We start from the raw sequence: 72,089 nt of genomic DNA, 5'->3' as shown, positions 1-72,089 counted from the left end.
TAATCAACTTTTTGCCAGCATGGTCTGAAGATGATCTGGTTCAAATTTTTTGACAATCGGTGCAACCGCCTAGGATGAGTTCGAAAAAGTAGGTTTTACAAATAATTAAAAATAGCAAAAAAACTAAACCTTACAATTTTTGAATTTTGGTATCCATTCGACTCGGTATGAGCCAAGGAATTAGAGGAAAAATAATTTTACTTCTGTGGCTTACAGTTCAAAAGTTATTAGCATAAACATGAGTGCAACTTTGAACAAGTGGTGGCGCTAGAGAGTTTGAGTTAGATACTCCAAATTTGCTATGGTTAATGTTGGGACTGTCCTCTATCAGTGTGCCAAATTTCACAACTTTCCCGCAAGCGGTTCTATGGGCTGCCACAGACTTCGAGCGGAAGGAAAATAGAACGCTAACGATTACTATAGGTGCCTCTGCACCCGTAACTATTTATTTCTCCCTCACATATGCAAGTGTGTTTTTAAAAACTGCATTCACATAAAAGGCCAGCAGAAAGCACCACAACAATATGAAACATAAACAGAATACAAAAAAAAAAAAAAAAAAAATTGTATTTCCATAAAATATCAAATAGGCAATACAGAAGTATTTCCATAACATATCAAATAGGCAGTACATATTTTTTTACAATTTAAACACACTTTCAGCATAAGCTCCTCTATATAAATAGCTTACAAAACACAAATCATAAATCCATGGTTGTTCTTCTGGTGGCAGATTAATGTTGAGGCACTGAACATGAAACCACCTCTGGAATAATTCACATTGAATCTGGAAGGAAAATAGGACATGTTGTTAGATTTATTAAGAACGTGTTGGAATTAGTAAATGTAGTTGTGAAAACATGTTTTCACTTAACACAAATAGTCAACAGACAGAAATGGCATAGTGAATACATAGATGCATTGCTCCTCTGTTTGGGCTCTTTCTTTTTCTCCACACACAGAGCAGTACTCCTCTCTTGACACTGCAATTATCTGAATGTAGATAGGATTATAATTCATCTCTCTGTGTCTGACATGGAAATATACTGTTCTTTCAAAGTACTTTATACCTGATGGTGGTATCCCAGTCAACAATTTGATCTCACCCATGAGCTCACAGGATACTCGAGATAGGGTCACAATGTGAGGTAACAGTGAGCTAAAAGTGTAACCTCACAGCACCCTCACTGTGTGCTCATACTAATGTGAGGTCAAAGTGCACTCACTGCACAGAGACTAGGTACGCAGCATGCATTACAACATGAAGCTTTTGATTGTCACCATTGTTGAGATTCATACAGTAATTCTTGATGTCTCTCTTTGTGTTTAAATGGGAGAGAAGTTAATAATGTTTGCGTCTTATAATCCTTCATGATCGATTATGAGACTGCTGGGTTCTATACTGTACAATCACAAGGCTATTATATTAGAAGACTGCATACTGAATCTAGATGACTGTGTTGTTATCACTAATAACAAACCAATACCACCTGGTTGTAGTCTCTTTTTGGCTTGCCTTACTATAACAAATGTGTTTTACAAACACAGTTATGTCAGTTCAAAAAATACAATGTTATAAAGTCAAGGGTCAAGAGCCCAACTAAAGCAAACACTACTCACCATGATGGTAACGTATGTTCCAGTTGTATCTTATAACAGAAATATGTTAGCTGGGCATGCACTCATGAGCTCGTCATAGTGTTGAGAAACAGGATCTTTGTGATAGTGTTGAGGAACAGGAAGTAGAATGTCCCCCCGGTGACCAATATTTGAACTGCCTCCTCTCAACCTGCTCAACATTTTGAATTCACAATGATCTCACATATTACTCACACTGTGAGGATCACCGTATGAGAATGCTGTGATGTCACTATGATCATCGCGTGATCTCACGTGTTGACTAAGATACCTATAGTGGCACATCATATCCTTATATTAATGCTGTCAGGAATTTGTGGGAACTCTTTCACCACCTGTTTTGCCATCTAGAAGGACAGAAATGAAAATTAATAGACACAGTATCCTATGGGAAAAGGTAAAGACAGTGCGTATGTAAACCACTTTCCCCCTCCATTTACCAGCATCACAAAGACACCACAGCTGGAACCATCTTCTTGAAATTAATGTTGGATTGTGCCAGGTTTCCACTTGGTGCTCACCAAGTCTTCTCTTCCATACTTATTTCTTCTCATTTGGAAAAATTCTTTGTAGACACTAAAATGAAAAAAAAAAAAATAATAAAAATAAAATATATATATATATATATATATATATATATATATAACTAGTTAATTGAAAGTCACTGAAAAGATCAAACATTTCTATATGGGCATGTCCATGTTTATATGTACTAGCTTAACATTTGTATTTGCAGTCTTTTTACTTACCACAAACCTCTAATGTACAGGTGTATCTCAATAAATTAGAACGTCGTGGAAAAGTTCATTTACTTCAGTAATTCAACTCAAATTGTGAAACTCGTGTATTAAATAAATTCAATGCACACAGACTGAAGTAGTTTAAAGGGGTGGTTGACTGTTTTTTTTTCTAGGCTTGATTGTGTTTTAGGGGGTGCAGTCTAATATGTGTTAATGCTTCATTTTTTTAAAAAACACATTATTTTTCACATAATTTCTTTATTCCACACCGCTCTGTCCCTTCTCCTCTAAAGAAATACGCAATGTGCTCAGATTGGTTAGATGGTCCAGTGTGTTGTGATTGGCTAAACCGCCTCTTGTGCGCATCTAAACGTCCCACCCCTCAGCTCCGGTTGTATTGTAAACAGTGGCGTCGTCAATACTGCTTATCAATTTGAGCCGATTGAGATGCAAAGGGTATTAGTGAAGAGGATCGCGCAGAACCTGTGCAAGCACGGCTTTTAATGGTATGTTTTTTGTTTGTTGTTGTCTCATACTTTTAGATATGCTGTTATTTGTAAGTGCTACTGCTTCTGTTAGCTTTTAATATACGGTTTTATCCTGATTAAAGCTTTAATACAGTACAGCAACCACACGCATGTCCATGTTTAACGCTTGTCATAGCTGTGTGAAAATAAGTGTATAAATGGAACATTTCATTGTTGGAGAGAGAGAGAGAGAGATGCAGAGTGTGTGCAGAGCAGGGTGACACGAGGAGCAGGACTGGGAACCGCTGCTTTAGAACATGATTTTGAAACTTGTGAATCCATTAGAATCGTTAGAAGACAGAATCGCTATTCATATACAGTATGAATAGATTTTTACGTGCACCCCTAGTTTTCTCTTCCTCTTCTCTAAAGCAGTGCAGAATGGCCTCGCCCCCTTTCTTGCGTGTTACCGGAGGCGAGGTTTATCTGTGTTCGTGACGTAACGGACCCGGGAAGTAACTCGTTGTAGTCCCTTACCAGTCGTTTTTGTAGGCATTAAAATGCCAGAATTTTAAAAGACGATATCTCCGTTTGCATTGAACTTTTAGCGCCACAACTTTGCAGATATTGTTTATGCTCAAACAGCAACATTACACACTAACTAATGTAAAAAAAAAGTGAAATCGCAATCAACCACCCCTTTAAGTCTTTGGTTCTTTTAATTGTGATGATTTAGGCTCACATTTAACAAAAACCTACCAATTCACTATCTCAACAAATTAGAATAGTTCATGAGACCAGTAAAAAAAAAAAACATTTTTAGTGAATTGTTGGCCTTCTGGAAAGTATGTTAATTTACTGTATATGTACTCAATACTTGGTAGGGGCTCCTTTTGCTTTAATTACTGCCTCAATTTGGTGTGACATGGAGGTGATCAGTTTGTGGCACTGCTGAGGTGGTATGGAAGCCCAGGTTACTTTGACAGTGACCTTCAGGTCATCTGCATTGTTGGGTCTGGTGTCTCTCATCTTCCTCTTGACAATAGGTCAGGCGAGTTTGCTGGTCAATCAAGCACAGTAACACCATGGTCATTGAACCAGCTTTTGGTACCTTTGGCAGTGTGGGCAGGTGGCAAGTCCTGCTGGAAAATGAAATCAGCATCTCCATAAAGCTTGTCAGCAGAAGGAAGCATGAAGTGCTCTAAAATTTCCTTGTAGATGGTTGTGTTGACTGTGGACTTCATAAAACACAGTGGACCAACACCAGCAGATGACATGGCAGCCCAAATCATCACTGACTGTGGAAACTTCACACTGGACTTCAAGCAACATTGATTCTGTGCCTCACCACTCTTCCTCCAGACTCTGGGACCTTGATTTCCAAATGAAATGCAAAATTAACTTTTATCTCAAAAGAGGACTTTGGACCACTGAGCAACATTCCTGTTATTTTTCTCCACAGCCAGGTAAGATGCTTCTGACGTTGTCTCTGGTTCAGAAGTGGCTTGGTAGCCCTTTTCCTGAAGACGTCTGAGCGTGGTGACTCTTGATGCACTGACTACAGCTTCAGTCCACTCCTTGTGAAGCTCGCCTGAGTGTTTGAATCAGCTTTGCTTGACAGTATTCTCAAGCTTGCGATCATCCCTGTTGCTTGTGCACCTTTTCCTACCCAAATTCTTCCTTCCAGTCAACTTTGCATTTAATATGCTTTGATACAGCACTCTGTAAACAGCCACACCTTTCAGTAACGACCCTCTGTGACTTACCCTCTTTATGGAGGGTGTCAATGTTTGTCTTCTGGATCATTGCCAAGTCTTGGGAAAGCATACATGGCAAAGTCTAGATATTGCCTGTCTGACAGCTTTCAAAATGTGCGCAGAGCAAATGTACAGGACAGTATGACTTAATTTAATTCCATGATTTTTCCCCATGCAGAACTCATATGCTCTGTTGAGGTAAAAGCTGTTTGCTTTGTATTAAAGCTGTAATCAGTCTTGACCAGGTGAATATTTATTTGTGTGTATTTTGACAAATGCAATGTAAATTGCATTAGCCAAAATTTATTGTAATCTATTGTAATGAAAATAATTGATAATCTAAAAGGATCTAGGTCGAAAGATGTTTATGATATCGACACACACATTTTTAAAACTTATAAATCAATTTTTTGTAAACCTTTAACACATCTGATAAATCTGTCAATAACAAACTCCTATTTTCCATCTTGTTGGAAGATGGCAGTAGTGATACCTATTTTTTAAAGCAGGTAATAGGACTCTCCCATCAAATTATAGACCCATAAGTATCCTTCCAATAGCATCGAAAATTGTGGAAAGGGTAGTTTGTGACCAATTAGTTTCTCATTTAAATAAAAGTGAAATGAATATACATCCAATGCAATTTGGGTTTCGAAAGAACCATTCTACAGAATGCATTGGCAGAAGTCTTGGATTGGTTAAATATGTCTTGTCTGTCTCTTAATGTAAGCAAGACAGTTTGCATGTATTTCACTGCACAAAAACATAATTCGGTGAATCCAGACATTGTATTTAATGGTGAAGCAATTAAATGTGTGACACATGTCAAATATCTAGGAATAATAATTGACCAGCACCTGTCTTTTTAAAAAACAAGTAAGAAGGTTTATAAATAATGTTAAATTTAATCTAAATAATTTTAAAAACATCAGGTATCATCTGTCTCAATCAGCTGCACTACTTTTTGTACATACTTTGATTCTCCCTCATTTGTCATATTGTATAACAACATGGTCACAGGCAGGTGCGACTGCCTGTGTACTCTCTTTATAAACAAATTTTGAAAGTGCTAGACAAAAAATCACGGGACTATCATTATTGTACTATTTAAAATTTTGATAAGTTTATATTTTACAGTGTATGCCTGATGTACAAAATTATTCATCTTCAATCTTGCTCCCCCTCCTCTTAGGGGATGCCTGGCCCATAACGGCAGTGCCGGTAGGACAAGAGCATCTGCTAGGGGAGATTTAGTACCGCAGTATAGAAAAACAGTCTTTGGTCAAACAGTGTTTTCGGTTAGAGTAGTGAGGTTATGGAATTCCTTACCTACAAACATCCGAAGCATTGACAGTTTCACAGTTTTTATGTTTATGTGGTGTATATGTAATGTTGTATGCTATTTTATTTGTTTACCTGCCCAGGGACAGCAGATGTAAATTAGGTCTTAGCTAACTCTGGTGCAATTACTTTTAATTGTACATTGTCCCTGTAAAAATTAACAATAAAATAAAATAAAATAAATTTGATTGGTGTGTACTGAGTGATCACTGGAGAGCATTTCACAAATGGGAAGAAGTGGTGCATCTCAAGCCTTTCCTGGAAGAATAGTATATACACTCAATTATAGTAGAACACTCAAAAAAAAAAAACGAAAAAAAAAAAAAACTTATTTCAGTTTACTTAAATAAAATAAGATAAAGCAACACATCTCTAGTATATATATATATTTTTTTTACTCAGTAGTCATTTGCACTCAAATTTGTTACTCTGTAAAACCTGATAAGCTAAGAATACTCAAAAAATTGAGGCAACTGATTACCACAAAACATTTGAGTAAACAAACTAATTTATTTTAAGTTAGTATAGCTTACATTTTTTGTGACAAGTGCGGTGAGACTGAGAGCCATGGGAGCCAACAAGCATCACTTTCGTGGCTCTCAGTCCCACCCCATGCATTACAATGATAAATATTTATTTAATAATAAATTTAATTAAATTATTTTCCATTAATTCTCAGGACACTGTTCCACTGATCATTTGCTGGTTACCCCACTGCACACCTCAGATCACTTCCTGCTTACTCTTAACCTCAACATGGTTCCTGACACAACACATATATATTAATTCATCCAGTTTTGGTAACAAAACCCAAACCTCAGATTTCAGAAGAAAAAAAAGTCAGATATGGACATAATAATACTACAGGAAACATGGCGCAAAACTGATGAAGTCACTCTTTGTCCCCCAGGATACTGTGAAATAATTTTATGCTCTAGAAAACATGAAAAAATCACACGTGGAAGAGATTCAGGGGACATCGTAATCTGGCACAATCAATAAATTGACAAATACATCCAAACAATTAAAAAAGAAGAATCACATATCTGGCTCAAAATCAACAAGCACCTTACCCAAACCACTAAAGATGTTTTCTTATGTGCTCTCTATATTCTTCCCTCTGAATCTCCATGCTATAATGAGGACATATTTGAATGTCTCCACGGTGAAATTAACCACTTCCAGGCCCAGGAAAGTGTATTGATCTGTGGAGATTGTAGTGGCTTTCTGCCATTGCTGTGAGAAATCACTCTTTGATGCCAGAATATATACTTTATTGTCAATCAACAAAGTCGAGATCACATCAAACCTCTAACAACCCTATCAGACCACAGTCCAAGTACTGTTTACTTAAAAAGGACAACAAATACAAACATACACTCACAGCCCAGTAAGCTGTACAACATTAGAGAGAATTACAGATGGGCACAAAACAGCACAGAAAAATATGTTATAACAATTGACCATCCAAAAGTATGCTTACTTATAAACAACTTTCTAGGCAGAAATTATGGCAGACTCAACTGGTTTTATTTTCAAACTTGTATTTACTTGTAACTTATTATGCAGTAATTATGTTCGACACCTATGACTGACCTTAATATTCTGAGTTGTAATATTAATGGGCTAAATGGCCCTCACAAACATACAGGTTTTCTTGGTTTTTTGCGAAGAAGAAAGATTGATATAGTGTTAGTTCAAGAATCTCATTTGAAAGAGGAGGATATACACAGGTGTAATAATAAGTTTTATGAAGTGGTATCTCACTCATCTTTGGATACTAAAGCCAAGGGTGTCCTAATATTGGTGCGGAGGACTTTAAATATTACTATTTTAGATAAAGATTGTGATACAGACGGTAGAATAACACATAAAAACAATAGTGGCGAATAGGAATATTGTATTTCTTTCAGTTTATGCCCCTTGTACTCTTCAACACTGCACTGGCTCCCTATCAAGCATCGGATAGATTTTAAAATCTTGTTAATTACTTATAAAGCCCTGAATGGTTTAGCTCCTCAGTACTTGAGCGAGCTCTTATCGCATTATAGTCCTCCACGTCCGCTGCGTTCTCAAAACTCTGGCCGTTTGATAATACCTAGAATATCAAAATCGACTGCGGGCGGCAGATCCTTTTCCTATTTAGCACCCAAACTCTGGAACAGTCTACCTAACACTGTTCGGGAGGCAGACACACTCTGTCAGTTTAAATCTAGATTAAAGACCCATCTCTTTAGCCTGGCTTACACATAACACATTAATACGCTTCTATTATTCAAATCCGTTAAAGGATTGTTAGGCTGCATTAATTAGATGAACCGGAACCGAACACTCCCCATAGCACACGATGTACATCTGCGCTAATGTTTGTCTGTTTCTTTCCTAGTCTGTTTCTCGGTCCGTGTCCGATCAGATGGTGGGTCGGCGCCGGAGGTGATGTCTGCGGCCCTGATCGTCGGGCGGAGACCAGGACACCCAGATGACCCCAGAGATATATCCCCAGATATATCACCCAAAAATAACAAAATAACTAAAATATAATAAAATACCTAACTACATAATACTACTATTGTTAGAAATTGCAACAAAATTAAAATAGAAATAAAAACTTTTGAACTGCGGGTTTCGTCTGGTCAGAGGAGAACTGGCCCCCAGACTGAGCCTGGTTTCTCCCAAGGTTTTTTTTTCTCCATTCTGTCACAAAGGGAGTTTTGGTTCCTTGCCGCTGTCGCCTCTGGCTTGCTCAGTTGGGGACACTTAATTTCTAGCGATTATCGCCGATTTGATTGCACAGATACTATTTAAACTAAACTGAGCTAGACAATGACATCTCTGAATTCAATAATGAAATGCCTTTAACTGAAAATTGAGTGTTTAATCTTATCATTATACATTACTGACACTCTATCCTCCAATTTGATACTGTTAAGTGCTTTGACACAATCTGTATTGTAAAAGCGCTATATAAATAAAGGTGACTTGACTTGACCCTACTTTAATCTCTGTTTTGTCAACCTATCTCTTGAAATTCTCGGATTTTTAAATTGTATTAGGTGCAGATACAAATTCTGTAATGTGGCATATCCTAGATAGATCTGTACCAAAAGAATCACACTCTCAAGCTTTTAGTTCAGACAAACTTCGGCAATGTGTAACCTCATCCTCATTGGTGGATAGTTGGCGTTTATTAAATCCTTCTGCTAAGTCTTTCACTTTTTAAGACCATTTTATTTGTTAAACTAAACTTTTTTTTTTTATCCCTTCTCATTATTAGGAGTGTTATTTAATTACATTTTATACAACCAACAGAATATATGTTTGTCTTAAAACTGACCTGTTAAAATTGTTTATTTATTCTGCTTTTGTCCTTAAAACCATTATCTTTTTCCATAGAGAGAGAGAGAGTGAGAGGGAGAGAGAGCGCGCACCTCGGAACGCAACCGGACACGCACGCCGCAGATGGGCAAACCCCCACCGGTTGAGCATAAAATCTTCAAAACAATCCTTGACAGCTCATTTATGGTTTTACACTTGTACAAACAACATATCTCATCCCCGGATGACGTAGGAATTTCACGCATTCCAATCCTCACATCTGGAACGCATTAACGGGGACAAGGGGACAATTTTTTTGTTGGGGGTGCTAAGGGGGGGCTTAACAGTTCAGAGGGGGTGCTAAAAAAACTAATTAAATTGAGAGAAAGTAATGAACGCCTAACTTTAGCTATCAGTTTTTTATATACAGCAGCTTCGAAAAAGGCATATTTAACTTTTTTCCTGTGCTATTAAACTTGCCACTGTTAATAACTTCTAATGCCAACTGCCAAATATGACACTTACAAAGTAATATAATTTATGAATGAATATAGAAAAGAAAGAAAGTTGGGATTTTTTTTTCCATTGTTTTGTTTTATTTTATTTATTCATTTAAGTTACCTTTATTTTTTATTTTATTTTTTTTATTTTACACATATCTAGTAATTTCCACACGGGCACACATTGCGGGTGATAACCTGCCCGTGCTGATTTGCATCGTATCATGCATGTGTAGATAGCCAGAGATATTGTCAAAAGCATAAAAAATTGGCAATATTAAGAGGATTTAGCATTTCCAATTAATGTAGGCCTGTTACATTCTTATTATTATTAGGCCTATTATTATTATTATTAGATTACTTTTCTTATTAAATTACATGAAATTATTGCCCCGCAATACTTCTCATTGAAAAGTTTTTTTTTTCTTTTTAAAAACAGGTCTATTAATTTATACAATTAATTATAGGACTATAATTATTATTATTAACACTGCAGTCATCAATGAAAATTCAGAGCAGCTTTATTTCATGCACCGATTTTCAAAAACAACCTGTTTAACGCGAATTCCGTCTCCTGTTTTTCACTTTAGGAGCCACAAGAGAAATATTAAGGGAATAATTTAAGACAGTTATATACCGTTATCAGCATATGTTAAATTAGATTCGTCTCTCGGTGCCTCGGAGAGAATATGCGCCATTACTGCAGCGTTAACCGTCAGTTTTTTTACTTTCACTTTCTCTACAGTGAATTGACGTTTACCGTCTTGCGCAAACTTTGCCCGTCGCTTGCTTGAGTTGCTTGACCCCTCCCTCATATTATTAATTGTTTATAGGCCACATAATAGGCACCTTTCTTTTTTTTTTTTAGGTTTTTAATATTTATTTTTCAATGTTAATGAGAGTGACACCACAGTTAAAAAACAGGAACATCATTAGGAAATCCTTGCTGGGGCTGTGCCGGGGCTAAGCAAGTTTCTGATGGGGCTATAGCCCCGTCAAGCCCCGCCCTGGCGCCGCCACTGTCGATGAATGATAGTGTGTATTACCACATAGACCAGCCGTTAACGATCTGTCCGTCACGGACTGCGTCATTCACGCAGCCACACCAAAGCGAACAGGAGGAGAGCAAGACAGGCCAACTAGAACTGAGTTCAGAATTAAAATATACAGTTTATAGTTTATTTATACAAAAGGTATATTTGTGTATAAAATTGGGTATTGGGATTCCCGCGGGATTCCCGTGACCCGTGGGAATCCTGAAAAAATGTCAGCCTCTAGTGCACACACACAGCAGTGAGTAGTGAACAAGCACGCACACGCACAGAGCAGTCTTACTCCAGCACCCGGGGAGCAATTAGGGGTTCGGTGCCTTGCTCAAGGGCACCTTAGTCATGGTGTCAAAGGTGGAGAGAGTGCTCCATTCACAATCCCCACCTTCAATACCTGCCGGCGCGAGAATCGAACCAGCAACCTTCAGGTTACAAGCCCGACTCCCTAACCATTAGGCCACAAATACACAACTATTATCTTTGATCCCTCGGCCATCTCGTGCCACTAGGATGGCAATTTAACCCTAAATTGTTACAAGACGAAAACGAAAGTTAAAGGATTTATTCTTTGTTTGCTGATGATATCTTATTGTTTTTGGAATAGCCGTCACATTCTATTCCTCATGTGTTGAATTTATTTGACCATTTTGGATCTCTGGGTTTAAAATTAATTGGAATAAGTCATGTTTACTTCCCCTCAATTCTAAAATTGATTCCATGTCCCTTTCTATATATATTCCATTGGTTCAAAACTTTAAGTACTTGGGGGTAGATGTTTTTCCTCCCCTGCAGGAAATCGTCTCAAAAAACTATAATAGTATTCTAGCCAAAGTATCCTCAGATTTGGAAAATTGGTCTCGTCTTCCTACTTCTATACAGGTTCGTATATCGGTGATTAAAATGAATGTTCTCCCACGTATTAAGTTCTTTTCTTCCATGATTCCTCTCACTCCACCGATTGGCTACTGGAACAAACTAGATGCATGTGTTTCACGGTATATATGGGATGGGAAATGTCTTCGCATTAAACTGACTACCTTACAGTGATGTAGATTACAGGAGGTCTTTCTTTCCCTAATTTTAGACTGTATGCTCAAGTCTTTTCCCTCCGCCCTTTATCAGTTTGGTTTGATCCTGATGCTTCTGTGTCTTGGAGAGCAATTGAGGAATCTATTGTTTGCCCGTATAAATTGAAGCATCTTGTTTTTTCGGGGTTCCGCTTAGGCAGTGTAAATCTCAGTTTGGTCCCATTGTAACCTACCTCCTCTCCACATGGAGGGATGTTGAAAGACGTTCACAACCAGTTACAATAAGGCATAGGCATTCGCCTATTTTCCACAATAATATTCTTTTGTCAGGCAGTACTCCATTTCATTGTCCGCAATGTACTCATAATAAAGTAAACACTCTGGGAGATATCTATGATGATAGTAATTTAAAATCCTTCCAGAATCTCAAAAGTCAATATAATCTCCCAGGCATCTCCTTCTTTATGTATTTGCGCATTAGATCGGCCCTATACGGGCGTATGGGGTGCCATCACCAAATGATGCATTGGAAATTGCTGCACAGGGTTTACTGGACTCCAATGAAACATTTTTATATGAATCTGTCATCTTCTATGTGTAATCTCTGTTCCCAAGGAACACGTTTTTTTTGCATTTTTTTGCAAAATCAATTAATAAAAAGGATTATACATTATAAAATATGCTTGGAATAAATAAGAATACATTTTACATAATAATAAGTATTTTAAAATACATTTTACACAATAATAAGAATAAATTTGTAAATAAAATTCATTTAAAACCTGAACTTGACCTGAATGAAAGCGAAATGCAATCTAGTCATTCATGTGCCAACACCAAGTACTAGTCATTGGACAATACAGAAGGATGACACGTTCGAGACATGTCTTTATGGTGGTGAGAGGGCAAAACAAGTTTCTCACATGAATGCAAGAAACACAAACTGAGCCATTGTTTTAAACACCATAATCCTACAGAGAAACTGAGACAGAGAGAGCTAATGTGTCTATTTTGACTGTGGTTTTCTATTAAAACAAAATAAAAATCATATTGTTACTTGGTTTGTTTCATCTGTGAAATTCCAGCGTTCAGTTTTGTGAGAGTTGAGTTCAGACTGATGATGATGCTGATTTGGAGAATAGTGATGAACTGCAGAAAAAAAGGAAATGATCAGTCACCACCAGCCCATGTGACAAATGACTGTAACTAGAACTGATACACCCAGAAAACTCCAGATAAAACCTTTATCCTTTAATCCAGTATAGCTATACATCATTTTAATGTGTTTAATGTCACAGCATTTTGTTCAGCATCACAAACCTTAGACAATCAGCTGGATACGGATAAGATTATGTAACATCAGATAACACTTCCACTTTCTCTTTCCCAGTCCAACACTGAATCCCTACCTGGATAGGTGTTGTTAAGGGTGGGACGAGTAGCCTACTGCATTCCCACTGTTTTGCTAGCTAGCTCGAGCTATCTAATTCGTGGGCAGAAGTTTTATTATTTAGCGTTTCGGTGCTAGAGTTGTTTTAACGCTCAATACCGAGTGCTCGTTGTAATTTATTAGTGGCAGGAGGGAATCGCGCGATGTTCTCTTGTCGTGCACGGTCTCTGTTCTAGCGTTAGTCCACAGTGACTCGCGGAGCATTTTTTCTTTTTCTTTTTTTTTTTTCTTTTTGAAATGCAGTCAGTGTAACCCGTTTACAGAAGAGACTGAGAGCGGGAGTCGTAACAACGAAATTATTAAAATAGTTATCCCTTTTCATCATTTGAAGGGTCAATAATAGTCTAATAATAATAATAATCGTCATTCTGTAAGACTATGTTGTCATTTAGGCTAAAACAAGCACTACATTACAAGCCAGCTAAGCAGTGACTTATTATTTGTTTTATGTTTTGCAAAGTGACGCCCTTACCTGTATTGAAGAGAGCAGCTTCACACCCAGCAAGGAAGGCAGAGCCAGCAAGGTAATACTTTCACACACAACAAGATAATAATCAAAATAATAATCTTTTTTTATTATTTTTTTTAGCATGTTGTGTTTTACATCACTATGTTATTTGATATGAAATGTTGTCTTGTTTTCCAAAATCCTTTTACCAAATTTTAATTCAGTATTTAATTCAATACTGTTTTGTCATATCATGATAATTAAATTAATTGTTGCAGAGAATATGTTCAGTCACTATCTGTTATTTTTATCTATGCAGAAATACTGCCATCTTTGCAAGATGAGAAGAGGAGATTAGCTGACAAAAAGAAAAAAAAAAAAAAAAAGAAAAAAGAAAAACATGGCATCAGCACAAACCGGTCAGTATAAATTCATGTAAAATAGAAAATATAAAATACAACACAATTTAGATGTCAACTCAAGTTACTCCCTCAAAAGTTCATTTAGAAGCAGTGTTCATAATTTATTTTTACTTGGAAAAGTATAATTGCATTTTTTTTTTTTTTCATGGGGCAAATCATCCTGTCAAAAACAAACAAACAAAAAACATATTTTGAGTTCATGACAAGCTCGATCGATAGCATTTGTTGCATATTGTTGTACCACCCTCCTTTTTCAAAACACATAAACAATAAATTGAAAAGGGAAAATACTGTTTTAATATGAATGAATGAGGCATTTTACATATGTAAACAATATGTAAACAATATGTGCATCAACATGATTTTAGTGTAAAAAAATAAAACAAAATCAATTGCTTGTAAAGTTATGGCAATGCCACACTATGAACATTAAAGGTCCAGTGTGTAATATTTAGGAGGATCTATTGACATAAATATTATACATAACTATGTTTTCAGTGGTGTATAATAACATAATGAACGGTTATGTTTTTATTACCTTAGAATGAGCATTAGGCCTATCTACATATGCCGCGGTTCCTCTTATGGACGTCGCTATTTTGCGCCACCATGTTTCTACAGTAGCTCTTAATGGACAAATGAGTCTTGTCACTGTTGTTGTTCATCTTCTTCGTTGGTGTTTTTAGAGTCAGCTTGCATCATCATTACATTGAATATGCAGGTTATCTCGCTGTCAGATTAAATGCTTTGAACAGCGCAGCTATTTACCATAAGCTAGCTGCTTCACTACTCTTACCTTGTACTAACTAGCATGCAAAAAAAAGCTAGCTAAAGTCAGAAAATAAAATGCTGACACAATGATGAACAAGTAACCATAATATTCACAATAACAAATCAGTTTAAAGGGGTCATCGGATGCAAAATTCACTTTGCAAGTTGTTTGAACATAAATGTGTGTTGGAAGTCTGTGTACACATCCATATTATAATGATAAAAATCCACCCAGTGTTTTTTTTAAATCCTTATTTTAAAATCCCCTCTCTCAAATCAGGCTGTTCTGAGATTCCTGTCAGAATGACGTAGTTCTGTACAGACCCCTCCCACGGTAGTTGATTGACAAGCCGTCTTACCGTAGACCTGATCCAGTGCAGGGGAAGACAAGAATGTCTCAGATTAAGCGATTGAGGTGTTTTGTTGTTGGATGTAATAATGAATATAGCTGTCGTCATATGCTCCCAACATCTGAGCCGCTGAAGACGCAGAGGATTAATGTTACTTTCGTTTTGAAGGGAATGCGCCAATTCCCGATCTGCCTAAATTTGTCTATGTTCGCGCGAATTATTCATGATCCAGCTTTATCTACAGAAGAAGTGAGTATAAGGGTTTTTTATGAATCTTTGCAAATTGCCTTTCCTAATAATGTGCTAGTTAGCCAGTTCCGTGGCTAAAGTAAACAGTACTGCTCATCACCCCATAGAAGAGAGGGGCAGGGTCAGCAGAGCTCATTAGCATTTAAAGCAATGTGGACTAAAAACAGCTCGCTGAAAACAGAGCTGATAATGACATGGTAAAAAAGGTGTGTTTTACACTACCATTGAGAAATTTTAACCAAAGTATGTTATAGACTTTTCATCAAGCAGTACACAAAAGAACTACTGATCTACTTGTGTTTTATAAAATAACAAACATTTCTTCTTTTAAATTCTCAGCATGGGCCTTATTCACTTTAGCCTTTTTCTTTTCTTGTTTTATTAGAAATTATGTAAGTTTGTTCACAGGCACAAAATACAGCAGAAAGGGCGGATTTCACAAACTTAACTGTAGGTGGCTCCAGAGTCGCAGTTGCTTTTACCCATTTACAACTTGTTTAGGCCAGATGGAATGCTAAATTGGTATAGATTATTCACAGTTTACAGCATTAAATCTTCTGAATAATGAAAACTTCTAAATACCCAGAATTTGTTACACACTGAGGACAAAGTTTGACAAAACAAAATGAAATATGGAGCTAGATAATTCATGGTTTGGAATGAACTTTAAATTAAATGAATAAATAAATAAAAATAACACTACAATCGGTCACAAGAGAAGCATCAACTAAGAGTGTTAATGTGTGTTTCACAGAGTCTGATGAAGAACATGATTCACGTGATCTGAGGATTGTGCTGCTGGGAGTCTCTGGAGCTGGAAAGAGTGCAATAGGAAATGCAATACTGGGTCGAGAGGCTTTTAAAGAGAGCAGAACCAGAGAGAGTGAGATACAGACAGGAAGAGTAGAAGACAGAAACATCTCCATCATCGACACTCCAGGATTCTTCAACACTCAACTGACTGATGAAGAAATTAAGAAGCAGATGATGAAGAGTCTGTATCTCTCTGATCCTGGTCCTCACGTGTTCCTGCTCGTCATCAACCTGGAGACCTTCAGAGAGGAGCAGAGGAACATTGTCCAGCAAATTCAGCAGAACTTTGGAGAAGAAGCTTTGAAGTTTACAATGGTGCTGTTTATTGGACGAGAAAAGGTCTCCAGAAGAGTACTGAATCAAATCATTGAGAGTCAAGAAACACAGAAAATGATAAGCTACTTTGAGGGAAGATTTCATGTGATAAACAGCAAAAATGAGTGTGATTCCAGCCAGATCATAAAGCTCCTAAAAAGTATCGATGAAATGATGAAGAACAATGGAGAACGACACTACAGCAATGAGATCTACCTGAAGAATCAGAGAAAACTCAGAGAGCAGGAGAGAATGAAACAAGGAGAAAACAGACTAAAACAAGAAGAAGCGAGAATGAAAGAGGAGCAGGTTTGGAAAAGACACACAGAGATGAAAAAAATACAAGATGACAGTGATACATGGAAGCAGAAAGGAGCAATAAATCAAGAGGAGGAAATAAAAATGAAAATCAAAGAGGAGGGAATAACAGATGACAATGATAGGAAAAAAGAGAATGTGTGTAAGAAGAAAACACAATATCTGAGAGAAAACGAAGCTGCTGTTCAGGAAAATCTCAGGAGACAGATGGAAAGTCGGAGAGAGAAAGAAAGACAGAGATGGAAACTAAAAAGAGAAATTACACAAGAAAATCCATCAAGACAATGTAACTATTAAACCATTTATGGATAATAATAATAATAATTATTATTATTATTATTATTATTATTATTATTATCATTACTATTATTAGTAATTTTCAAGTTCCAAAAAGGCAAATGGGAAATTTACCCAGTAATTGTAAAAAAAAAAAAAACTTTCACAATCAGTGTGCTGGTAACCAGAGATTTCCAAGTGTAAAGTTGCATCGCAAACTTCTCATAGTTATTACAAAAAAGTATTAAACAGTGGTGCACATTTAGAAAAGCTTTGTGGTTTAATGATAACATACGAACCAAAATTAAATTTGAAGAAAAAAGTCTGTTTAGTTTATTTGCTTTTGGTTTTGTTCCTTCTCATGTTTCCTGTGTTTTTAGCCATCTTTAGTTTCAATAGTTTCTGATAACTCCTTCATAAGCATGTGCTATTTCTGTCTCCTAGTACTCTTTCGTGTTTAAAAAAAAAAAAAAAGAAAAATTGTTTTGCATCACGTGTAATTCCTGATCAGCATCTGACAACTATCTTGTCTATCTATCTACTTTGATATTTCTGCAATTTGACAACAACATTATCTCTTGTTCCAGCAGATTTGAGGATCATGATTCTTGGTAAATCTGATGTGGGAAAGACTGCAACAGCAAACACCATCCTGGGCAGAGATGTGTTTAGAGCAGGGGCTGTAGCTGGTACTTTAGCCTGTGAGAAACAAGACTCAGTGGTGTCTGGAAGAGCCATCTCAATCATTGATACTCCAGGACTGTTAGATGCCCCGTGGATCAGACACTTTCAGCATCAACTCGAGCGTGATATTGAGGAATGCTTAGACATGTCTGTTCCTGGTCCTCATGTGTTTCTGCTGGTCATCAGACTGAATGGAAGACACACAGAGGAGGAGAAAAACACAGTGAAATGGATCCAGGAGAACTTTGGAGAAGATGCTTTACGTCACACTATTGTTCTGTTCACTCATGCAGATTTGCTGAAGGATAGATCACTGGATCAGTATATCAGAAAAAGCCCTGATCTGCAGTCACTGATTGACAGCTGTGGTGGCAGATTTCATTTATTCAACAATCAAGACAGACACAACCAACATCAGGTCACAGAACTGCTGGAGAAGATTGAACAACTGATTAAAGACAATGGAGGAGAACATTACGCTTATGAGAAGAGCCGAAAGAAGAAACAAGAGGACAAGGGACTAGACAACAGTGAACAGGCCACAGAGAAGGAAACAGAGTTGAATGATCATCTCTTCAGACTTATGATGGGTCTTGAGTTAAGTGAGATGGCTCTGAGATTGTCGCTAGCGAGAGCAATGGCACACAGCAATCTGTCAAGACAAAGTAAATATCAACCCATTCATGCTTTGATGACATGTCAGATTTTCTTGTGGTTCTGTGGTTTTATGTCACGTGTTTTCTGAAGATATGCGTCAGTAAATAATGAGGAAGACTCATGCATAATATTTAGTTGTGACTAATATTGTTCCAGTGCGTGTCTTGCTATGACAGATGTTGTCTACTTTGAAAAACACTACATTATCCCTTACTTTAATTTATGGGAAGCTACCAGCAACTAGTCTGCAGTAATAGAAAACAAGCTATTGACAAAGTTAATGCTCACAGTCAGAGAGTAACAAAATCTCATATTTACACAGAGGAGAGATCACGTTTTGTGCTAGTCGTCTTATAAGTGTCACACCTTTCAAATATGTTGCATTTTAATGTGTAAATAACATATTTCTCTCACTCTAACAGGCCTGAGGATTGTGCTGCTGGGATTACTTTCAACAGGTAAAAGTTCAGCTGGAAACACCATCCTGGGCAGAAAAGTGTTCCAAGCAAGTCCTGTGTCAGCCACTGAGAGCTGCGAGAAACAAACAGCAGTAGTTTCTGGGAGAACGGTCTCAGTAGTAGACACTCCACCACTGATAGATCGCTTGTTGTTCATGGATCATCGACAGTCTGAAATTGAGAAAAGTTTAGAAATGTCTGCTCCTGGTCCACACGTGTTTCTGCTGGTTATAAACCTGATAGGATTCACAGAGGAGAGGAAGAACACAGTGGAATGGTTTCAGGAGAACCTTGAAAGAGATGCTTTAAATCACACAATCGTTCTTTTCACTCATGCTGACTGGATTAATCTGCTGACAGATGAACCTTTGATTGAGTATATCAAAAAACACAGTGCTCTAAAATCACTGATAGACAGCTGTGGTGGCAGATATTACTCACTTGACAATGCAAAAATGCAGAACCGTTTTCAGGTCTTAGAGCTGCTGATGAAAATTGATGAAATGCTGGAGAAAAATGGAGGGACACACTACACCAAACAAAACATCTTTAAAAGAGCCCAGATAAAGAGTCAGTCAAATACAGAACAAGATGATTCAGGTGGTTGTGAAATACAGTAAGACCTGTTTAAACCAAGAATGACAGTGATAACTATGACCATAAAGTTAAAAAAAAAAGTTTCAACTCTAAAAAAATAGCCATTGGTATTACTTTCCAGCTGATTAGCTCTGTTTGCACACTGTCATTACATTCACATAATAAAACATTACAATAAATATAATGTTATTGTCCAGTAGGGGGGAAAATTACCACAGTTATCATTTTAGTCATGGTTCTTGATATGAATGAGCCCCACGAGTGTCTGTCATTGGATGGGGCTGTTATATTATTTATGTTTATGAACATGATATGATTTTGACATGATGTATATAATTAAAGGAAGGAATTAATTAAAATGATGATCATACCTGATATTACAGGGCTATTTTTTTACAATGGATGGGATGCCAGCAGTGCTTAAACTATACTAAGGCTGAGAGTTCACTTCATTTATTTATTTTTTTCCCCATTCCAATAAATAACATTTGTTTCTAATGTCTTAATTTAGTTCTCGCATTATATTTAAATGTACCAATTTTATAAATACTTAATTTTATCTTCTTATCTTTGTTTTTAACATCTGTCTGTCGTCCAATGAATGTCTTGAAAATGCATAATTCAATTGTTGATATATGTAGTCCTTTTGAAATTGTGCTTGGTTTCTTTGACCTAATAAAGCTTGAGCTAGGAAGCACACATGTGAAATGTGAAAGTATTTATTTATTGTTTGTTTGTCACCTGAAGCAATCGGTTTACTTAATATTTTACATTCACAGTTTATATTAGCCCTGAAAAGCACTCTTAATTAAATACTCCACTTAATTGCTGACACTTTTACCATCTCTTTGGTCAAGTGGTATCAGTAGTTTGGGAGGAGGAGAAGGAGTCATGATGAGTAACGGGTCAAGAATGAGTGCACAAACACAAATGCATTCCTAGGTTAGTCAGAAATGAATGTAGAGTCATATTTTTTTCGCAATGACAACAGTATGAGTGATGTAAAAATGAAAAGGTGAGTCACCCTAAGTGACACTAATAAGAACGTGATCTGCCAGAGAACAACAAAAGAATCCACCCAAAAGAAATATGCCATTCATTCCAGGTAAAGATTTGACGGAAAGAAACACAAGATCATGACGAAGGTACATTATTACGACTGCCTGATCTACCCTGACTCTAAAACAAGATTTCCAAACCTTTCCTGGTGTCACGAATCTGGTCTGCACTTCCGTCCATTCACCACCAGAGGTCACTCGCTCACCACATGGACTTTCACACCACACATCACATGGACTCCATTTCCCATCATCCAACACTGATCACAGCTGTCACCAATCACTCATTGCACTAATCACACGCACACCTGATCCCACGCACATACTGATCACACACGCTTTATAAGCCTTGGACTTTCTCTGCCTCTCTGCTGAGTATTGAATGCGTTTACCGCTCCCCAAGCCGTAGCAACGCTACAGAGCCAGTGTTTCCTGGATTAACCCTTTCCGTGCCATTCTGTGTTTCTGTTCTGTTCCTGTATTGTCCTGTGTTTTTCACTCCCTTAGTGTCAGCTGCTTTACGGAATGTTTGTTATTTTCTAGTCTGTGTTCCCTGTATTTACCCCTGTCTATCTGTTCGGACACTGTTTGCACCCCCATTGGATTCTAGCCCGTGTTCCCTGGATTATCTCTCTGCCTAGCCCCTTTGGATACTGTTCGCTGTCGATCGACCTTCGTTTGCCCTAGGATTACTCTTTGTCTTGTCCCTGCCATACCTGTTTGCCATTGCTCGACCCTGCCTGTATTATGACCATGCCTGTAAATAAAAGCTTGCAATTGGATCCGCACGTCTCACGTCTTGTCAGCCCCGTTACACCTGGAAACCCCAGCACTGCACGTTTTCTATGTCTATGAAGGTAAAATGACGTCAAAAAGATTTGCATGCGCAGGGTAAGATTTGTGAAAGTGTACATAAGATAGCAAGCATAAATTAATTTTGCATTCGCAAGAAAAGAGTTGTAAAAGTGCAAATTGCATTTCAAGCGTAAGAAAAAAAGATTTGCAGCCTTTTACTGTTTTTTGTAAGTGTATATCATGTTTTGTGAAACTGCAACTTCATGCTAAGGCAAAATAAATATGATCTGTATTCTTCTGACTTTCATTTTTCCGCGCTTACACTTTTGGCGCTGTTGTTTCGCCCAAATACAGCCAAAAGTATTGCAAGCATGTGCCCAGTGCTTTGCAAGCGAAAACAACCTTATCAAGAACTGCAAAACGGATTGACTGCGTAAAACCAATATGTGTGTGTAGAAAAAAAAAATCGTTGCAACTGTCTAAATGACTTCTTGGGTGCATAGAGCAAAATGTTCCCCAAATAACCCGTCTGTGCGCTTGCAATTTTGGCACGATTCTCTCACTGATTTCAGATTTGCAAGCGCATGTGGAAGGCGGGACCTTCTTCTTTCAGCCAATCAAATGAGGCTCTTGCTGACTCTCGATTTACTCTTATCTGATTGGTTCAATAAACACTCCAGACATGAGAACACATCTTTATTTTAATTTGACTCCGCGTCATTCTTATTGTGGGGATGGTATTTTTAATGCACAGATACATATAAAAAAATCAATTAATAATATAATAAAACAAAAAAAGCATGATTCTTTATAAGCTGTGTAGGCTACCATTAGGCTGACTACCATGTATTCATTCTGAATTTCAAGCTAATATTAGGAAATGACATTTCTGTGTATTCACTCTATTTATCCTAATCATCCTCCTCCTCTTCAGCAGACCATATGATATTAGTTTGTAATCTTGATGCTACTGAAAGTATCTGCACTACTATGCATAATTTCACCATGTCTCCTGATCAGGGTTGATGCCAGATTTTAGTTTTTCCTTTAACATGTATTTAAAGGAGATTTTACTGTACTAAATATTTACCCCTAAATTATGCCTTTACCATCTGTAATGCCATGTGAAACCACTAGATGGATGTATAACCATTTAAAAATATCAACATTACTGTGTATTTCATGGTTTCTGGGAATATTTGATTCAGACATAGTTATTTTGCATTTGGTTTTTCATTTAGGTGCATATATTTAGACATTATTAAAGACTATATTTTGTCAAAGTAGTTGTAGTTTTTTAAATGTTGATTTGGTTTGAAGTGTCAGTTTTTGCATTAGTCAAATCAGGAGACAAATCGCTATTAAACATTTTGTCAATCCGTTTTGCAGTTCGTGATACGGTTGTTTTCACTTGCAAAGCACTGGGCACATGCTTGCAATACTTTTGGCTGTATTTGGGCGAAACAACAGTGCCAAAAGTGTAAGCGCGGAAAAATGAAAGTCAGAAGAATACAGATCATATTTATTTTGCCTTAGCATGAAGTTGCAGTTTCACAATACATGATATACACTTACAAAAAACAGTAAAAGGCTGCAAATCTTTTTTTCTTATGCTTGAAATGCAATTTGCACTTTTACAACTCTTTTCTTGCGAATGCAAAATTAATTTACGCTTGCTATCTTATGTACACTTTCACAAATCTTACCCTGCGCATGCAAATCTTTTTGACGTCATTTTACCTTCATATATGTCTCCCTTTTTCTGAAACACCCAGTTTGGGTCTTGCAGTCACTAATGAGCTGAGGAGGTGAATCAGGCATGTTCAATTATAGGAAAACGTGCAGTGCTGGAGGCTCCAGGACATGTTTGAAATACACAGCTCTAAAACACAGTTGTTGTCATTGTTAGAAATCACACATCCATAATTCATTGTCATCAACCTTAGATTACTAATTATCGCTAAAACGATTCATTATTGGTAGCCACGCCCCATACCTTGAGCTGATCGCCTGGTTAAAACCAATAACTTAAAGTGTGTTACAGAGCCACAGCCTTTACCTTTTTGAGAGAGGTAAACTCACAAAGCAAGTTATGACACCACGTTAAAAATAAAAACAAGTAAACTACATGAATATATGTGTTCGCAGAGAGCACGCAAAATGACTGACAGACAGAAAGCTCTTTTAAATGACTAATATTGACAATGGAAAACTGCTAAATGTGATTTCAATTAAAACACTTTTCCTTGATTCAAAAAAAAAAAAATTCTGAGATCATGTATCTTTTTAACATTGTTTTATTTGATAAGCACATATATTTAGGTCCAGCCTAATAAAAAAAAAAAAATACAATTATAAATAGTACAAATTATACATTATAGTTATCCACTATTATTGTTAAATTCTGTAGTATTGAAGAAAATAAAAATATTAAGTATTTTGCAACTATTTGTGTTCATATTGCTTCGCTGTTGGATGTTCTTCATCCTTCAAGTCCACTTCTAGCTACCGCTGCAGCTGCTAGCGCTCCTATGAAGAAAACAAACATTCCTTTCAACCAGTTTGATGGTTGACTATCTTCGACTATCTCCTCTTTCTCGCTGTTAATCTCTTCCTGATATTTCACAAATGTCTCACTGGTGTAGTGCTTCCCTCCATTTCTCTCCACCATCTTCTCAATCTTCTCCAGCAGTTCAGTGACCTGAGAGAGATTCTCTAAGTTCTTATTGTTGAACGAGTGAAATCTTCCATCAAAACCCTCAGTAAACGCCTGCAGATCTGGAGTGTCTTCGACATACTGATCTAATGATTTTCCCCTCAGATGATCAGCGTGAGTGAACAGGATGATAGTGTGACGTAAAGCATCTTCTCCGATGTTCTCCTGAATACATTTCACTGTGTTTTTCTCGTCTTTGGTGAATTTCTCGTCCAGTCTGATGACCAGCAGAAACACATGAGGACCAGGATACGTCATCTCTACACACGTTTGTATTTCAGCCTGCATTTGGCCTCTCGTCATCGATGGATCAAACAGTCCTGGAGTGTCGATCACTGAGATGTTTCTTCCACACACACCTGCTTCTTGTTTCTCACAGGTTTGATCGCTTGATGGGAGACTCGTCTTGCTTTTGAACGCATCTCTGCCCAGGATGGTGTTTGCTGTCGAGCTCTTTCCAGATCCACTTTTACCAAGAAGAACAATCCTTAGATCAGACACTGTGAAGAAAAACAGTTTATTAACAACACATCTTGTTAAAAAGCGGTGTAAATTATCAAGTTCTAAACTGCAAAGTATTTACCTTTTATTAAATTATTTTCTGGTGTCTCTTTCTTCTCCTGCCTGATCAAACATGTTTCATGTTTTTGGTTGCTTTGATTGCCTTCTGGAGATCCTTTTTCACTCTCATTTGCTCTTTGGTCTTTCTGAACAGCGTTTTCTATCTCTTCTTCTGTAATCTGATGCTCTGCTCTGTTGTTTTCTTCTCTGTTCGTCTCTTTCTCTTGGCTTGTCATTTGTTCCTGTACGCTGATTTTCTCTTTTCCATCCTTTTGCTTCATCCTCATCTCATCTCGACTATTCTTCACATAGACCTCTTTAACATAATGTTCTCGTCCGTTCTTCCTCACAACTTCATCAATATTCTCTATTAGGCTTGCGATCTGTTTCCTGTCTTTCTTGTTTTTATGAATGATCACGTGACATTTCTCTTCACAGAAGCTCAGGAGTTCTCTAGTTTTTCTGTCCAGCCTGAACTCGATCCATTCTCGTTTGGACATCGCCTCTCTTCCCGTGAACAGCACCATGGTGAACATGAAAGTGTCCTTTCCAAAGTGCTCATAAATCTTTTTTACGGTCTTCACCACATCTTCTATGAATCTGTCGAGTCGGATGACAAGCAGGAACACGTGAGGACCAGGATCAGAGAGATACAGACTCTTCATCATCTGCTTCCTCATCTCTTCATCAGTGAGATGAGTGTTGAAGAATCCTGGAGTGTCGATGATGGAGATGTTTCTGTCTTCTACTCTTCCTCTCTGTAGCTCAGTCTCTGTGGTTGTGCCTTCTTTAAACGCCTCTCGACCCAGTATTACGTTGCCTATTGAACTCTTTCCAGCTTCACTTCTTCCGATTAGCACCATCCTTAGCTCTTGTACAGCAGGTGGTTCATCGGACACTGGGAAATAGTAAGAAATAAACATTAGAAATAATAGTAATAAATAAATGTTATATACCATAAGGTATGGCTCATGAAAAATGTGTTTCACAATAAAAACATGTGTTTAATAACAAGAGGAATTGGTATGTTCTATAAAATTGGTGAAAAAAAAAAAAAAAACTGTTATATATCAAACAGAGAGAGAGAGAGAGTTGCAGAGTACATATATTTCCAACTAACTGAACATCAATACCAATAGGCTTCCAACAGTGGGTGTGTTCTCTTAAAGAGACAGTGTCTTAAATTCCAACACATAATCCACAAACATTACATGAGGAACTAAAGTATAAAATAAAGACATGAAAAAAAACAAAACATATATAATAAAACTCAAAATATGAGAAAATATGACATCAGTACATTATGGCACATGTACAGTAACATCAGATGACAAGAAAATACACTTCAACGGTGAAGTAATTATATTTTTGATTAAATATATAAACTATATATTTTTTCTTTAGAACGATATGCACAACAATCATTCACAGAACATGTATTGTGAAAAAAGTTGAAGTAAATTGGCTCTTGTAAACTTTTAGACTTAAAAAAAAAAAAAAAACAGTTGTCAAAAAAGTTTGACAATTTGTCTCATTCACAATCACGCAAGCCTAAAATTACACATCTAAAAACACACTGATCGTATCAGAAACATAATAACTACAATAACAGATCACAAACGTGATAACCTGGCAGCACACAGACACTCATGTTGTGTATGTAATAGTCTACTATTTTATCTACTAACTAAACATTTGGATCCCATTTTATTGTTTATGTGAAGATCTACAGTATATATTCAGAAATCACCCATTTTAACTGTGTAAAACACATGATTGTCATTGAGATCAGTTACAATCTAGTTAAACAGGTTTTGCCATGTAGGTTTCTCTAACATTATCTACAGTGACTATCATATCAGTTTTCTATAATTATAGTACATAAATTCCAACATACCTGTGTGTTCTGGATTCATTTCTCTGTTGATTTGTCTGATTTCTGTAAGTTTCTCCGCAGTAGTTTAGTATCTCAGTGTGAATCCAGTGAGAGAATGAAGGTATTTGAGCTCAAGCTGTTGTGCCAGTGAAACTCCCTCTATTGTGATCAACTAACGACAGTAAAGTGACTAACACTGTGACATGTGATTGAAAGACCTTCTGACACACTTTTTTTAAATTTATTACAAAACCACATTTGAAGGTAATTTAATACAGATGGGTGATACAATCAAATATATTTTTATTATTTTTATTATTAATTCTGTCAATTTCATCAGCAGTAACTGAAACTGAATTTTTAGTGATCACAGAAGAACAATGAAAATGAAAATTGTACATTTTGATAACCGAGTTCATCTTTATAGTCAAAGTTCACATCTCTGAGCAGTAATTTCAGTCAAAGAATGAAATAAAACACAAAGCTGCTGAATACCAGATGTCACTGATTTCTTTTTCTTTCTTTTTTTTTTTGTTATTGGGGGTTCAGTGCTCCACCCTTTAGCACGTTAAACCTGTTGAACAAACACACTGAACGACATCTGAAGAGTCTTTGATGTCAGTAGGAGTTTACTGACGTTGCCAAATGCACTGAAAAAACTAAATCAAAGTTGTAAACAAAAAAGGATATTGGAGCATGTTTTACAAGAAAATAGTATTTCTACATGAACATTTCATGTTTAATTTAATTTCGTGTTACGTGCCTTTTTCAGTGTGCATTCAAAGTAAAGATTTTAGACATAACTGTCTAACAGCCCCCAAAAAAATTCTGAAAAACCTGTTAATTAAAAAAATAATAATAATAAATAAAAAAATAATAATTCTGTTACGTTACATGCAAACTTTTTTTTTTTTTTGGTCACATTTCTCACCAAAAGGTCACACCCTGAAAGCAAAAGAATAGTTTAAATTCAGAGAATTTACTGAGATCCTGAATCCAGATCCTGCCTAGATAGCTTGGCAGAGCAAAACCTGAAAAATCTATTAAAATACATAGAAAAATATATATTAAGAATCAAAAGAACTGCTGATTGTTTATGTTCCTTAATACCTGAGTCAATTATGAATGCCTTGAGTGTGGATTTTTCATCTCTTTATGATAATGAAATTGTCTGAGTTGACTGAATGGATTGGGGCTGGTGAAATTCTAGAATCTGGGTCGGGTTTCTCTTACTGCAACGTCATTGCTCAGGTGCATCATCTCCATATCTAAGCACTGCCTCCTAAAATGCATATAACATGCAAATCAATGATTTAAATTATGATGACTTAGACAGTCTGTGTTAATGATTAATGAATTTGGACAGAAAGTTTCAGACCTTGTGCTCATGAGAAGTTTTTTGAGAGTGTTGGTATAGTTTTACATATCTATCATAAAACAGTTACTTAATATTACCCCACACTTGCAAAAAGCTATATCGGATCTCAACTAATACAGTCTTACCTCAGTCCTACTATATAATAGTACAATACAGTTACTGCATGCATTCATGCTTAGGACAGTTAAAAAAAAAAATATATATATATATATATATATATATATATATATATATATATAAAATACAAATACCGTTGTTGCCCACATTTTATTTTCTAGACTGTTACTTAAATGATTTATCACTTCAATCTCTGCTGGATGTTTTAAAGTAAATTAAGGAAATGATCGTTATTATCATCATCATAAGCATGGTTAATTCAAATAGCCGCATCATACGATGTAATAACACAACACACGTTAAAGCAGGAACTATCATTAACATTTTAATTCTGAAAGTCTTTCACTGACCCTTCTTGAACATCTCACTGGTGTAGTATCCTCTTCTGTTCTTCTCCACTAGTGTCTTGATCTTCTCCAGCAGTTCATTGACTTGAGCTCGATCATTGTTCTCCACATTATTAAAGACATGATATCTACCTTCACATTCATCCACTAACTTCTTCAGCTCTTGTGTTTTCTGCAAAATTTCTTCTAAAGGTTTGATTAATTTATCAGCTACATTGAACAGCACTACGGTGAATCTCTTAACATCTTCTCCCAAGTGCTTCACAATCCATTTAACTGTGTTCTGCTCTTCTTCTGTGAATCTCCCCAGTCTGATGACCAGCAGAAACACATGAGGACCAGGAGCAGACATCTGCAAACTCTTGTCAGTCTCAGCCTTCAGATGATTTTCAGTCATGGACGTGTGAAACAGCCCAGGTGTGTCTATCACTGAGATGTTTCTGTCTTCCACATTACCCTCTTGTTTCTCACACAGTTGAGTTGTAGATTCAGAGGAAAAACTAACTTTAAAGACATCTCTGCCCAGTATCGTGTTTCCTATTGAACTCTTTCCTGATCCAGTTTTACACAGAAGAACAATCCTCAGGTCTCCTTCCACTGTGAAACTATTATTTGGAAAGCTCTTCAACGGTTCACTGATTATGAAATATTGATTTAATACAAATAAAGGCTTTCAATTGCTGTTGTTCATTTACAAAGTAAACAGGACACTTTTATATATGAATATTTTCCATCTGTTTCCTGAACTGTAGCATCCTTACCTCTCAGATATTGTGTTTTCTTCTCACTCACATCCTCTTGTTTCTTCTCACTATCGGCTTTTATTCTGCTTTCTTTGCTTTTGGTTATTATTTCCTCCTCTTGATTTATTCCTTCTCTCTCTTCTTGTCCTTTCCTCACCGGCTCGTGTTTCATTCTCTCTTCTTCTTGTTTTAGTCTTTTTTCATCATTTTTAAATCTCTCTTTCTGCTCTTTAAGTTTTCTCAGATTTTTCAGGTAGATCTCATTGCTGTAGTTTTGTCCTCCAGTGTTCTTCAGCATTTCATCAATACCCTTCAGGAGCTTTATGATTTGATTCAGATCACATTCGTCATTGCTGTTCATTGCATGAAATCTTCCTTCAATGTAGTTCAATATTTTCTGTATTTCTTCACTCTCAATGATTTGATTAAATTCTCTTTTGGAGACTTTTTCTCGTCCAATAAAGAGCACCATGGTGAATAAAAACACTTCTTCTCCAAAGTTCTCCTGAATTTGCTGGACAATGTTCCTCTGCTCCTCTCTAAAGGTCTCCAGGTTGATGATGAGCAGGAACACGTGAGGACCAGGATTAGAGAGATACAGACTCTTCATCATCTGCTTCTTCATTTCTTCATCAGTCAGTTGAGTGTTGAAGAATCCTGGCGTGTCGATGATGGAGATGTTTCTGTCTTCTACTCTTCCTCTCTGTATCTCACTCTCTCTGGTTCTGCTCTCTTTAAACGCCTCTCGACCTAGTATTGCATTTGCTGTTGGACTCTTTCCAGCTCCGGAGACTCCCAATAACATGATCCTCAGCTCATTTAAATATGGTGCTTCATCGGGCTCTGAAATAAACACCGAAATAATTGTCAGAGGAAGGTTTTGGATTTAATTCTCAGTATGTAAAAGATAATGATTGTCACAAAGAACTTTAAGAAGATATGAAGAGTTTTAAGGAAGATTAAAATATTATTTTCCCCTCTCTCTCTGGCTGCAGCCAACAACATTTTTTGATTTGTGTCTGAACTTTTTGTTGCATGCTTTTGTTTTATGTCATGCTAATGTGGTTTCTATATTTTGTTGTCAATATATGGAGATAAGCCTTCAAATACACCAGTACAAAAAAGAAGCCACTTGTGTCTGCTAGCACTTGTATCAAGGTATCAATATAATAAGAGGAATTAGTTACTGTATATTTTCCATAATTTGTTGACTAAAAAAATAAATAAAAGCATCTTCATATGTCCTTATTTTCTTATTCCCAGAATAGATAACGGAAGCAAACAAATGACACTGTAGGAAAACCATATACTGCTACAACTTATCATAAAATAAAAATCATGCCAAAGTACCACCTTCTGTTAAAGAAACATTATCTTAAAATCCACACACATAAACAAGCTGCAACCCTATGGGACAAACGGTTTGGAGAATACATGGATGGATAATCAACAGACATTACATTTGTAATTAAAGCGTAAAATAAACACAGGAAAATGTACTATTATTGTATATTAGTGAAAATATATTTCAAAGACATTTCAAAGATAGTTCAGTTTCTTATATTTCTAAAAAAAAAAAAAAAAAAAGATTTACAAACCTTTTTATTGCAACAATGTGCACAATTAATTTATTCGAATAAATTACAGGACAAATAGGCTCATAAAGGAGTAACTGGGCACTTACAAACTTTTAAGTCAAAGAGTTTATAATTGCTTGCTTTGACAATTTGACTCCGAAACTGAAACTGATGTGTCTAAAAACATATTTATTTATTGATACATTTTATTTATCAACTAAACCCCTGGTGAAAATACAGACACCTCTTGATTATTTTGTTGTTTGTGAAGATATTTTCAGAACTGTATTACCCATAGTGTGTAAACATGAATCACTGAGAGCAGCTACAATCTAGTCAAACAGGTTTTGCTGGGTACGTTTTGTTTTGAAATCGAATTTTGATTTTCTACAATGACTATAATATAAGTTTGCTGTAATATAGCACATTAATTCAAACGTACCTGTAAGTTCTGGATTCATTTCTCTGTGTTGGTTTAGCTGATATCTGTAAGTTTCACAGCAGTAGTTCAGTCTCTCTGAGAGAATAAAGGTATTTGACCTCAAGCTGTCATGACACTGAAACATCTCAGGTTACATGTAACCATGGTTCCCAGAGAGAGAACTAGACGTCCTGTGTCCTCTAGTGGACACTATTGGGACTGCCGCTAGCAGGACCAGTATCTGAAGCACTTGTGAAAAAAAAAAAAAAAAAAATGTGGTCTGTGACATCATGAGTGTGTGCCCAGAAGTATAAAAGGGCACCTGCTGAGCACATCACCAACTCAGTTGTCTGAAGGAGACATAAAACAGGCAGGCCGAAGTTTGTCTCCATCTCATCCGTCTTGTTCCCTCTTCTGCATGTGTAACCCGAGACCCTTCTAGGGAACTCGTACTGCGTCCTCTAATGAACACTTTGGGGAACAAAATGCTAACTATGCTATGCCATGCTGCAGTGCATGCCTGTCTACCTGGTGGGAGAGCACCAAGGAAGTGACAAACATGCACCTAACCTTTCCTCAGAAAAGGGGCCAAGCCACTGAAGCCACGGGTCGCACACATAACTTGGCAGAAATGGGGAACCCAGTTTCAGATGAAAGAGGGACATCCAAACCAAGTTAGGAACACATCTATCCTCAGATAGCTATGTTCTGTGAGCTATCTACACTGTAAGACCAAATAGTAACTGCTGCAACTTTTTGAAAAGATGCCATGTTGTTGTTGCTCACTGACTCACCTCTGATTTTTAAAAAAATAAAAGTTTGCAACGCGCAAAACACTTGCTCGTATTTTATAAAAATAACGTAAGAGGGGATGTTTTTCGATCGGGAATTCGCTGTGGTGTTGCCTGTGATGACCTTTGTGGGGAAACACGGCATGTGGTTTTCTGAAGCTGCTGGTGATAAGCTTCTCTTCATCGTATATCATATATATATCAAAGTCTGTCTTTTTGCATCGAGTGTGTACACATTAAAAATGTTTGTAACATCTGCTTATGATCCGTGATGGTCTTTGGGACTTTATGTCTTAAGAGACCCTTTTAGCCTTTTGACATTTGCATATAATTCACAGCCTGGCCCCACATTCTACCGTTATATGGGTGATAATTGCCAACTGTGATAATTGCCAAAATCATACTATTTTTACTGTACTGTGGGAAAAATTACACCAGTCTCCAGATCAGTTGTAAAACATGCAAATGAGGTGTCAAGTGGGACAAAGAAACACTTTCCCACTGAAACTATGTGCCTTGTTATTGGTCAAACTAACCAAAATGGGTGTTACAGGGAAACCAGATAAAACTTCTCCCACACCGAAAAGGCACTTCTTCTCTTTACTTTCGGTGCCCTGGAGACACACTTATCACCTTGGAAACCTCACGACTCCCCTTCTGGGGGGAGTCCGATCTTCTGGCATTTTTAAGTTCAGTAACTTTGTCGATTCACTTCGGACTAATCAACCCATGGCTGGAATGACGAAGCTTTCACTCCTAAAGGAATTCACCAGGAATCTACGCATTATACATGCACCAGGATGCTTTACTCAGCACCCACAAAACCCATGCAAGTAACCACTTGTTAACTATTTAGATGCGCGTCTAGGCATTGACCCCTTTTAATTATGGTGATGTGATTATCTGATGGTTCTCAACAGTTTGTAGTTAGCTGATGTATAAATCCTGCCATTACACTCTCTCTTGCGCCCGAGCGCTCCCTCTCTCTCTCTCTCTCTCTCCATGCCTTCCTTGCGTTGGCATCTATGTTTAATGTGTGTATGTCTGTGTCTAGTTCGATGTTGCATGTTCCCCTGTAGTGTAGTTTAATAAACATCCATATGTATTCACACTTGGTTGTCTGTGTCTGCTGCTCTCAGAACGAGGTCACTTTAACGTCCAGTCTTGTTACATGCTCGGGGACCAATGTTTCAGTAATGCCGAGTTCACACTGCACGATTTTCAAACTCGTCGGATCGCTGTTGTTTTCACACTGCGTGACTATCTGGGGTAGCATTCAGTCGCTGCTGTATTCACATTGCACGATGGATCGGCGACAGGGGCTTTCACATTGCACAATTTCACAATAGGAAGAATCGCCGACAACTCTGTCTGACCCGCAAACTACGTTTCACAACAAAACGCACGCGAGGAGTGATAAGGAAATAACGCGAGAACCTGCGTGCGTCAGCCCGTTGTTCTGGAGCGAGACTGGAAGTATTAAAAAAATATAGCCCGCAAATTGTCTGTGCGCTGATTTCCAGCTACAAAAACAAAAACAGATTATGCAGGAGGGAGATGCAGGGATTGTGTTCTGCAAAGAGTGGTAAATAATAATTTGCAGTAACTGTTATGCTGATGTTGTGGCTGGTCAAGTGTTTGTGCTCGTTTCTGTATGATATAATTGTACATATTAAAATACTGATATGGTCTATAACTCCTCACTGAACTTCCCTCTGCCCTGTATCTTTGTCTCTCATTGGCTGAAGGTCATCGTGATGTAGTTTTCAGTCAGAAATCATTGCACACAGCGTGATTGTGAATCGCCGACAGCTCCAGATATTTAGCATGCCAAATATTTCACAGGCGTCGGCGACGTGTCGGCGATTCTCTCAGATCGCGTCTGTGATAATTCACACTGCGCGATTCTCACTCGCGTGAACGAGCTCCGATTTGCCTCCGATGTCGGGCATTTGTCGGCGATTTATCAAAACCTGTCGGCGAGTGAAAAATCGGGCTAAAATCGTGCAGTGTGAACTCGGCATAAGGAAATTATTTGTCGTGGCCAGAGAAATAATTTTCCTTAGAGTCAATAGACGGTCCGTACTGCGGATGAACTAATCATTTTATTGTACTATTAATGCTACAGCTAATTCCTGAAGATTGTAGAACCTGGTCGAAAAGAACACACACATATAATCTTAACTCAGAACATTCCACGGAATCTTACTCTCCATCGCAGCGTCGTAAAATTTTACAAATGACCAACACAGCGCCCAAAGTATCTGACTAGCTTCCTTCCTGTTCTCCTTATCATCTCATGAGACCCATGAAGCTGGGAGGAGAACATCTGGCAATCCTTTGAAGAACAGAATCTTCAATGTTGTTCCTGATCAGTTTACCATAAATAAAGTCGAATAAACAGACAGTACAAAGCATGTGGGATCTGGACATGCTCTAGCACATACCCTCCCTGAATCCCCTGACTGCTTTTGACCATAATTCAATGATGGTATCAACAAGGAAAGACAGATATACGTTGACCAGACCTCAACAAACCTACAGCACAGACATCCTCATGACCTCATAACAACTCCCTTTTCTTCGCTGCATTCCAAGAGAATATGTGCCTCTTTTCTTTTACAACAAAGAAACTCTAGTTACACAGAGGATCTCTAAAGGACAATCAAGAAAAGACTGCTGCTATTAAAGCAATATACTCAAGAGACAATATATATATATATGAATGTGGTATTTTATGTTTTGTTTATCTTGCTGTGGTTATTAGAACTTAGGATATTTTAATCTATGACTTAACCCGTGTAGTAGGTAAAATTATAGGTATTTGATATGACAAATACCTCATGCTTGGTATTGAATTAAACCTTATTTGTATAGCAATAATGTGATAAGGATGAATGTTGACTTTGAGCATCATAAGGCATGATTATAACACTTTATAGAAATCTGCAGGGATATTTCCTCCATGTGACATATTTATTAGCAGATAATGTATGCACGAAAAAGAAGCCGTGCTGGGCGGGGCTCCGCCCTACAGAGACAATGTGATTGGATCAGACAGTGAATAGGATGGACTCACATCTGTCCGATAAAAACAGACACCCAGCTTTGCATGCTAGGCGAAAGAAAAACTGAACTGGGAAACTTGGCTGCTTGAAAACTTTGGTCTCGCCTCACCCGCCTACAGACTTAACATCTAGTTTGATCATCTCAAAGGACATCTCAAAGGACACTCTGTCCACGTCTGACCAAAGTAACTTGCAAAGCCTGCAGCGTAAGAACTTCAAAACCAATTGCCATTCGCGCTGCCAGGAAGCCACGAATACAAAGAGGATTCCCCGAGTGACGTCATGCGACAACGACACATCAGCGCGAAAGTCCGGGATTTCCCTCACGCAACCATCCAGAGAGAAGAACAGCCTTCAACTCAACTCAAAGCAAGTAAACAAACAAACAATCTCTTTTGCTGAGTTGAATTGAATGAATCTTTAAAGATAACGATAGTCGAGTCTTCTGTTTGTGACGTCTCCAGGTCGTCTTTATTCTCAGGAAAGAGAATAGCTTAAACTTTCTTCAAACTGCTTTCATCTTGCCAGAACATGTGTATGTGTGTGTATGTGTTTTGTATTGTATCCTAGAATAGCAAATAAACTCTCGATTAATTTTTAATGAATAGTCTGGTGCCGTGATTTTCAAATCTTAAATTATTTGCCAAAGATCGTGTTACCTGTTGCTCATAAATTTCCCAACCAAGTCTGTATTATTATCGTATCCACGAGATAAACAGAATTGCTAAAATATACTCTATTAATACTCGCTGGTCGAGTCGTTAATAAGGTATAAATTATACATTTTGATTAATATCAATTAATCAGATCAAAATCGAATTTCTACGATATGATTCCCTAAAAGCTAAAATTATAAATAAAGGATAAAAACCTTACAAGATGTATATATAATTGATAACAACCCGTTATGATTAATTATGTTCATCTCACTTAGAAAGAATATGCTATATGTTTTTGGGTAACAAGTTGTAATGACCTCAAATTGGCGGTATATTTAATTGGCTTGCATTGCTGGACATAAAGTAAAATTATTTTCATAGAGGTTTCCCAATAATTTGATTCACTTTGTTCCATTAGTTTTTGTAAGGACAGGTATTTATAAATGTATTCAAGTTGCAGTGTTGGGCAGTAGTGTCGCTACAAGTAGTGACGCTACTAGTTTAACTACATTTCTCAGTAGCGTGGCGGTAATGTCACTGCTTTCTGAATCAAATAGCTTTTCGGTAGTTAAGCTCTTTTTTTGATCAAGTAGCGTCAACAAAAGCTAACTTTACTTTTTCCAAAGAAAGCATTCCAAAGAAAGCTCGTGCGAAGCGCTGAATCTTTCATAATATGATACTTTGGCCAAATAATAGAAAAAACTGAACGCGCACATAATGACAGAAAACTGGGGAAAACGGGACACGAGTCAGGAAAAAAAAAAAAAAAAACTTTCGCTGGTCAAAAGCTTCGTATTTGAACTTGATTTTAGTGAAATGTTCATATTAATATCTAATGACACATGCAACGATGTAAATAAACATAGCCTATCTGTAGGCCTAAACATCTATATGGTAACACTATACGATTTAATTAAAATACATTTGTTACAGTATTTATTAATCTTTGTTAATGTTAATTAATGAAAATACAGTTGTTCATCGGTAGTTCATGTTAATTCACAGTGCATTAACAAATGTTAACAAACAACTTTTGATTTTAATAATGTGTTAGTAAATGTTGAAATTAACAATAAGATAAATGCTGCAGAAGTATTGTTCATTCTTAGTTCACTCACTCCTAAACCTAACCCTAACTAATATTAACTACTGAACCTTATTGTGAAGTGTTACCATTTATATTAATGTATCTATATACAATAAAGCCATAATACCAACTACCAATAGGATGTTTCCGGCCGACAGCAAAAATTTATTTTGCCTATGTCACAATTTAAGGTCAGTTTGGCCCTGTATTTGATACTGATTATGTTGCCAAATTGGTTTGGAACAGCTGTTGAATAAACAATTAAACTGAACATGCCTGTCTATCTGCTTGACTGACAGTTTTATTGATCACTGAGAGAGCATTGACTTGGTATGATGTTGGTTCAGTAGAATTTTGTGTTTATTTTTTTTAAATAGCTTGGATGTAGTAAACTACTTTTGCCATGTTGCTGTAGCTTAGCTTGCTACATTTCCCAGGGCTGTAGATTTAGTGTAGTTAAGCTTCATTTAAAGAAGAGTAACTGTTAGCTTAGCTCACTACATTTTCCAAGTAGCTTGCCCAACACTGTCAATTGTTGCCTCAAGCCATACCAGTATAAAGCTTGTGTTATTTACCTAAAGCATTTGTTTTCTTGCTTAAAATGTAACATTTCAAAGAGCAAATTATACAGTATAAATATATATAAATATATAAAAATATATAAATAATGTTTGTATTATGGGATTAAATTAAAACCATATTTCACACAATGCCTAGTAAGTTAAATAGCATTTGTTTCATGTGCTTAGTTTAAATAGAATGTTCATGGTGTTTTGGCAAATATTACAACCTGATTAACTTCTCAATCTGTATCTTTGCAGTGCTGATCAAAATGCAAGCTATGTGGGTTTATATTGTGCAAACAGAAGACAACTATATTACAAAATTTTTGAGCACATGTAGTAGTTCAAATCTGGTGTCATCAATAAATTAGTTATTCAGAGATGTGAACTTACTGTTTTTATGAAAAACAAAAGTTCTTTGTTGTTTTTTTGAGAATTGAGCCAAAACAATTAAGAAACACTGTAAATGAAAGTATGTAGTGAGCTGATGTGTGCCTCTTCCGTGGCAAGTACAATCATGACTACAGCCACAGGCAATAGATTGACACCACCAGATCTACATGCAACTTCACTTCATCTTTTAAAATGACTTCTGAACTTTTGTTTTAGTACAGTCTATTATCAATATATGGAATATTTTAATTAAGAACTAATGGAACTATATACATCCCAAGTACATCCATTTATATAGTGGACTATATAAAAACTGAAGGATCTTCAGAGGATCATATCCTATAATAAACAAATAATTGATGAATTGTAGTGGAATTCAAAGTAGGCTGATGTTGCTATTTATTTATTTATTTATGTATTTGTTTGTTTAATTCATTCCTTTAAATTTCATAAACCTAATTGCCTGAACACAATGGGCTTTTTACCATGCAATGCATGTATATACAAAGACATGTGAAATTTGACAGTATAAACAGGGTGAATTATAAAACATGAAAGTGAAAGTTTTTTTAGAAGCCGATAATGAAAGATTAAAAGGCACAAATGGCAGCCTCAGGCGACATGCATGTACTGGCAGTGAAACAAAGCTAGCCAATTTATGTAACATTTATACTGCCTGAATTACTACTGCATTAGACACAAAGGTGCAGTTCAGCAGAAGCAAGCTATTTGAAAGAATTTGGTCTTATATCATGTGATGTTCATTTAAAAAGTCAAAAAAGTAAAATAAAACAACAACAACAACAACAAAACAATATTTGGTAACACTTTATTTTGATGGTCCCTTTTGAACATTCTGGTGACACTAAGTAATGTTGCAACTACATGTCAACAAACTCTCATAAGAGTATTAGTAGACTGTCTGCTTCATATCTACTAACTCCTTATTGTGTTGGTCTCCCAACAGATATTCTACTGACTATAACTAACTTTGCAAGAACGTGTCAACTTAATCGGTAACACTTTACAATAACAGTACATGAATTATCATGTACTAATACCTTAATTAATAATTACTTGACTATGAACTAATGAAGAGTTAAGACATGTATTAATCAAGAACTAATGAAGAACTAACTTAACTACAACATGAGTCATATGAATTACCTCATGAATAACACCACCTTAATTACATGTTAGTTCCTGCATGTTAGTTAATGTATTAATTAACACTTTGGGATAAACTAAATCAAACATGCTCTAGAAGAAAGATTCATGAAAATGGCACACTGCAAAATTGTTTATAAATTTTCCACCTGCAGCTATGTCACAAACATCAGTGAATGACAGTGGATTTCTTGCAATATTTACGTTTAACCAACTCATCCAAAGCACAATGATGCATTCATAATTAAAAACAACTTCATCTCATCCTGTTTTGAGTGATTCCACTGCTGCCCTCCTACAATAATGTATTCATTAAGCAGATGCGATTTTCCAAATTAAAATCAGTGTTAGCATAGAGATGATGGTTATGTTATGGATTGGTTTACTGTCTTTATATCATAATAATGCACTGAAATCAGACGTTTGTCTTGAGTTCTTGCTCTTCTTTTGGGCCACTATTGCTCCTTCAAAATGTTAACCTTCCTCCTACCGTTCAGTTCCTTCTCCATCCAAATGCAGCCACATGACCTCTGCTCTTCTACTTTTTTACAAACCACCAAAAAACACCAAATATCTGATTTAGATGAGCTGAATATGTATAAAACATGTGTAATTGATAACTTTTTAAAGATGTGCCCTCCAAGACAAGTCATGACATGATACATTGACAACTCATCAATTCATGTTAAGTTATAAGTAATTAATGATGAGTTAATAATATTGTGCCCCCCCAAGTAAAGTCATGGCATTATGATACATTAACAAGTCATGAATTAATGTTAAGTTAATGATGAGTTAATAATATTGTGCCCCCCCAAGTAAAGTCATAACATTATGATACATTAACAAGGCATGAATTAATGTTAAGTTAATGATGAGTTAGTAATATTGAAATGATAACATTTCGTTTTATTGTGTGATTTCTGCTGCCGGCTCGTTTCCAATATTAGGCCTACAAGTTAAACAAGACTTAACTTTAAACCTTAAAATAAATAACATTTTAAATGGTTTAACCTTTACTTGAAATGTTTACTTTGTTTGCCATGGGCCACAAAAGGTGTATTCTCCGACATGCTGTGACTGACAATAGAACTATAAAAAAAAAACACCAAAACCGCAACATAATTACGAAATGAAACAATTTTATTCGTGCGCTGTAATCCAGATCTTCAGAATCCATACGACTGCGAGGAACAGACCCAAATCCAAGCCTTTATTCGACGATCTTCATCTCCATCCCGAGCAGCGAGTCCAGCGACCGTAAACAGCAAAGCCCGCGCTGACTGACGCGCTCGTTACAAATTCAAATGTTGCAGCTTCAAACGACAGGTTTTACGGCAGGATAATCGAACGCTCATTGGCTCTCGCCTGCCTTCGTCACAGATCGCGACATGCCGTGTTTCTGGTGAGGTGTGTATTTGAATGATGCTAGCACGCGCACGCTTTCACGAGTTCACTGAGAGGGAGAGGATCAGGAAAATAATCTGGATAATATTTTCAGCGATTAACAACATAAATTCTGCTCAAATGAAGATATCAATCTTTCATTTGAAAGCCATGTTCTAGCATCTGTAAAACTGCGTTTTCCATCTCAAAACTAAATTGCGACCTATGCTCTCAACATCAAATGCAGAAATGCTAATTCATGCGTTTATGACCTCAAGGTTAGACTATTGTAAATAAATGATTGTAATTGCATTTATCTGTCTGTCATGTTTTTCTTCTACTGTACAGAAATAGCTATGTTTAGGTGTAGATGTAGGAGTGGAATTAGCGATTATAAAAACTTTTAATGCTATATTGTTACTAAAATGGTTATTTTCTTGCATGTTTATAAAATATTTAGGGTTGGAGGTAGGTTAAGAGGTCTAAAAGTCTAAATCACTTATTGATAAAATGATAAAAATGCATTGATAAGAATATCTTAATGAAATAAAAACAATATTACTAACTCATCATTAACTTAACATTAATTCATGCCTTGTTAATGTATCATAATGTCATGACTTTACTTGGGGGGACACAATATCATTAACTCATCATTAACTTAACATTAATTCATGCCTTGTTAATGTATCATAATGCCATGACTTTACTTGGGGGGGCACAATATTATTAACTCATCATTAATTACTTATAACTTAACATGAATTGATGAGTTGTCAATGTATCATGTCATGACTTGTCTTGGAGGGCACATCTTTAAAAAGTTATCAATTACACGTTTTATACATATTCAGCTCATCTAAATCAGATATTTGGTGTTTTTTGGTGGTTTGTAAAAAAGTAGAAGAGCAGAGGTCATGTGGCTGCATTTGGATGGAGAAGGAACTGAACGGTAGGAGGAAGGTTAACATTTTGAAGGAGCAATAGTGGCCCAAAAGAAGAGCAAGAACTCAAGACAAACGTCTGATTTCAGTGCATTATTATGATATAAAGACAGTAAACCAATCCATAACATAACCATCATCTCTATGCTAACACTGATTTTAATTTGGAAAATCGCATCTGCTTAATGAATACGTTATTGTAGGAGGGCAGCAGTGGAATCACTCAAAACAGGATGAGATGAAGTTGTTTTTAATTATGAATGCATCATTGTGCGTTGGATGAGTTGGTTAAACATAAATATTGCAAGAAATCCACTGTCATTCACTGATGTTTGTGACATAGCTGCAGGTGGAAAATTTATAAACAATTTTGCAGTGTGCCATTTTCATGAATCTTTCTTCTAGAGTATGTTTGATTTAGTTTACCCCAAAGTGTTAATTAATACATTAACTAACATGCAGGAACTAACATGTAATTAAGGTGGTGTTATTCATGCGGTAATTCACATGACTCATGTCGTAGTTAAGTTAGTTCTTCATTAGTTCTTGATTAATACATGTCTTAACTCTTCATTAGTTCATAGTCAAGTAATTATTAATTAAGGTATTAGTACATGATAATTCATGTACTGTTATTGTAAAGTGTTACCACTTAATCTAACCCTAACCCTACCAGTCAACTAATACACTACTAACACTCTAATGAGAGTTAGTAGAAATGTAGGTGCAACATTACTTATAGTCAATAGAATGTGTTAAAGGGACCATCAAAATAAAGTGAAACCCAATATTTATGCTGTGTTAATCATGGAACTATTTTATTATTGTGAACTTATTTAATTTGAGTCCACTAAAAATAATATGTCTTAATATAAAATGAAAGTACTAAGTAAATAATTTGTTTATCTGAAACTCAACTTCATCAAGTGAAAAAAAAAAAAAAAAAAAACAACACAGACAATGCACAATGGTAACCCACACAACTCAACAGAAACCCTTTAAATCTCAACAAAACATTAAACACTAACAGATCTCCCTCATATTGAAATATATAAGAGAGAGAAAGTCAAGCTTAAACCAGACTTCACTCTGTGTCAAATGTGCTTCAGGGCTGTGTTTCTCAAAGGCATTGTGAAGTTGATCAAAGCGACTGGCCCTCGAACGGAAACCGCAGAAACGTAGAAATGGTCTGTGTCAAGGAAAGTACGCATCCTTCAGCTCCACCACTGCAAACCAATACTGGGGTTTGATGCATTTAAGGATGCACCTCTGCATCAACATCTTGAATGGAAGCTTGTGAAGGGCCCAATTCAAGACTTGCAGATACAGGGTTGGCCGAAAGCCACCGCTTTTCTTGGGCACAATGAAGTAAAATCCCTGCTGGAGAGACAGGCTCGACTGATTCATTTGCCAGCAGGATCTCCTTGTGGAGGACAAGGGCATCTCAAACTCAGACTGCCACCGAATGCAGCTGAACCTGGGGTGTCATCTGGCGAACTGAATCATGTAGTCTTGTCGAATTGTCCTAATGAGCCAGCGGGACAGCTTGGGTTGTGCTAGCCACACCCCTAAGCTCTGTACAAGTGCTGCCAAAGGGACAATCAACATATCCATGGTGTGGGCACTCGACATACCAGATGTGGGGAATCCTGCTGGTCGGCCCAGAAGCTATAGTATCCTGGGACAGACCTGACAGACAAAGTGTCACACAGACAGTATCCCACGTGCCCCTGGAGGGACTGGATAGAGACGCGTGAGGAAGCAAGATGTGCTTGATGGCCTCAATGTCCTTCTTAAAATTTCTTCTTAAAATTCACCTGTTCTCTGAATGTTATCATTTATAAGTCATGACCTACATCTTTTTCTTGTTTGTTTGTTTGTTTTCTGAATGTTACCATTCTCATTTTGTGCTGCCTTTTGTCATTGTGTTATATTTTGTTTTTCACTTGTGCTTATGTTTGCCATGTTTGTTTATTATACTGATGTTCTTCTTTTCTAATTGTATCTCCACTGTAAAGCGACCTTGAGAACTGGAAATGCGCAACATAAATAAAACATATTATTATTGTTGTTATTATTATGATTATTATTATTATTATTAATTTATGGCTGTGTTCACTTTTATACACACACATAGATCGGACTGAAAGGGCACCTTGGCGTCAGCAATTAAAGGTGTAGGGGATCGAGCCCCCCAAACCCACAACTCCATAGCGGGTTCCAAGTGATCAAGTTCTTAGGATGTTGCAACTCAGCCCATTGCAAAGGTTCTGCCAGTAGTGGACACTCATGTATTGTAATCAATGACGCACATCCGAGTCAACAAGATATAGGGAATTAAGTGAGGAAAGGGCATAAAATAAACAAAGTGGAATGCATGCAATGAATGGGTCATTGAATCATTGACTCACTCAATTTGTTCAAAACCTCTGAATCAGTCAAGAACAAAACCTCATTCTGGTGGGAGATGCAACAGTTCCAGTTTATTTGTAACTATTTGTGCTGACAAAAATAGAGCAAAACCGTCATGTTGACAATGTTGTGTCTAAAATGGTCAATTAATGTAATAGACTTGTATATTGAACAGTGTAAAATGAATACTTGCATTTGAACATTTGCATTTTTGCTGATATTCGGGGAAAGTAGCACTGTTGCATGTGTGATATTGCTTAATTTTAAAAAATAGTGATTATAGTGATATTGCTACTGTATTTTATGTTATAAATACACAAGAACTCAAACTCAAAGCAAGAACTCATATAGGTGAAATATATAATATAATATAATATCTTGCAATTTGGGGCCAACTTTGGTAGCATTTCTGACCTCGCACAATGTTATGCTTGCATACAAGACAAACACAACAAACCTGGATCAAACTGAAGACATCACTAGAGGTACTGTGTGTACCAGAAATTTTTCAGGCTTAATTCAGAGGAGTATTAGGACCTGTATCCCTAGTACTAGGAAATGCCCATGTAGTGTGCCGCCATATTGATCCACACTTTAGTCAACTATTAAGAAATGCTGCATTCTGAAACTATATCTCAGGCTTGAGGGGTGCCCAATAGATGTCAGTGGCACATTGTGGTTGATTTATGTAGCACTGTTAAAAGGTAGAGTAATAGAAGGAGAGCAGTGTATGGCACCTGAGTCAATGTATTGCTGCTGAGAAGTGTTAGTAAAACTAACTGAAGGTTGAGACTTTTTGTTAAGCCTTCCCTGGTGTTCAAGGGGTGCTTTCATTTTTTTATACCCTTTCCTCCGTCCATCTCGTTGACATCGATGTATGTCACTGCAACATATGTCTTGGCATTTCCTAAGCCCTTGACCACTTGGAATCAGCAATGGAGCTGATTTACTTTTTACATTTTTTTTTCTCCCTTGAATTTGGACTACAATAAACTTTAACTCTGTAACCACTGACACACCTATTCCAGGTCTTACAGTCTCTAGTAATGAGCTGATGAGCTGAAACAGGTGTGCTTGATTAAGACAACCTGAAAAAAAATGCAAAAAAAAAAGAGCCCGAGACACACTGTATGATTTTAGCAATCCTATAAGATCATTGCATGTCACACTGTGTGGCATGGATCTAATAAACTTGGCTACGACGTGTGTGTAGACTGTATGATGATGGCACCTATTGACTCGTACGCTACGACACACGTTACTATAGTAGAATAAAATAAAGCGGCGAAGAAAAAAAAAAAAGTCGAAGCGGCGAAAGAGGATGAGATAAGAGCTTGGGGTAAGCAGTTTTATGTTTTAGTGCCATGTCACGTTGATTTCATGTCACATTTTTATTGGTTGGTCAGTAAACGTGGATCGTAACAGAACACACACTGTGCGATGATCATGCTGTATTGTAGGCTATCTTTGGTCACAAGACCGTGACAACGGCCCTCTTTGAACCTCTCTCACTATACGGCACAGGACCGCCGATTAGGAGCCACAATCACAGAAATTGCCACGATTGTTTCACAATGCCAATCTTTCATCTGGGGCAGCCAAAAACTGTGCAGTGTGTTTCGGGCTTTAGAGGGCCTCCAGGAATATGTTTGGGACCCACTAACGTCTTTTGCTAATTTTGACTCCTTAAAAGGCAAGAGTTAATTTCATTGGGTGAGAATCCGATGGGATGATATTTCTTCATTTATGAAGGTATATAAACCAACCCCTAAAACAATAAAGCTCTGAAGAAAGTTTGATCATAACACTCTGTGTGTGTGTTCATTTCTTCCCATGATCGTGCATTCTTCGGTGAAGAAAACTGGCAACGACTGCGCACTCAAGGACAGACCACATTACATTAATTCTGAAACCTCGACGTGGAGCTTCAGTCTTCTGTAGCTGCACTACAGTTTTAACTGCTGTAAGCTGTAATCAGCCTTGAATACAAGATTAAAGATAAACTTTGAAATATAACAAAATGGCTCTGCATCAGCAACCACCATTTTTCAACCCGGTAAGTGACCAGTTGTTTTGAAATCATGACTCATTTCATCTCATGTCAATTGACAATACGTTGAATGGTTTATGAAAATAATAATAATAATAATAATAATAATAATAATAATAATAATAAAATAAATAATGATATCACAAATTTTCATGTTTCATATATCAAATAGAAAATATCTACAGACTTTGGCATTTTAATGGTCACCAGCATCTCAAATGTTTTTTTTTTTCTTCTTATTGCCGTTATCAGTCTCTCCGTATTTTTTTTTATTTTTGTGTTCTCTTTTTTTTTTTTTAATTCATGAAACTCTTTAAAACATTTTTTTCTTTTGCAATATATATATATATATATATATATATATATATATATATATATATATGAAGAGTTCAGATGCAAAAACCTCTAAGTGCCATCTGAAATTTTCATCTAAAATTAGCATTTTTATCAGGCTCCTAAGTTTAGGTTCAGTAATTATACTCCAAATGCAATGTATAGGTCCTTTTCTATACAATAAAAGTGAAATAACTGAACATAAATATAGGAGCCTGATAAAAATGCTCATTTTAGAAGAAAATTTCAGGTGGCACTTAGAGGCTTTTTGCATCTGAACTCTTATATATACACACACTCACATTGTGTTCCCATTTGCCGAAATAGCAAAATAAAAATAGAAGTTATAGAAGTTTACCCAAGTTAGAATCAATGCTCAAAACATAAATGCCTAACTACATTTGTGCATAGGATACTTATTTGCATACAGATTTTATGGGATGGTAGAACAAATGCTTGCTACGCTGAAAAAATGTAAAAATAAAAAAAAATAAAGAAAATGAAATAAAAAATTGGATGATTTACTTTGAACCAAATGTCTGATTATTTCTGACGAGTTACCACATTGGAGCTATTTAAGTAATGCATATACTAAACCCTTGAATCAGTATAACTAAATTACTTATTTAGCCCTTAGGTTTTAACTTTAACAAGAACAGAAAGTGAGTCTATCAACTTTGCAATACCTGATCATTTATAAATACAAAGGCTTAGAAGAATAACTAGACACAGCAGTTTACAATAAAGACTGCTGAGGGAACAACAAGAAGAAAAAGGCAAACTACAAACTAAAACACTACAATAGTGTGAGTATATATGGGATGTTACCATTAACAGTAATGTACAAAGAAGTGCAAGTATGCATTTTTCGAGATGTATGAAAATTGTATGAAAACCTTTCACACAGAGTGTACCGTTCACTACTCCGATCCAGGGAGGATTGCAGGATGGTATGAGTATTACTGTATGTGGACAGGTTTGGCCTAATGCAGACACGTGAGTAACTGTCTCTTTGTAAAACAACATGAATGTGCTTCATTTCATCTACCACAGATTTACCAGAAAGATGTTTTTGTTATTTTACACTTCTTTATGCACTTCATGTTTCTTAATAGTGAAAGCAACACATGCAAAATATATACAGTATGTAACTTGCATGTATTTTGTATTTTGAAAATGCAATCATCAAGGTTTTTCATTATTTTACTCTTTCTATTCTGTCTTCACAAGATTTGAGGTGAACCTTCAGTATGGGTCTGATGTCATACTGCATTTCAACCCTCGCTATGAAGGAGGATCTGGGTACATCGTGCACAACACCAATCAGAAATGTGTCTGGGGTGAAGAAGAACGTGAGTACAAAACTCCCTTCCCGAGAGGCCAGGCGTTTGCTCTGCAGATCCTCGTCACCCAGGAGTCATACAAGGTTACTGACCCTGCTTAAGTTCTCCTATTCTGTCTGCAAACCATTTTTCCCCATGCATTTCTATGATCCAAAACTACAGGCCTCTTTTTTTGTAGTAGAAGTATGACTATCTTTTTTGCTTTTTCCAGATAAATGTCAATGGGAAACCCTTCTCAGAGTACAAGCACCGTATGCCGTTCTCAAGGGTGGACCACATCTACGTGATTGGAAACGTGGAACTGAGTTTAGTTGCTTTCCAATATCTCGCGGTGAGAAATATAAAGAATGCTCCTGAACATGTCATCACAAATAAGCATATATCAATATAAGGTAACAGTTTATTTTAATGTGTCCATAATACAGAGTAATTACCTAATTAAGTACTTGGTAGTAGCCGTTGTACTTACATGAAACAAAATGTACTTACCATGTAACTAAGTTATGGAACAGCCTGTACTTACAGTTTGTAATTATGTACATGTAATAGGCAGCTACTGTTACATGTAACAGAACGAGTCTGTTACACAGCTACTTATGTAACCAAAAGATTGTTACATATGTGTTGCAGACTTAAACATTGTAATTATAAATGCAAGTACACAGACATAAGCTACTTAAAATAAAGTGTATCAAGATTGTACTTAAGTGTACTTCATGTGTACCTATACTGTACACCTTATCCAGCTGCACCTTAGTTTGATTTAACCCACAAGTACACAGCTAAAATACATGTAATACCTTTCTAATTACATTACACTTACAGAATATTTCACAGGCATAGGCTACTTAAAATAAAGTGTATCAAGATTGTACTTAAGTGTACAAGTAGCTGTGTAACAGACTCGGCCTGTTACATATGTGTAACAGTAGCTGCCTATTACATCTACATAATTACAAACTGTAATTACAGGCAGTTCCATAAATTAGTTACATGGTAAGAACATTTTGTTTCATGTAAGTACAACGGCTACTACTAAGTACTTAATTAGGTAATTACTCTGTATTATGACACCTTAAAATAAAGTGTTACCCAATATAATTATGAGTTACATATTTCCTATCCTGCTTTAAAAACCTAATACACAAACTGACAAAAAAAAAAAAAAAAAATATATATATATATATACATTGTTAATCTAAAGGAATGCAACATTATGGCAATATTCACAACTGACTGCAAATAATAAAAATAATACTGCAGCAGATAGGGTTGCTATATTTAACTATTAAACATAACATTTTGTTACAAATAAAATAAAATAAATATTAACTGAAAGAAAATAAAATCTGAAAAATGTTTTTTTTTTTTTTTAATTGTTAATGTTTTTGTTCATGTTATGATTGTCATGTCAAAATGTCTTATTTTTTATTATTTTACCTTACTATTTATATATATTTTTATATTTATTATATAATATAAATTATATGAATATAAATATATACATGTAAATACATGTGAATATTTTCAAAATATATACTGTATGTGTGCATGTCTTTATATATACATAATAAATATACAACGTATACACACATATATTATATAAACAAAAGTCGGTGCCGGTGATTGCCTGAACCTCACAACTCGAAACAGGTGCTCATCTTTACAACTACATTCCACCACTCAACACTACAATTTGTCACACAACAACAGTAGCATTTTGAAAATTATGCAGGTTGTCTTGTGTTCAATGAAAATAAATGGCATGTATCCCTGTCCTAAACATCTGCATTTATCTGTTTCGCTTACAGCCTCATTATGCTGCACGTCCAGGATCTTTTGTAAGTTAAATGTTTGGCAGACAAATAATCAATATAAATCTCTAATAATAATTCTAGGTCACATAAATCATGAAAGACATGGTGAGGACAATCATATGGTAATCAAGAGTGTTTCGATTTTGGTTTCTGAAGAGTTTAAGAGTTTTATTTCATCAGTGGCATATTGCATTGCACTGACACTAAGCTTCAGAGATTTGTGGTAGATCTTTATTATTATAACTGTCTGCTATTATCAGCATACTTTATTACAGGAATACTATTTGTTGTTTGCACATTACATTTTTACAATGCATTCTTAAAATATCTTGAATACAATTAATTTATGTGTTATATTTTAAGTGGATTTGAATTAAAGTTTGACGAGGGACTAAACAGTTAGTGTGCTATACAATTTTATTACATATCAGTATATTATAAATATCTTTACTTTATTTGACCCACACTGAGACAATGCCATACAAAAGCATCATCTATGGTGGAGTACAGCCTGGCAAAGTCATCATCATCCAAGGAGTCATCAGCCCACACGCACAAAGGTTTGACACAAAAAGATCATAAATCTGTTTTAAAATGGTTTTGCATGCTATTGGAATGTACACATTCTCCATATGATCAATAATATAAAGATATAATTCCCTCTACTTTCCGTTCTGCAACAGAATATGTTTTATTCTACGGTACATAACTGGAATTGCGTTGGAATACAGTCTTCGTTTTGATGAGAATGTGGTTGTACGCAACACTTATGATGATGGGACATGGGGCAAGGAGGAACGATGTGGATGCATGCCGTTTAAAAGAGGGCAACCACTGCAGGTAGACATCGTTAAAAAGGATACATATGTGCAATAGATTTGGGGTGAAATATGTATTTTAATGATTTCACATCCTTGTCTTGTTTGTGTGTTTCAGGTCATCATTTTCTGCACTCATCAAAATTTTGAGATCTTTTCCAACGGTGAAAAAGTTCACACTTACAACCATCGTTACAGTAATCTGGAGTACATTGATGTTTTAGACATTTGTGGAGACGTGCAGCTGAGCTTTGTGCAGCCCTGACAAAGACTTCATCCAGATCTATGAGAAATGCATGTTCAAACCTGCATCAGTCTACATAAACTTGTTTGCAAAAGATGATCATTCAAACGCAAAGATGTTTTGCTTGCCAGAATGTGTAATCTGAGACCAGTGGGACTTTCCACAGCCACATTGATCATAATAATAACTAAAACTAAATAAACACTGTTCTGCATGCATGTGTCCAACCTATGTGTGCTGTCTGTGTAAATAATTATATGCCTACAAACACAATTTGTCGGATTGCATAAGCAAATTAATACCTGTAAAAAAAAAAAAAACATATTACTCTCATATACTTGTTGCCCTTTCTTAGTTAACGTATTCTGACTGTATCTAATTTAATTAGCATTTAATTAGCATTTAAAAAAGAATAGGTTACACTTTATTTCGATAGTCCACTTTAGACATTCTACACTGTAAAAAATAAAAGTTGAGTTAACTTAAAAAAATAAAGCAACCAGCTGCAAAGCTTTTTTGAGTTTACTGAACTTCAGGCCTATAGGCTTACAGTGCTGTAAAAAAAAAAAGAAGTTGAGCCAACTTAAAATTTTAAGGCAACAAACTTCAGCAGATTTTTGAGTTTTCTCAACTTGTTGTTTTAAGTCCATACAACAGAAATGTGAGAATCTCCCACAAAAAACAAGTTGAGCAAACTCAAAAATCTGCTGAAGCTGGTAAAAAATGTTTTTGTAAGTTCGCTCAACACTGTAAAAAAATGTGTTGTTGTTTCAACTTAAAAAAGTAAGTGTTCGTGCTGCCTTAAAATGTCAAGTTTTGTGAACTTAAATTGTGAAGTTGTCTTAACTAAGAATAAAGCTGAATAGACTAAAATGCAATGAACAATATCACTTTAAAAATTTAAAATGACAAGTTCACTGTAAAACCCGACTAGTCACGTTAACTCAAACCGTTTGAGTAAACCAATTCGCTTTGGCTTAAACCATGTAAGTTTTAAAACTTGCAGTTAAGTAATTAAGTGATTAATTAAGTGCTGATTGAGCATTAGTGATGAACACCTGCTGTTAACAAACAGAATCACTGACAGAAAGAAACACAACAACTGACTTTAGACACATGCTTAGATGAAATCAACTGAAATAAAATACATGAAATCTCAAGATCTGATTAAACAACCCCACAAACAGCATCACCAGCTCAATTATTAATAACAAGACTGACTTTATTTCTGTCAGACATCTACACAAGATCTTATTGAGAATTAACTAAGGTTTAGATGTTGATTTGTTTCATTTGAAGTAACCATGTTAGAGATCAGTGTCTGCTTTAGTTGGGCTCTTGACCCTTGACTTCTGTGTTAACTGTTTTTTTCCCCTGGCTGTTGTAACCATGTGTTCTTCCAACATATTAGTTACAAATCAAAAGCCTAGAGAAAATAATCAGTAGTTGGTTGTTATTTGTTTATAATGGCGATCATTTGTTAGTGATCTGATCTCATCTTAGCGTTAACATGGACATGTTGTGTGTCTAATCTCTGACTCAATGGATGTTGTATTGATTATAGTAAAAGTGATTCTAAGAGCCACTGGTTCTGCGACAGTCAGTTGATATAAAGGACTTTCCAAGCAGTTTTTTTCACAAAAAAAAAAGTTTTAATCTATGGGAGCAATTAGACTCAAACAGACATCAAGAATCAGCTTATGAACCTCAACAATGGTGACTATTACATTTTTTTTTTACATTTTAAATCATGCTGCAATGCATGCTGGGTACTAGCATAGTACAAAACTCATCCATGGATCCCAGCATGCATTGCAGCATGATTAAAAAAAAAAAAATTGTAATAGTCACCATTGTTAAGGTTCACAAGCTGATTCTTGATGTCTGTGTGAGTCTAGTTGCTCCCATAGATTAAAACTTTTTTTGTGGACAAACTGCTTGGAAAGTCCTTTCTGTCAACTGACTGTCGCAGAACCAGTGGCTCTTAGAATCACTTCTACTATAATCAATACAACATCCATTGAGTCAGAGATTAGACACACAATACGTCCATGTTAACGCTAAGATGAGATCAGTTCACTAACAAATGACCGTCATTATAAACAAATAACAACCAACTACTGATCATTTCCTCTGGGCTTTTGATTTGTAACAAATATGTTGGAAGAACACATGGTTACAACAGCCAGGGAAAAAAAAAACAGCTAACACAGAAGTCAAGGGTCAAGAGCCCAACTAAAGCAGACACTGATCTCTAACATGGTTACTTCAAATGAAACGATAAATCAACATCTAAACCTTAGTTAATTCTCAATAAGATCTTGTGTAGATGTCTGACAGAAATAAAGTCAGTCTGGTTATTAATAATTGGAGCTGGTGATGCTGTTTGTGGGGTTGTTTAATCAGATCTTGAGAGATTTAATGTATTTTATTTCAGTTGATTTCATCTAAGCATGTGTCTAAAGTCAGTTGTTGTGTTTCTCTTTCTGTCAGTGATTGTGTTTGTTAACAGCAGGTGTTCATCACTAATGCTCAATCAGCACTTAATTAATCACTTAATTACTTAACTGCAAGTTTTAAAACTTACATGGTTTAAGCCAAAGGGAATTGGTTTACTCAAACGATTTGAGATAACGTGACTAGTCGGGTTTTACAGTGAACTTGTCATTTTAAATTTTTAAAGTGATATTGTTCATTGCACTTTAGTCTATTCAGCTTTATTCTTAGTTAAGACAACTTCACAATTTAAGTTCACAAAACGTAAATGATGTTTATTGCACTTGTTTTTGTAAGTCCTGTCAACTTTATTGTCAGTTAAGACAACTTCACAATTTAAGTCCACATAACTTGACATTTTAAGGCATTTTAAGTTTGTTGCCTTAAAAATTTAAGTTGGCTCAACTTTCTTTTTTTTTTTAACAGTGTAGGCCTGAAGTTCAGTAAACTCAAAAAAGCTTTGCAGCTGGTTGCTTCATTTTTTTAAGTTAACTCAACTTTTTATTTTTTACAGTGTACTAACTATAAGTAACTTTGCAACTACATGCCAACTACATGTCAACTAATTCCCATTAATTTGCAACTACATGTCTACTAACTCTCTGTAACGGAGCCAACGAGACGAGAGACATGCGGATCCATGTGCGAGCTTTAATACAAAGGCGTAGTCAGAAAACAAGCAAGGGTCAAACAGTGGTAAACAGGTATATCATAGGCAAGGCAAAGAGTCATCCAAAACGGGCCTGGGTCAGTCGACAGCGAACAGTATCCAAAGGGGCTAGACAAGAGAGGTAAATCCAAAACGTAAGCAATAGTCCAGGCAGGGGAAAACACAATCCGAAACAGGCAAGGCAAGGCAAGACTAGGAAAACTAACAGGGGCTCTGTAGAGTAGCTAAAGCTATAGGGCAGCGATAAATGCGTACAATACTTGGCAGTGAAAGAGAGGAAGTCCATGGCTTATGTGATTGGCTGCACCTGAGTGCGTGTAACGAGTGCAATGGATTGTGGGAACTGAAGTCCGGAGTGACATGTAAAAGTCTGTGTGGTGTGAGAGTGAGTGTAAAGTGAAGACGACATCTGGTGGTGAGTAACTGGAAGTGCGTGGTCAGGATTCATGACACTCTCAGTAGGGTAGGTGTAGGGTTAGTAGAATAAGTTTACATATACTTGCAAAGTTTCTCATAGTCAGTATGTTGTATGTTGTGGACCCATCAAAATAAAGTGTTAGAAGATATTAAGCAGGGAGTCTGCTAATACTCTAATGACTGCTAGTTGACATGTAGTTGCAGAATTACTTACTGTTAGTAGAATGTCTAAAGTGCACTATCAGAATAAAGTGTTACCAAAGAATATAGTTACTAGGGGTGGGTGGATCGATCCTAATATCGATAGTATCGATACCAACGTTGGTATTGGATCGATACTAGCCTGATTAGATCGATACTTTAGGTTAATTTTCTCTCCTCTACACTTAATATATTGCTTAATACATTCAACAAAGAATAGACATGTCTGTGTGTTTAAATACCGCTCTTTTCACGTCTCGTATGCAAACATTACTGCTCCTCCTCTGCTTTAGTGTTTTATTATGCCATTACGTGACTCAGCGGCTCCAAGCGCAAGCGGCTACAGCGAAAGATGGAATGGTAGAAATTCGCTGCTGTGGCAACAGCACCAAACTTATTCACCTTTTTCAATGTGGAAGACTGAATATGCGAGACTTCCACTTCATTAGGCACGGTAGGGAAATCATGAGAAAAATAACAGTGCAATAAACGGTCAAATTGTTTGTGCTATTCACCGTATGTGTTTATAATTAAGACAATTCATTAAAATAATATGGTAAGAAACATCAGTTTGCAATATCAAGCAAGCAGCAAAACGAGCTGTTTTGTACAGTTAAAAATTGCTGGAAGCGGACGAGACTGGAAGCCAGACCCATTCAATTTACCAAATGTGGCCTTTTTATACAGTATTACTGTCTTCAACCATTAAGCCACGTTGTTTTTGTTTTTATTTCTTTATAAAGGTTTTCTATCAGAGGAAAACACTTAACATGCATGCACTTTGCGTTCAAATCCTGGGATGCTTGCCTGCATATCATCAGTATACTGAGTTGGCCTTTCAATATTACTTTCTTAATGCATTAGGCCACGTTAAGTTTTTTTTTTTTTTTTCTTTATAACTCTTTTCTATGGGAGGAAAATGCTTAACACGAAACTTTACGCATTGCTTTCATATTCTGGGCTCCTCTGCTTGCAAACTCCTTTCAGAAAGGCAAATAATATCCACATAGCTTTAAGGTGAATGTAATATTTTAGTCATATCAACATAAGTTATTGTTAATTTTCAAAATGTAATTGGTCATTTAAATGTATGTTATTAAAAAGAGTATCGGTATCAGTATTGGCGATACTTGCCCTGTATTTACTTGGTATCAGATCGATACAAAAATTTGCAGTATCGGACACCCCTGATAGTTACAACCCAGCAGAATTGCTCCTGACCACTAGAGGATGGTGTTGAGCTGGAAACCTTCTAGAACAGCGACCTCTAGTGATCAGAAGCATTTCACCATTATACATGAAGAGGAGAATGTTGTTACTTAATTGTATGCAGGTCAGTCACATACAAGAACTACATCAAATACAGGAACTACGTCATAAAAGTAGTCAAGTGGTCAAGTGCAAAGACTGCAAGTGTGGGTATTTGGACAAGGGGAAAGTTCCTAAATGACATTCATACCTCAACGCAACCTAGTGGTCTGGAGCATTTCTGTTGGGTCATAATTATAAACTTTTGAATGTTTGTTTGCTTTATAAATGTGGTTGGATCAGAGGCATTCAAAACAAGAAAGGAGGGATAAAAAATGTACAAATAAATGTTAGTCATGTTTAACATCTGCGTTGTTTCACACAGGTATTATTTTACTGTGCAATCTAACAAATTGTGTCTGTAGGCATATTTAAAATAATCTGGACCAACACACACAGAAGAGTTTGTTTATTCACTTAAAATTAATGTTACAAGTAGCTATCACAAATTAAAACTTAGCATTAGAATGACAGAACTTAAATATAAATTTCACTTAATACAACTGCACATTACATGTAGACTAAACATAACAGTGCTGAAGCTGTGGACAGTCACATGGGAATCAGATTAATATACATGCAAGCAAAATATCTTTGCATATGGAAACACAGATTATTGTGTTTTTTTTTTTTTTAATTTAATTTATGCAAATTTTGAACATATTCCTCATAGTCCTGTATGAAATCCTTGTCAGGACTGCACAAAGCCCAGCTGCACGTCTCCACTAACTTCTAAAACATCAATCTCCTCCAGATTAGTGAAGAGATGGCTGTAAGTGTGGGTTGGTTTGCCATTGACAAACACCTCATAATTATCAGGACTGCAACAAATGGTGACCTGAAATGCATATTTAAGTCAAAAATGTGAAATCATTTATCATCATTTATTTGTAACAAATAAATATGAGAACAAACAAATCCAACTTTTAAAACCTCAGATTTTTACTCTTATTTATTGGAAACATCAACTTAAGTCAATGCAAATATATACGTGTGAGTGTGACTGCATTGTTAATTTATACCTAAATGAAGGAAGAAAATAAAAATCCACTAAATGAAGTTTTTGAAGTTTGTATACATTTTCTCAGGATGATGCATGATTGAGTTTTGATCCATCATCTTGGTTGAGAGTGACATTTCAATGTTTCAAATATGTTGGATCAACATTAAAATGTTGATGAAAGCCGACTGCACACATAGACTGTGACAATGAGCTTAGACTGGTTTGTAGTTGACAACCACAAGATCATGCAAATATTTATCAATGAATGTTAGTGGATTGTCCCCAATCAGTGGGGCATTTTCAAACCATGGTCAGTGTTTCAACCTCTTTACACTTTACTTGCAAGAGATATTCAAGATAAATACATCAAATAAACATACTTCAGTCATGCTAAAATTATAGTTCTCATTTTGGCTGTGTTATATTGTTTGTATGCCAGCTGACAATTGACTTGCTTTAAGGTAAGTATATTCATTATTATAACCTTTGGGTATGTGTCATGTGTGTGTTCTCGTTCAGTTCCGTTTTGCCCTTATTTGTTTTTTCCTGTCATTAGTTAATCATTGTTTATTCTTATCACCTGTTTTGTATTTATTCATCTCGTTTGTTCCTTGATTTCCTTGTCTTTATAAGTCCCGGTCCTTTGTCTGCTGTTGTATGTCTTTCCTGCCTGTGATGTCTGTCTACCTTTTGGAAATTAAAGACTTTCGTTGTGTGAACTCTTCGTCTCCGCGCTTCCCTGTGATATGTGACAGTATGAGTTTTTTTTTTTTTTTTCATTTTGTTCCACCTTTACTTTAAGAAAGATCTTCTTTTTTTTATCATCAACAAAATCAGTTTGTTGATGCAATGGCATTGCCATTGATTTGTTTTTGGCAACGGTTATTTGCACTAAGTGTAAATACGATAGATGCTAAGTGAAAATAGCAAAATACACTATTTACACTAAGTGGAAATATCCATAGATTCTATTTACACTGTTAAAATAACAGGATGTTCTGCTAGTTATACTATAATAGTGGCAATTATTTGCACCTCATACAATATGAAACAGTATGCAATAATGACGTATCGAATGTAAATTATATTTATTAATGAATGCCACCTTAATGGGACAACAATATTTTCAACTTTTCGATTATTTCCTTAATTTCTTTTATTCAAAATAAATGCCTTTCCGATGTGATATGATATTTGAAATGGGAGGTAAAAAAAAAAAATTGGCAAAAGGTGAATTCGAACTTGGTCGATCACGCCAAAAACGACTACAACACCCACTTTACCATCTATGCCATAGATAGATTGCTTTGTATAAAATAATATTTTCCCCCAACCATAAAATTAATACAAAATATTAAATTAAATAATATCGTAGATGTTTGGTTCAAGAATATCAATAAAATATTGTGAAGTAAAACAGTGTAAACTTAAAATATAGATTAACCCCCAGTCAAACACATCGTCCATCTTAGCAGAAAGAAAATGTATGGGAATCATATGTATGACTACCTGAAAATTTTTCCCTCTCTCAAACAGCTTGAGTCCAGATTGCTCCTCATTTCCCCATTTCCCATCCTCATAGCTGTTGCACACGACCACATTCTCATCAAAACAAAGACTGTAGTCAAATGCAATTCCAGTTCTGTGCCGTAGACTAAACACCACTCTGTTGGAGAAAGAAAATATGTATAGACAATCTCAGTTTTATTGATCAGGATGATGTGACATTCTAATAGGCCTGGAATTAGAGACTATTCAAAGAAGTAAACAAAAAAGACATTTTACAACTAAAATGACATTGTCAAACCTTTTTGCTTGTGGGATGATGACTTCTTGGATGATGATGCTTTTGCCAGGCTGTAATCCACCATGAATGATGGTTTTGTACGGGACCGTCTGATTGTGAGTCAAAGTAATAATTAACAATTTAATCCTTTGTCAATCATAATAATAATAATTTATATGTGCTTTGCCATAATATAAAATGCAATATTACAGTATATTGTATTCAATCAGTATTTACCTACTGAAAATTTAAAATCTGTTTTTGATTGACACATGTTTTATGATAATATTCAACATCATGTAGAGCTCTACATAAAACTGGCTAAAAGAAACAATTTTCCAAAATATCTTTGCCTTGAATCACCAGAAAGTGTGACCCAGGTAAGAAAATTAACAACAAAACTGGTGAAGAAATTGCTACAGAGATTGCACACATTCACATCTAAACACATCTAGATCATTATGATGTCTCATTAGAGATGTGTGGAGATTGTTTGTCTGCCAAATATTTAAAATAACTCACCAAGCATCCTGGAAGTGCAGCATGATTGGGCTGTAAATGAAATGTATATATTTAGGACAGGAACACATTTAGAAGAATTCAGATGATGAAAGTTAATTTAAATTAAACAAATAAAATGATGTGTGCCATTATATAAATAATTAAATAATTACTAAATTTTCATTTTGGGGTGAACTATCACTTTAAGGTAAACAATGACCTGTAGTAAAATGTGCTGTCAGCTGTTTAAAGGACATGTGGCAAGCTGTTTTTGCTGCCTCTCATCTGTACTTCTAGATTAGAAGTGTGTTCAACATGGATGTGCAAACGGTTGCTGTAGAAATGAACAATAATATCTGCTTGTAATAGCCAGTGGAAATATCTCACGTGTGAGGCTATCACTGAACACTGAGAAGAAAATTAGGAAAATCAGCAGCAGTGCATATTATATATTTTTTTACATGTTGTTTTAGATCATGCATATTTTTACTCATTTCTGTGAAGTATGCATGCTGAGTTCCTCCATCTATTCACACACACTTTACTTTCTCAGACACCCTGTTGAACACACAGCATGCTATGGATAATATAGCATTTTGTATGTAGTTTTGTATTTTCAAATGACAAATTACTTACATTTCTCACATCATTTTTTGCACATTAATTTGACACATTTGATGAGAAAGTATTTGTAATTTTTTATGCTTTTTTTTATCTCTCACCGCAAGATAGTGGAAGGTAACTAAACTTAGTTCCACCATTCCAACCACGCAGATGCGATCTACATTTCGAATGGAATACGGTGCTTGTACTCCGAGAAGGGTTTCCCATTGGCAAGTATCTAGGAAAAGCCAAAAACATTGTTTTAATTATGCTACAATAAAAAAGGCCTTTTAGTGGCAGTGGATGAAAATAGATATTTTTTCATACCTGAAAAAAAAGGAAAAATAAACTATTACAGAAAAGCAGAGTTGAAGTCACCTTGTAAGACTCCTTGGTGACGAGGATCTGCAAAGAAAACATCTGGCCTCTCGGGAAGGAAGTTTCATACTTGCGTTCATCCCAGCCCCACTTCCCATTTTGCTGGGTGTTGTGCACAACGTACGCAGGGCCAACCCAGAGCATCTGATAGCGAGGGTTAACTTGCAGAACAACAACATCAGACCCATGTTGGAGGTTCACGTTGAATCTGGAGAAGATGGAATAGAGAGGAGGAGAACAGCGGTAACATGTACACTAAAACTAATGTTATACACTAATACACTAATGTACACTAAAAGATGTGTACAACAAAATTGAGGCAACGATATTAGTCAACATTTGAAGTGGATCAAAAAAGTGAATCAACGTTGTCTTAAGACAAGAACGGGTATTGTTTTTGACTACTGTATTTGCATTAGCTTTTTAAATATTTTGGACTCGTTTTATTCTTGTTGGTTCTATTGACTTTACATGTTTCCAACTTGCACTATTAAGAAATAATAATAATTTGTTGTTTGGTTTACGGTAACTTCCCTTACTCTAACCGGTTGAAAAACTGTAACAGATGTAATGGGACATTTCAGTAAGATACTGATAAAATTACAGTTTGTTACAGTTTACAGAGAAAAATGGTCAACTGATGAAAACTGAAATAACTGCATTTATTCTTTGTTTGTTTGTTATTGGTTATGTACATTTGGATTTTGTGTTACAACTTACGTTATTAAATGAATTTTTATGGCATTGTTTTAGTGTCATGTGTGTTCTCATGGTGTTTTGCATTTGTGTGTATACGACACTGTGCAGTTTATTACCTCAGCTTGTGGAAAAGCTACTTGCGATTCATCATGTGGGTTTCTTACTTCCGCTTGTGTTTTTGGTGGCTGTCGGTGTATTATGAAGGTACAAAACAGATGTTAGTACTTCAGTAGGTTGGTATATTAACATTATATCAGTTCATAAAATATAGGTTTTTCTATGCCCAAAGCTTTCCTTTTGTTGCGTGTGGCTGTACCATGAAAAGGCCTATGAATTTTACTCCTTTCGTTCTGTTTTTCCTGCATGTGTGTAATTGACCATGTAAGTGCCTTCATTCGTTATTTAAAAATTATTTTGTATGACTTACGTTTGGCCTGTATGAAATCTGTCATTAATTAGGTTGACAAGATAAAGTACATGCAAAGCATACTATTACTCACCTGTCTGCATTTGGCAATACCTGTCCACATACAATAATCATCCCATCCTGTAGTCCTCCTTTGAGCATACAACTGAATGGAACAACCTGTGTGCAAGATTTTCATTCCAGACATGAATGCTTGTTCACCCTCACACTTGTTTGCAATCATTTTATTCTGCCATTATTAATTAATTGGTAACAATTCCAGAGGTTTTATTTAGGTTTTTCCCATGGATCACAGATCAAAAGAAGGGGGACCCGGTTGGGTTGGGGGGGAGTGGAGACAGAGAGGCATAACATAAGTCATTCTCACACTGGATAAAAAGTGCCGCAGCATGACTTTATAATTCAAAAGCAAGGTTTTCTATGGGTCTATGCACTGTTCAAAATCCACTCACATATGTTTTAAATTAATTGCATTATATTTGTTGCAGACTGTAGTTAAAATGAAATTCTATACTTTAACTACAAATGTGAGACACTTTAGTTCACAGCCTCTTAAGCAATGTATGAATACTTGGAACGCACCTCACTGAGCTGGACTAAGCTAGCATTTATAGTTAAAAAGTATAGTATAGTATTATTATTATTATTATTATTATTATTTTTTTTTTTTTTCTGAAAATGATGATCGTTTTGCTAGAGGTGACTCATATTTGTCAGCTGGAGTTGTGAGGATTAAACTGAAGCTGCCTAAATATGGATTTTAGAATGTCATAAATAGTATAATTTCAGCCCCATTCTTGCATTAGATGCAGAAAAATCTGGAAATGTTCTCCTCCAAAACCGTAATTTAAGCTAAAGAAAGAAAGAAAGACCTATACATCTTGGATGGCTTGGGGGTGAGTAAATGGACATTTTTGGGGTGAACTATTCCTTAAAGGGCACCTGTTATGCAAAATTCACTTTTACATGTTGTTTGGACATAAATGTGGGCACACAATCTGCCATGTTTATCTCCACGCTAGAACATTTAAAAGCAGCATTCAAGTAAGAAATGTCTTCTTATTAAGGCTATAGACGTTATTCAGTCCAGAGCAGTAATGTTCTGTTTTTATTTTATTGTTTGGGACATATTAACAGTGTAGAGAGCAGTGTAGGTTCTGTATATTATGCTGCTTTTACTTAATATACAGATCTAATATAAAATTAATTTTTTTCCCCAGCTGTTTAACTTAACAGACATAACCAACAGGGTTTTTGTAACTCGTGTGTGTTTTTAACATAAACTTGTGTGTGAAAGAGAACTTAGTTTAGTGGTCACATGCCGTGTGACAGCCGCTTTATGTGCGTGTGCTTCGGATGTGTGCGCACGGAAAAATTTAAACTGATATGGCTTAAAAATGCAAAATAGGCATTTTCAAAATGATATAATAAATGATCTGTGGGGTATTTTGAACTAAAACTTCATACATTCTGGGGATATCTGAGACTTATATTACATCTAGTAAAAAAGGGCATAATAGGTGCCCTTTAAGGAGAACAACCAGGCTGTATGTGGCATCCAGATGAACTGCGTCATCAGAACTTGAAGGAACAGGCTGGCAGGTCTGCTTACTATTGAAGTAATTAGAAATGGGCTGAGAGGTCTATTCATATTGTGATTAAAGGGATAGTTCACCCAAAAATGAAAATTCTGTCATTAATTACTCACCCTCATGTCGGTCCAAACCCGTAAGACCTTCATTAATCTTCAGAACACAAATTAAGATATTTTTGATGAAATCCGAGAGCTCTCTGACCCTGTATAGATGGTAATGCAATTGAAATATTCCCAGGCCCAGAAACGTAGTAAGGAGATTGGTAAAACAGTCCATGTGACATCAGTGGTTCAACTGAAAATACTTTTTGTACACAAAGAAAACAAAAATAATGACTTTATTCAACAAATCTTCTCCTCCAAATCATGTATTCCACCATTATGGAGTGGTCACCGTCAGCAGCACCACGCGCATGTGTTGTTTACATGCAGATGTACTCCCAATAATGCAAAAGAGTGTACAAGAATAAAGTAATTTAGCTTTACAAATTTAGGGGTTCATCTCTGCATTACTAAAAACTTTCATCTGTGGTTCAAGTCATCTGAAATAATCAGACGGAACAAATGGAGTGAATTCTCATGCCCAAGTAGCAAACAATTGTTTCATCACTCAAAGTTTCAAGTGTGCAACGAATGAATATTCATATAATTCTCAGCACAAGTGTACTTATACTTTCAACATTAATTCCTGATTTCATGAATGTAATATTTGGGCAGCAAGAAAATAACATTGCAGTCATGTATAATTTAAGTCACTTACTGGGTTGATAAATGGTGGTTCCTGGTTCAGAGCATTAACAGTAAACTGACCTGCATAAAATTAAGTAACAACATTCTCCTCTTCATGTATAATGGTGAAATGCTTCTGATCACTAGAGGTCGCTGTTCCAGAAAGTTTCCAGCTCAACACCATCCTCTAGTGGTCAGGAGCAATTCTGCTGGGTTGGGACTATATTATTTCTGAATGCTTTATTAATTTCTGTCGATTAGATACAGTTAAAATACCTTAACCAAGAAAGGGCAGATAAAACAAGTATATGACAGTAATATGTAACAAATCTTTCCTTTTTTTTTTTTACAGGTATTAATTTGCTCATGCAATCCAACAAATTGTGTTTGTAGGCATATTTATAGGATTATTTACACAGATAACACACATAGGTAGGACACATGCATGCAGAACAGTGTTTATATATATATATATTTGTTATTATGCAGCTGTGGGCAGTCCCACTGGTCTCAGATTAATATGCAGGCAAGCAAAACATCTTTGCATTTGAATGACCATCTTTTGCATACAAGCATAGACTGATGCAGGTTTTGAACATGTATTTCTCATAGATCTGGATGAAATCTTTGTCAGGACTGCACAAAGCTCAGCTGTACATCTCCACGAATGTCTAAAACATCAATCTCCTCCAGATTAGCGTAGGGATGGCTGTAAGTGTGAGTTTGTCGACCATTGACAAACACCTCGTAACCATGACAACTGCAGAAAATGGTGACCTGAAATGCATCAAAATCATTTAATACTGTAAATACAGTCATTGTCCAGTGTATTTACAGTCATATCCACACTGTCCACTTGAATATCAAGGGTACGTTCAGTGATCATACAGTCATATGTGTGCTTACTTGCAGAGGTTCTCCTATTTCAATCGGTGATAGCTCATAAATTTCCTCCTCGCCCCATTTCCCATCCTCATAGCTGTTGCACACAACCACATTCTCATCGAAATGAGGACTGTAGTAAAACGCAATTCCAGTTCTGTGCCGTAGAAAAATCTCCATTGTGGAGAAAGATGAGGAAATTACATCTCTAAAAAACTTCTCAGTTTCTATGATCAGATGGAAGCTGTCATTATGACATTTCAAAGAGAGTATTTCAAACAGAAGTTGTGTTATTTTTTCTCTAGCAGAGAGATGTGATATTGTCAAACCCTTCAGAATTGATGACTCCTTGGATGATGATGACTTTTCCAGACCGTAATCCACCATCAATGATCCTCTTGTATGGGACTTTCTGATTGTGGGTCAAAGCAATTCATAATATTTATAATATACTGCAACCACCATTTATTTCCTTACTGAACTACTCAATTTGTTGGATTTGATAAAAAAGAAAAAAAAAATTATATATATACATATACTTATTTAAAAAAAAAGAAAAAAAAAAAAAGAAAATTAGATGTTCATGAGTGCGTTTTTTTATGATAATATTCAATAAACTCTGTATAAAACAAAAAAAATATATTTCTCAGAACACATGAGATTGCCTTAGAAAATTAAATAAAAACAAAATTAGTAAACCAAAGTACGATTGCAAAGTATTCTTTTGAGACTGTCCTCCTCCGAAAAACGACCCCATAGGTCGTTTGTGCAAGCAGCGTATTACGACCTATTATTACGTTTTTAAATCTAGCGCCCTCTAGCAGCCTTAGAAATTACAACAGTCTCGTTTGTCTGGTGTGTAGTCATCAAATGACCTTTGACTGTCGTTTGGTGGGGTGTGTGTGGTGTTAATGGTATGAGTTCAGTTCTGTCTGATTGCTTGTGGAAAGAACTTGTCGTAAGACTTTGTTGAGGGCTCTTCCTGATGGGGCCGTGGGATATCAAATGCTGTGCAAAATGTAACTGCCGTAAAGTTCAGTCAAAGGGTTAAGACCAGCACAGACGTACCATTGGAAATGTTTGCCTTTGCAGCTTTTGGTCTTCTCCATAAACACACAAGATGGCCAGATTCATCCCTCTCCACAAACAAGACAAGAGTTCGACAGGCCTTCCTTTGGTCTTCCTTTTTAGCTGAAACAAAGAAAACAGAAAATGTTGAACCTTTGAAGGACTTTAGCCTCCCTGGCAGCTTCTTCAGGTTCAGCTCTGGGAGCTTCCAGTACAAGTTACCTGTTAATATTAGCAGCTTTTTGACATAACCGATCAAAATTCAATTCTGAGCTTTGAAAATATGCCATGATGAAAAAGAGAAAGGAAGAAAGAGAGCAAAAATGTGTAAATTAATTATGAATAACAGTTCAGAAAAATAGGCAAGGAAAAGCTGAGAGAGAGAGACAGAGAGAGAGAGAGAGAGAGCTGTTGATAAACAGCTGTTGGACACTAAAGGTTGTTGTAGGAGATGGAGATGTATGTGATCTGAAGAAACTGCAAGACAAAAAAATATTGAATTACTTTTTTTTATATAAAAGTATTAAAGGCATGGCAAGTTATGTGATTAACTACAAATACCACATTAAAACTACGTTACTGTGGTAAAAACATGGTAAATGTTGTGTTTTTGTGCTTTAACTACAAATAGTACACAGTAAAAACACAGTTACTGTGGTAAAACACGGTAAGTGTTGTGGATACTGTGTTTTAACTACAAATACCACATTAAAACTACGTTACTGTGGTAAAAACATGGTAAATGTTGTGTTACTGTGCTTTAACTACAAATAGTAACATTACACAGTAAAAACACAGTTTTCAAAGTATGTTAAGTGAATGAATGAATGAAGCATTTATATAGCGCTTTTATTGTGTATTGCTATACACCCAAAGCGCTTTACAATCATGTGGGGAGTCTCTCCTCAACCACCACCAGTGTGCAGCATCCACTTGGATGATGCGATGATGCGTGGATGATGCATCCACTTGGATGATGCGAAGTGTTGTGTACTGTGCTTTAACTACAAAGAGTACACAATAAACACAGTAATTCTAGTAAAATCATGGTTAGTGTTGTGCTTTTCAAATAGTGTGCAGTAAAAACAGTTAAATTTACATAGCAGACTATTTTATCCAAAGCTACTGTGGTAAAACCATGGTAAGTATTGTGTTTACTGTGTTTTAACTACAAATACCACAGTAAAACGACAGTTACTATGGTAAAAAGTGTTGTGGCCACTGGGCATTTAACAGCACTGTGATTACATTAGTTCAGAGGCATCACAACTGATTTGTAAAGAAAACGTCAAACTGCACTTGCTTACACATTAATTGCAGACAATCAGAACGGTACCTTAAAAAACAAACCATAAAATAAAATAATGAACATACCTGGACAACGATGTACGGTGAATTGTTGGGTCACTCCTCCTTTTTTAATTAGTAACGATGGTAACGACAGTCAAAGGTCATTTGATGACAACACACCAGACAAACGAGACTGTTGTAATTTCTAAGGCTGCTAGAGGGCGCTAGATTTAAAAACGTAATAATAGGTCGTAATACGCTGCTTGCACAAACGACCTATGGGGTCGTTTTTCGGAGGAGGACAGTCTCGTTTGTCAATAATTCGTTCATGAATTTCGTTCTCACTCTCTGTGCTATAGGCCTACGTGACAGAGTATAAAAGTTATAGGCCTACTAAAATATGCGGACATCTTTTTTTATACAGTTTAAAAATAAAAAGAAGAAAAACAAAACTGTCAGTCGGGGTTCTGTTAGCCAATAGACCCGTTATACCGGGTTTTGACTTTGTCCAATAAATAAATACACGGTCGGGCACAAGGTATATTAACACAAAGATGACCATTTCTATTTTTTTGTGTGTGTTATTCATATGCAAGTTAAATCCCTGGAGATAGAGAGACCTAATGGCTAAATACATGCCATCCATTCGAGCACTCTCTCTCTCTCTCTCTCTCTATGGGGACTTTTTTTGAGTGTTTTGTATTGTATCAGACGATGTGTGAAAAGCAACTAATAAAACATTTATTTTACTTGACTGAGGCGTTATTTGCGAGGTAAAGTCTTAATATAAATGTAATGTTTTTTGGTTTTTTTTTAATATTATTATTAGCCTATTGTAAATGTTTGTAATAGCTATATTAGAATGATATAAAATCTAAATAAACAAAATGGATCGGCATTAATTTAATATTCCCAATTAAATTTAAATAAACATGATGGATACAATCAAAAAAGACATTTAGGCTAACTCTGTCAGAGTGATGTATATCTTTATAATTAGCTATTTACAGTGCAACGTCTGCATATGAAGAGTTCATTTGCAAAAAAAGATAACTCCATTTTTAACAATTCTCAGAAAACATGTTTCTTCATTGTGCATTCCAATTAATCTCAATCAAACTGCAGTTGGGTTATTTTGACGGTTAAAAAATAACTAAAAAAGCAGCTAATTAACACAACAAAACAATAAAAATATAATAACATAATAAAAAACATGATTTTTGAAAATTTTAAGAAATGGAGTTACCTGTTTTTGCAAATAAACTCTTCATATCATGTTGCTTATTGTAACCTTATAATAATGGATACAGCATATGTGGGCATCCTGGCGATAACATATGAAAAAAAAAAAAAAAAAAACCTTTGAAGTCGCCAGTAAAGACAAAAACATTGTGGATGAATTTAGACATTAAAGTTTTTACATTGTAATGTAATGTAGGTCATCGCGTATTGTAATGTAGGTCAAAAACCCTTGCTACATGTGCTGCGTTATACTTCACTTAGACTAAGTCGTTAGACTAAGTCGCGTTGGATGAAAGCATCTGCAAAATGATTAAATGTAAATAAAAATATGACTTTATTCGAGACCTATACAGCGCATGCGCGTAAAACATCCACTACGTAGTGGATATAGTTCAGTACGTCATCGTGCTACAGGCTGCAGCGAGGACCTCTTGAGAAATTAACCCTTTTGTGAACCTCTTGGCTGAAAAGCTGAAAGCTTCATGAGGCTTCATTTGCCCATCACTAGTTTAAACCTTTTGAACTGTCCTCATAATCTGAAAAACAAATGAGCAGCAGCGTCTGATTCACAAACAAATGACTCTTATGAGCTGATTTTTAAATAAATCATTAAAAAACCTGACAAGCTCAGAATTTATTGGTGTAAATCAGTCAGAAAAATATTATATATTTATTATTGTGATATAAACTTATTTTATCTGTTGTGTGATTTAAGTCCTTCTCTCTCTGTCTCTGTAGATCTCTGATCTCAATGAAGACACATATACAGCTCTTGAGCTCAAGTCCATGACCTCTGACCTGTACGACACGTTCTCTCAGTAAGTGCGACGTCAAAGGCTGTATTTACACTGCAAGTCTTGATGACCAATTCCGATTTTGTGACTATATTCGATTTTTTGGATGACGTGCTTACATTTCTTTTAAAAGTGACTCCGCTGAAAACTTGCGAGTGGAATAATACTCAGGTGGAACTTGTGAAATATATTGTTAAGCATGTCACATCGTCTGTGTTTTTTTTAGTAATTAAGACCAAATGCGTTCATCAGTGATTGTATATCAAAGGCAGGGACATTTGTGTGCATTTTATTTTGTGGTTTCAATGGAACGAATGGGACAAAAGTGACTTGGCTAAAGTTGGTTTTATATTCACACATTCACAACATTCACACATTTCCGTGTTCAATAACTTTCTAATAATATGTGCAATGAAGTTATTTTTTGCAAATTCTAATCAGCGACATCATTCCCAGTCAACAATTTGATCTCACAGGATACTCGTGATGAGGTCACAATGTGAGGTAACAGTGAGCTAAAAGTGTAACCTCACAGCACCCTCACTGTGTGCTCATACTAATGTGAGGTCAAAGTGCACTCACTGCACAGAGACTAGGTACCCAGCATGCATTGCAGCATGAAGCGTTTGATTGTCACCATTGTTGAGATTCATACGCTGTCATTTAAACACAAAGAGAAACATCAAGAATCAGAGTAATTAATAATGTCTGTCTTATGTTTTTATAATTCTTCATAAATGATTATGAGAGTGACGTAACTTGGAATTTGTGTTCTGCAATTAACCCATTATCACCCGAAGCAGTGTTATGCTGTGGCGCCCGGGGAGCAGTGCCACTGGACATTCACTCCCCCCACCTACCATCCCTGCCGACCTGCGAGTCCCTGACTCGAACCTGCAACCTTTGGATTATCAGTCTGACTCTAACCATTAGGCCACGACTTCCCAAGACCAAGACCGCATACTGAATCTAGGTGATGACTGTGTTGTTATCATCAATAACAAACCAATATCACCTGGTTGCAGTCTCTTTTTGGTTTTCCTTGCCATAACAAATGTGCTTTACAAACACAGTTACAGCAGCCCCAAAAAATATAATGTTATAAAGTCAAGGGTCAAGAGCCCAACTAAAGCAAACACTAATCACTATGATGGTAACATCAAACAAAACAATAAAACATCATCATCTAAATCTGTTAATTCTCAATAAGCGCTTTTTTAGATGTCTGACAGAAGTAAAGTCAGTCTGGTTAATAATGAGTGAAGCTGGTGATTTGTTTATTTCAGTTGATTTCATCGAAGGCTGTGTCTGGAAGTCAGTTGTATGTTTGGAGAAGGTTCTTATAACAGAAATCTGTTAGCTGGGCGTGCACTCGTGAGCTCATCATGTGAGAGCACTGTGATATCTCTGTGATAGTGTTGAGAAACAGGAAGCAGAATGTCCCCCCGGTGACTGATATTTGAGCTGCCTCCTCTCAACCTCCTCAACATTTTGAGTTCACAATGATCTCATATATTACTCACACTGTGAGGATCACCGTATGAGAATGGTGTGATGTCACTGTGATCATCGCGTGATCTCACGTGTTGACTGGGTTGTCAACCTACTAGCCTACATTTTTTTTCACAATCGATCAAAATGGCCAAGTATTGTTTTAATGTCATACTTACTTGCGAATGTCCGCTGAATGTCCAATATCATTCCAACCATACCAACCAAATATGTGGTTAACAAAGTAATTGAATGCAATAGTCCGAATGTGCGAATATAAAACCAACTTTACCCAAGTACAGAAGTGCTCATCTGAGCACGAGACGCCGTCACTGACAACAGCAGCAAGGAGCACTCAGTGTGATTTCAAAAGCAACACATTCAGCGTCAGATCGCCTTTTGTTTAACACAAACGAACACATGTCTACATGGTAGACATGGTATGTCTACCGCGAAATGTTTAAAAAAACTCACTTTTCAATGACGTAGGAGTCACATTTACAGGGGAATATCCGATCTGACCGCTTACACTGCAGGCGCAAATGCACGTAACTGATTCATATCTGATTTATTTCCACATATGAATGACGCCTGAAACCGATCGAAGAATATCGGAATCCATGCGATTTTTTCCTGCTTACATGGTCGTGGGCCATATCCGATCTGTGCCACATGGGAGGAAAAAATCGGAATTGGGTCACTTGAACCATGCAGTGTAAATGCGGCTAAAAAGTTAGATCATCTTCACAGATGATCACATGACCAATCTCTCGCTCTCTTCACACAGACCGTTCATCCCAGACCTCCTGGAGACTCCTGCACGACTCTTGATCCTAAACATGAGAATCCATCAGTAAGTGTCTGAACCTGCAGCTCTTCTCAATATAATCAATAAACTCTCTTCAGTTCTTCATCTGATTGTGTGTTCAGATCAACAGGAAGATGCTGCAGTGAGAGGCGGCGCACAAAGCAACCAATCCTGAGCTCTGTAGGCGGAGCCACATATGATTGGCAGTGATCATTAATGAAGAGTCAATGAAGCATTAAATGTCCTTTTAGCTTAAGTGATCAGTTTTATTTGTGGTCATGTTTGTTCAAACCCTCAAACTACCAGCAGAGGTCACCATCTCCTGCTACTGACCTCAACATTAATGTGCATCAGCTGTAAATCACTAAATTCATCTTCATGTGTATGTTGTTTTTTCCTGTACTGTGTTCAAAGTCCTTCATATGTTTGTATTATAATTCCATTCAGCCTCTCCTCTGGTTCTTCAGTCTCTGTCTGCTTTAATAGCGGTTCTTTACCTCATTATTTGAATGTGTTTGCTTATATTTCCTGCTTCATTTCTGACGGAAGCGAAGGATGTTGCGTCATTTGAATATCAATTCTGAGGAGTTTATGCTGTTAGCCTCCTCGGGTAGTTATGTATGTAGGTATGTATCTGAGTTCTGCTCATTATTTAGTAAATCATCTGATCATCTGCTTTTTTCTAATGGACCGTCACTCTACAGAAGCGAGAGTCACGTGACAGAACCATCAAAGCTGTCCATGTGACTGACAAAAGAGTTTTGAAAGAGTTCACTGCCAAAAAGACTGATTTATTTTATTATAAATAAGGCCTTTTCTCAGTCAGAATGGCCTAGAGTTGTTTAATTGTCAGTTAGTTTTCAGAGAATATAAATTTAACGAATAACTAAAGTCTGGTTACACAGTCCTGTTCTCTAAACATCTTTTGAAAATGTGCTCAAATTAACTTGTACTGCTATTTTATTGTTATTTTTAGTTTAGTTTGACTTCAGCAATGTTATTTTCCTGTTGAAGGAGAGACCTGTTTCCGCTGCTGGGCATTAAAACAGTGTTAAACACACAGAGCCAGTAGCTAAAGTGCATGTGTTAAAACAGTCAGTCATTGGCTGCTGTTGATATGATGAGCTTCAACACGGTAAGACAAACACACTTGTACAATGAAAACTGATTATTATTTCTGTAGATGAAGCTCATAAAACACATGATTCCTGACATGAGAAATATCTTCTGTTCATCTCAATGATCAGTTCATTTACACACTGATGTTGTGCATTAATAATCTTCAGATGTGCAAAGATCTTACGTACACTAAGAGCTGTTTAGGGTGATCTACATATACTGTTTATTAGCATAAAAGTGATAATTAATGCTGTATTATAGATACATTTTTATGGT

At 36.2% G+C, this 72,089-nt stretch overlaps 6 protein-coding genes, 1 long non-coding RNA gene and 1 pseudogene across 9 annotated transcripts in view; 3 read left to right on the top strand and 5 right to left on the bottom strand.

Moving 5' to 3' along the window:
* Positions 1 to 215: 215 nt before the first annotated feature.
* Positions 216 to 2,213, bottom strand: LOC131540898 (uncharacterized). The gene is made up of 3 exons (XR_009271357.1): positions 2,079 to 2,213; positions 1,621 to 1,985; positions 216 to 787 (listed from the first exon to the last, which is right to left on the bottom strand). It is a non-coding gene; the product is annotated as an uncharacterized LOC131540898 (long non-coding RNA).
* A 10,974-nt stretch (positions 2,214 to 13,187) lies between these two features.
* LOC131540796 (GTPase IMAP family member 8-like) lies at positions 13,188 to 19,730 on the top strand. 2 transcript variants are annotated; one of them, XM_058776167.1, is made up of 5 exons: positions 13,188 to 13,809; positions 14,053 to 14,152; positions 16,280 to 17,257; positions 17,838 to 18,596; positions 19,011 to 19,730. In XM_058776167.1, the coding sequence occupies exons 2-5, from the start codon at positions 14,134 to 14,136 to the stop codon at positions 19,664 to 19,666; spliced, it is 2,412 nt and encodes an 803-aa protein (XP_058632150.1). In that variant the 5' UTR covers positions 13,188 to 13,809; positions 14,053 to 14,133; the 3' UTR covers positions 19,667 to 19,730. The 2 variants fall into 2 exon arrangements, with proteins under 2 accessions (XP_058632150.1, XP_058632062.1); XM_058776079.1 differs by having other exon boundaries at positions 17,835 to 18,596.
* Positions 19,731 to 23,182: 3,452 nt separating this feature from the next.
* On the bottom strand, positions 23,183 to 27,459 carry LOC131544851 (GTPase IMAP family member 8-like). Of its 2 annotated transcripts, XM_058783348.1 has the most exons (3): positions 26,671 to 27,459; positions 24,796 to 25,671; positions 23,183 to 24,712 (listed from the first exon to the last, which is right to left on the bottom strand). In XM_058783348.1, the coding sequence occupies exons 1-3, from the start codon at positions 26,687 to 26,689 to the stop codon at positions 23,979 to 23,981; spliced, it is 1,629 nt and encodes a 542-aa protein (XP_058639331.1). In that variant the 5' UTR covers positions 26,690 to 27,459; the 3' UTR covers positions 23,183 to 23,978. The 2 variants fall into 2 exon arrangements, with proteins under 2 accessions (XP_058639331.1, XP_058639330.1); XM_058783347.1 differs by having other exon boundaries at positions 24,796 to 27,459.
* Positions 27,460 to 28,486: 1,027 nt separating this feature from the next.
* Positions 28,487 to 28,888, bottom strand: LOC131545590 (GTPase IMAP family member 8-like). The gene has a single exon (XM_058784569.1). The coding sequence runs from the start codon at positions 28,886 to 28,888 to the stop codon at positions 28,487 to 28,489; it is 402 nt and encodes a 133-aa protein (XP_058640552.1).
* A 278-nt stretch (positions 28,889 to 29,166) lies between these two features.
* On the bottom strand, positions 29,167 to 32,020 carry LOC131545586 (GTPase IMAP family member 9-like). Its single transcript, XM_058784556.1, has 2 exons — positions 31,254 to 32,020; positions 29,167 to 30,077 (listed from the first exon to the last, which is right to left on the bottom strand). Exons 1-2 carry the CDS (start codon positions 31,375 to 31,377, stop codon positions 29,179 to 29,181), a joined length of 1,023 nt encoding a protein of 340 aa, XP_058640539.1. The 5' UTR covers positions 31,378 to 32,020; the 3' UTR covers positions 29,167 to 29,178.
* A 13,702-nt stretch (positions 32,021 to 45,722) lies between these two features.
* LOC131537041 (galectin-9B-like) lies at positions 45,723 to 50,395 on the top strand. The gene is made up of 8 exons (XM_058770262.1): positions 45,723 to 45,758; positions 46,993 to 47,081; positions 47,316 to 47,511; positions 47,640 to 47,759; positions 49,240 to 49,269; positions 49,717 to 49,805; positions 49,929 to 50,085; positions 50,182 to 50,395. Exons 1-8 carry the CDS (start codon positions 45,723 to 45,725, stop codon positions 50,326 to 50,328), a joined length of 864 nt encoding a protein of 287 aa, XP_058626245.1. The 3' UTR covers positions 50,329 to 50,395.
* Positions 50,396 to 55,793: 5,398 nt separating this feature from the next.
* LOC131537033 (galectin-9-like) lies at positions 55,794 to 64,181 on the bottom strand (annotated as a pseudogene).
* A 7,903-nt stretch (positions 64,182 to 72,084) lies between these two features.
* LOC131548603 (B-cell receptor CD22-like) overlaps positions 72,085 to 72,089 on the top strand; it is a 2,631-nt gene continuing 2,626 nt past the window's right edge. The window contains exon 1 of the mRNA XM_058790046.1: positions 72,085 to 72,089. This exon is cut by the window's right edge and continues 53 nt beyond it. Coding sequence (XP_058646029.1) covers positions 72,085 to 72,089 — 5 coding nt within the window.

This window comes from Onychostoma macrolepis, chromosome 01, assembly GCF_012432095.1.
Source record: "Onychostoma macrolepis isolate SWU-2019 chromosome 01, ASM1243209v1, whole genome shotgun sequence".
NCBI lineage: Eukaryota > Metazoa > Chordata > Actinopteri > Cypriniformes > Cyprinidae > Onychostoma > Onychostoma macrolepis.
The sequence above is the reverse complement of the archived record's forward strand: the minus strand, read 5'-3'. Positions and strand labels throughout refer to the sequence as shown.

Coding starts and splice junctions, on each gene's coding strand:
- LOC131544851 (XM_058783347.1), bottom strand. CDS start 25,732: ATGGTATATAACATTTATTTATTACTATTATTTCTAATGTTTATTTCT. Junction 24,713..24,795: donor AGAAAATAATTTAATAAAAG/GTAAATACTTTG, acceptor TTTTCTTCACAG/TGTCTGATCTAAGGATTGTT.
- LOC131545590 (XM_058784569.1), bottom strand. CDS start 28,888: ATGACTGAAAATCATCTGAAGGCTGAGACTGACAAGAGTTTGCAGATG.
- LOC131540796 (XM_058776079.1), top strand. Junction 17,258..17,834: donor AGAAAATCCATCAAGACAAT/GTAACTATTAAA, acceptor CTCTTGTTCCAG/CAGATTTGAGGATCATGATT. Junction 18,597..19,010: donor CAGCAATCTGTCAAGACAAA/GTAAATATCAAC, acceptor TCACTCTAACAG/GCCTGAGGATTGTGCTGCTG.
- LOC131545586 (XM_058784556.1), bottom strand. CDS start 31,377: ATGTTTCAGTGTCATGACAGCTTGAGGTCAAATACCTTTATTCTCTCA. Junction 30,078..31,253: donor AATGAATCCAGAACTTACAG/GTACGTTTGAAT, acceptor TGTTTATTTCAG/AGCCCGATGAAGCACCATAT.
- LOC131537041 (XM_058770262.1), top strand. CDS start 45,723: ATGGCTCTGCATCAGCAACCACCATTTTTCAACCCG. Junction 49,270..49,716: donor CTGCACGTCCAGGATCTTTT/GTAAGTTAAATG, acceptor ACCCACACTGAG/ACAATGCCATACAAAAGCAT. Junction 50,086..50,181: donor AAAGAGGGCAACCACTGCAG/GTAGACATCGTT, acceptor TGTGTGTTTCAG/GTCATCATTTTCTGCACTCA.